General features: G+C 36.5%; 2 pseudogenes; both read left to right on the forward strand.

The window, feature by feature from the left end:
* The first annotated feature begins 30,922 nt into the window (after positions 1-30,922).
* Positions 30,923-31,256, forward strand: LOC113931409 (annotated as a pseudogene).
* An 8,764-nt stretch (positions 31,257-40,020) lies between these two features.
* LOC113931570 lies at positions 40,021-40,990 on the forward strand (annotated as a pseudogene).
* The last annotated feature ends 31,099 nt before the right edge of the window (positions 40,991-72,089 follow it).

Below are 72,089 nucleotides of genomic sequence, written 5' to 3' on the forward strand. Positions count from 1 at the left end.
TCAAAAATATTTTCTGCTCTCTTCTGGAACTCCTATAATATAAATGTTATTATGTTTGATGGAGTCATTGAGTTCCCTAAGTCTATTCTTGTGTTATAAAATTCTTCTTTCTCTTTTTTGTTCACCTTCATTACTTTCCATTATTTTGTTTTGTACATCATTAATTCATTCCTCTGCTTCTTCCAGCCTACTGTTCATTGCATCATGTCTGTTTCCAATCTCATTTACTGCACTCTTCATTTCTGATTGATTCTTTTTAACATTTTTATCTTTGTGTTAAGGGCCTTCCTAGTGTCTTCTATTCTTTTCTAAAGCCTAGTGAGTATACTTGTGATCACTGCTTTAAATTCTTCATCAGGCATGTTACTTATATCTGTTTCACTTAGATCTCTGGCTGTGGCCTTATGTTGTTTTTTTCATTTGGGATAAATTCCTTTATCTTCCAATTTTGTCTAAGTCTCTGACTCCTTCTGTCTGTTAAAAAAGCTAGTTATGTCTCTTGCACCTTCTTTAATGTGGCCTTTTCTCTCCCTTTTGTTGTGGAGTTTGTTCTGTCAGTCTTCAGTTCAATATCTGGAGTATTTAGGATATTTTAATGGTTATCTAGTTGTGTTCCTGGGACAAAGTGAGCCTAGGTCCTTCTACTCCCCTGACATCTTCTTTCCTATTTTTGTTCTTTTTTATATATCTCAGGTCTAAACTATTATTTCATTTTTTCTATTAGTTTTTTTGGAGTGTTTTAAGGTGTAAATTAAAGTAGTGATTTAAAGTAGTTTTTTTTTCTTCAGTGTAAGTGTAGGTACCTACATGTTTCCTTTTAACAATTATTTAGCTGCATCCCATAAGTTTGGTATATTAAATTTGTTCTCATTTTTCTTTAGTTATTTTCTAAAATTTATTTTTTCCTAAATTCTACTGTAAGTTATTTGACCCATTTGTTAAGAATGATTTGTTTTGTCTTTTCATAGTGTTTAAAATTTTTTCCAGATTTATCTCCATACTAATTTTAGTTTTATTCTATTGTGTTCAGAAAAGCAGCATTGTATAAATTAAGCTTCTTAAATTTCTTAAGACTTACTATGTAGCTTGACATATGGTCAATCCTAAACAATATTCCATATCTACTTTAGAAAAAACATACATATTCTGCTGTGATTTGGTGGAGTGTTCTGTATATGTCTGTTAGGTCGAATTGCTTAATTGTATTGCTCTTATCCTCCATTTTTTTTATTCTTCTCCTGTCTGTCCTTTCTGTTATTGAATGTGGGGTGTTGACGTTGTTAGTTTTTATTTTAGAGTTGCCTATTTCCCTTTTGTTCTATCAATATGTACTTATATTTCAGATCTCTGCATATTGGTGCATATGCATTAAAGTGGTTACTGCCTGTGTTCTCCTCTAGGACTTAAATAGTTTCCTGTCTCACATTTGGGTCTTTCATCCATTTTGAATTTATTTATTTATTTATTTATTTATTTATTTATTTATTTATTATTTTATTTTATTTATTTATTCATGAGAGACAGACAGAGAGAGAGAGAGAGAGAGAGAGAAGCAGAGGGAGAAGCAGGCTCCCAAAGAGCAGAGAGCCTGATGCGGGACTCGATCCCAGGACTCTGGGATCATGACCTGAGCCGAAGGCAGACACTTAACCATCTGAGCCACCCAGGCGCCCTTGAATTTATTTTTATGTATGGTGTAAGAAAGCAGTCCAGTTTCATTCTTTTGCAGGCTGCCCTCCAGTTTTCCCAACACCATTGTTGAGGAAGCTTTTTTTTTCCCCATTGATGGTTCTTTCCTGCTTTGTCAAAGATTAATTGATGATATAGTTCTGGATTGATTTCTGGATTTTCTATTCCCTTCTATTGATCTATGTGTCTATTTTTGTGCCAGTACCATTCTGTTTGATCACTAACATTTTTGTAATATAATTTGAAGTCCAGAATTGTGATACCTCCAGCTTTTTTTTTCTTTTTCAAGGTTTCTGTGGCTATTCAGGGTCTTTTGTTTTTCCGTACAAATTTTGGTAGTGTTTTTACCAGCTCTGTGAAAAATTCTAGTAGTATTTGGTAGGGATTGTATTAAATGTATAGATTTCTTTGGATACCATAGACATTTTAACAATGTTTGTTCTTCCAATCCATGAGCATGGAATGTTGTTTCCATTTCTTTGTGTCCTCTCAAATTTCTTTCATCAGTGTTTTATAGTTTTCAGAGTACAGATCTTTTATCTCTTTGGTTAGATTTATTCCTAGGTATCTGATGGTTTTTGGTGCAATTGTAAATGCACATTACACATGTAAATGATCAATTCCTTTATTTATTTTTTTCTGCTTCCTTATTGGTGTATAGAAATGCAACAAATTTCTGTACATTGATTTTATATCCTGCAACTTTGCAGAATCCATGCATTAGTTCTCACAATTTTTTGGTGGAGTCTTTCAGGTTTTTTACACAATGTATCATACTGAAACTGGGTCACGTGCCTGAGATAAAAACAGTCACAGACTGGGTGATTACAGAATTTGGATGGAAACCAGGGAGACTAGAGTGGTTGACTGCTTTTGTGTGGGGGCTCATTGAAGAGTGGGGGGCATGAACTTTCAGCTCCTGGGTTAGAGATTGGAGCATTACCATTTTCATCCTCCATCAGTGCTGAAAACCTTCAGGGAAAAAAACAGCACCACAGTGCAATCCTGAGTCACTTACACTGAGCACAGCCCCCTGGCAAGCGAGGTGCAATTTCACCAGGGCAAGGACACCTGAGAATCAGTGCAACAGGTCCCTCCCCCAGAAGACTAGCAAGAACAACTGGCTTATACCAAGTTTACTGATCATAGAGAACTGCAAAACTTCAGCTCTTAGGGAAACAGAATATAACATTCATGGGCTTTTATTATTATTATTATTTTTAGTCTTTCAGTTTTAGCTTTTTCTTCAGTTACTTTCTTATTGTATCAGTTGTTTCTTTTTAAATTCTTTTTAAATTTTTATTCTTATATTAATGTTTCCAAAAATTAATGTACATTAAGTTTTGGTTTCCTTTCATTACATTTTAATTTATTTTTGTAAATATGTAAGTTTTTCTTTCTTTCCTATTGGAATCTAGTTTCTTTTAACAAACAGACCAAAATACACCCAGGATCTAGTTTATTGTTCTGTTTTAATTCTTTTTTGTTTTCTCTTATTTTGTGTTGTTTTTGTATTATTCTGATTTGTTTTGTTCATATTTTTCTAATGTTGTTGTTGCTATTTTTGTCTTTTCTCTCTCTTTCATCTATTAATGTCTGGACATAATGAGGAGACATAGAAACTCACCAAAAAGAAAGAACAGGAGGCAGTACTCACTGCTAGGGATTTAATCAATATGGATATAAGTAATATGTCAGAACTAGAATTCAAAACAATGATTATAAAAATACTACCTGAGTTTGAAAAAATTATAGAAGACAGTAGAGAATCCTTTACAGTAGAATAAAAGAAATAAAATCTAATCAAGGCAACATTAAAAATACTATTAGTGAGATGTAGTCAAAAATGGAGGTTCCAACTGCTAGAATAAATGAGGAAGAAGAAAAGTCAATGGTATAATGACAAAAGAAATGGAGTGTTTAACTACTGGATCATGAAGGGAGAATTGGAGAAATCAGGAATACTATAAAGCAAAATAGTAATAGAATAATAGGAGTCCCAGAAAAGGAGGGGGGAAGCAGAAGGTTTATTTGAACAAATTATAGCTGAGAACTTCCCTAATCTGGAGAAGGAAACAGGCATTCAAGTCCAGGAGGCACAGAGAAGCCCCATCAAAATCAACAAAATTAGGTCAACACCTCCACACGTAGTGAAGCTAACAAATTTCAGAGAAAACACTGAAAGCAGCTCAAGATGAGAAGTCCTTAACCTACAAAGGTAGAAACATAATCCTGGAAGCAGACCTGCCCACAGAGATCTGTCAGGCCAGAAAGGACTGGCATATTTTCAAAATGCTAAATGGGAAAAATATGCAGCCAGGAATGCTTTATACAGCAAGGCTGTCATTCAGAATAGGAGAGATAAAGAGTTTCCAGGACAAACAAAAACTAAAGGAATCTGTGAACACTGAACCAGCCATGCAAGAAATATTAAAGGGGATCCTTTGCATGAAGAGAGAGCCCAAAAATAACAAAACCCAGAAAGGAACAGAAACAATCTATAGAAACTTTACAGGTAATAAAATGGCACAAAATTCATATCTTTCAATAGTTACTTTGAATGTAAATGGATGAAATGATTCAATCAAAAGACACAGGGTATGAGAGTGGATAAAAAAACAAGACCCATAAATATACTGTCTACAGGAGATTCATTTTAGACACAAACACACCACCAGATTGAAAATGAGGGGGTGAAGAACCACTTATCACACTAAAAGACATCAAAGGAAAGCTGGAGTAGCAATCTTTATATCAGAAAAATTATTAAAACAAAGACTGTAATAAGAGATGAAGAAGCACACTATATCATAATAAAAGGGTCTATCCAAAAAATAAGATCTAACAATTGTAAATATTTATGACTGTAACATGGGAGCAGTCAATTATATGAACCAATTAATAACAAAATTAAAAGAACACATTGATAATAATACAAAAAAACAGTAGAGGACTGTAACACACCACTCACAGCACTGGGCAGATCATCTAAGCAGAAGATTAACAGGAAATGAGGGCTTTGAATGACACACTGGACCAGATGGACTTCACAGATATATTCAGAGCATTTCATCCTAAAGCAACAGAATACACAATCTTCTCTACTGGATAAGGAACATTCTCCAGACTAGAACACATCCTGGGTCACAAATCAGGTCTCAACTGTTACCAAAAGGTTGGGATTATTCTCTGCATATTTTCAGACCAGAATGTTTAAAACTTGAACTCAGTCACAAGAGAAAATCTGTAAGGAACACAAAATACATTAAAGTTAAAAAGAATCCTACTAAAGAATGAATGTGTCAACTGGGAAGTTAAAGCAGAATTTTAAAAACTATATGGGAACAAATGAAAATGAAAACACGACAGTTCAGAACCCTTGGAATGAAGCAAAGGCTGTGTTAAGAAGGAAGTATATAGCAATACAGGCCTTTATCAAGAAAGAAGAAAAGTCCCAAATACACAATCTAACTTTATATCTAAAGGAACTGTATAAAGAACAGCACATAAAGCCTAAATTCAGGAAGAGAAGAGAAATAATAAAATTAGAGCAGAAATCAATGATATAGAAAGCAAAAGAATAGTAGAACAGAGCAATGAAACTAGGAGCTGGTTCTTTGAAAAAAATTAAGATCAATAATCCCCTAGCCAGACTTATAAAAAGAAAAGAGAAATGAACCAAACTCATTCTATGATTCCAGCATTACCTCGATACCAAAACAAGAGAAAGACCATATCAAAAAGAATTACAAACCAATATCCTTGATGACATGGATTCAAAAATTCTCACCATGATACTAGCCAATAAGATCCAATGGTACATTAAAAGTATTATTCACCATGACCAAGTGGGATTTATTCCTGGGCTGCAAGGGTTGTTCAAAATCTGCAAATCAGTTAATGAGTATACCACATTAATAAAAGAAAGGACAAGAACCATATGATCCTCTCAATTGATGCAGAAAAAGCATTTGTCTAAATACAGAATCTTTCTTGATAAAAACTCTCTGCAGAATAGGGATAGAGGAAAATACCTTAATATCATAAAAGCCATATAGGAAAGCTGAAAAGGAATATTACTTTTTTTTTTAATAAGCAGAGGGAGAAGCAGGCAGAGGGAGAAGCAGGCTCCCTGCTGAGGAAGGAACTGCAATCACTTTGACCTCGGCTACAGCAGATTCTTCCTAGACACCTCTTCAAAGGCAAGGAAAACAAATAAAAAATGAACTATTAGGACTTCATCAAGATAAAAAGCTTTTGCACAGCACAGGAAACAGTCAATAAAATTGAAAGAAAACCTACAGAATGGAAGAAGATTTTTGCAAATGTCTTACCAGATAAAGGGCTAGTATCTAAAAACTTTAAAGAACTTATCAAACTCAACACATAAAAACCAAGAAATCCAGTCAAGAAATGCACAGAATATATAAACAGACATTTCTCCAAAGAAGGCATACAAATCGCCAAAAGACACATCAAAAAATCCTCAACGTCACTCAGCATCAGTGAAATACAAATCAAAACCACAGCGAGATACCACCTCATACCATTCAGAATAGCTAAAATGAATAACTCAGGAAACAACAGATGTTGGTGAAGATGTGGTGAAAGGAGAACACTCTTACACTGTTGGTGGGAATGCAAACTGATACAGGCACTCTGGAAAATAGTATGGAGGTTCCTCAAAAAGTTAAAAAATAGAGCTACCCTACAACCCAGCATTTGCATTACTAAGTATTTATCCAAAGTGTACAAACATAGTAATTGAAGGTACACATGCACCCTAATATTTATAGGAGCAATGCTCACCATAACCAAAATAGGGAAAGAGCCCAGATGTCCATCAACAGGTGAATGGGGGCGCCTGGATGGCTCAGTCAGTTAAGTGACTGCCTTCGGCTCAGGTCATGATCCCAGGGTCCTGGAATCGAGTCCCACATCAGGCTCCCTGCTCTGCGGGGAGCCTGCTTCTCCCTCTCCCACTCCCCCTGCTTGTGTTCCCTCTCTCACTGTGTCTCTCTCTGTCAAATAAATAAATAAAATCTTAAAAAAACAGGTGAATGGATAATGAAGATGTGGTGTGTATATAAATAAATAATTAATTAATTAATAATTAATGGAATATTATTCAGCCTTCAAAAAGAATGAAATCTTGCCATTTGCAATGATGTGGATGGAACTAGAAGGTATTATGCTAAGTGAAACAAGTCAGAGAAAGACAAATATCATGATTTCACTCATATGTGGAATTTTTTTTTAAGATTTTATTTATTTGACAGAGAGACACAGCGAGAGAGGGAACACAAGCAGGGGGAGTGGGAGAGGGAGAAGCAGACTTCCCGTGGAGCAGGGAGCCCGATGCGGGGCTCGATCCCAGGACCCTGGGATCATGACCTGAGCCGAAGGCAGATGCCTAACGACTGAGCCACCCAGGCGCCCCACTCATATGTGGAATTTAAGAAACAAAAGAGATGAACATAAGGGAAGGAAAGGAAAAATAAATTATGATGAAATCAGAGAGGAAGACAAACCATAAGAGTCTCTCAACTCTAGGAAACAAATTGAGGCGTCCTGGAAGGTAGGTGGATGGGTGGGATGTAGTAAATGGTGATGGGCATTAAGGAGGGCATTTGATGTAATGAGCACTGGGTGTTATTTGCAACTGATGAATCACTAAACTCTACTTCTGAAACTAATAATACCCTGTATGTTAATTGATTTTAAATTTTTAAAAAATGTAGTAAATGGGATTATTTTCTTGACTTCTCATTCTGCTACTTCATTATTAGTGAATAGAAATGCAACAGATTTTTGCTCATTGATTTTTTTTATCCTGCAGTGTTTCTGAATTCATTTATTTTAGTAGTTTTTTTCATGTAAACTTTTCATTTTCTATATATCTTACCGTGTTTTCTATAGGTAGTGGAAATTTTACTTCTTCCTTACCAAGTTGGTTGCCTTTTATTTCTTTTTGTTGTCTAACTGCTGTGGCTAGGACTTCAGTATTATGTTGAATAAAAGTGGTGAGGGTGGACATCCTTGTTTTGTTCCTGAACTTAAGGGAAAAGCTCTCAGTTTTTCCTCATTGAGTATGTTGTTCTCTTTGAGTTTTTCATATATGCCCTAACTATGTTGAATTATGTTCCCTCTAAACCTACTTTGTTGGGGCTTTAATCATGAATGGATGCTGTACTTTGTCAAATGTTTTTCTGCATCTATTGAAATGATCATATGCTTTTTATACTTTCTCTTATTGTTCTGATGTATCATCTCGTTTGATTTGTGAATACTGAATAAGCACTGCACACCAGGAATAAATCCCATTTGATCGTGGTGAATATTGTTTTTAATGTATTCATGGATTTGGTTTGCTAGTATTTTTTTATGATTTGTGCATCTATGCATATCCAAGATATTGGCCTTCATTCCTCTTTTATTGTGGTGTCTTTATCTGGTTTTACTATCAGGGTGATATTGGCCTCATAGAATGAATTTAGAAATTTTCCCTTTCCTTCTATTTTTTGAAGTTGTTTGAGAAGAATAGGTGTTATCTTTTCTTTAAATGTTTGGTAGAATTCACCTGTGAACCTGTTTGGTCTCGGACTTTTTCTCGTTAGTAGCTTTTTGATTACTAACTCAGTCTCTTTGATAGTAATTAGTCTATTCTAGTTTCCTATTCCTTCCTCCTTCAATTTTGGTATGCAGTATGTTTCTAGGAATTTACCCATTTCTTCTAGATTGTCTAATTTGTTGTCATATAAATTTTCATACTGTTCTCCTACACTTCTTTGTATTTCTTTGATGTTTGTTATTTCTCCTCTTTCATTTTTAATTTTATTTGAGTCCTTTTAATTTTTTTTAATGAGTCTGGGTAGAGTTTTATGAGTTTTGTCTGTATTTTCAAAGAACCAGATCCTGGTTTCATTGATCTGTTCTACTGGTTTTTGTTTGTTTAGTTTTTATATAATTTATTTTTGTTCTAATCTTTATTTTTCCTTCCTTCTGCTGGTTTGGGTTTTGTTTGTTCTTCTTGTTTTAGCTCCTTTAGGTGTAAGGTTTGGTTGCTTATTCGAGATTTTTCTTGGTTCTTGAGATAGTCCTGTATTGCTATAAACTTCCTTATTAGAACCACTTTTACCACATCCCAAAGATTTTGGACCACTGTGTTTTAATTTTCATTTGTTTCCATGTACTTTTTAATTTCTTCTTTGATTTCTTGCAGAACCCATTCATTGTTTAGTAGAATGGTATTTACCCCAGTGTTTTTGTGGTCTTTCCAGATTTTTCCTTGTGACTGACTTCTAGTTTCATCGTTATGTAGTCAGAAAAGATGCGTGTTATAACTTTGATCTTTTTGAATTTGTTGAGACTTATTTTGTGACCAAATATGTGATCTATTCTGGAGAATGTTTGGTGTGAACCTGAAATAATATGTATTTTACTGTTTTAGGATGAAATGTTCTCTATATATTTGTTAAATCCATCTGGTCCAGTGTGTTATTCACAGCCACTGTCTCCTTGTTGATTTATTGGTTGGATGATCTGTCCATCAATGTAATTGGGATGTTAAAATACCCTACTTTTATTGTATTACAATTGATTAGTTCCTTTATGTTTGTTATTATCTCTTATGTATATGAGTTCTCCCATGTTGGGAGCATATATATTTATAATTGTCATATCTTCTTGTTGTCATCTTGTTATTATATAGTGTCCTTCTTTGTCTCGTTACTGTACTCTTTTTTAAAATCTATTTTTTTTCTGATATAAGTATTGATACTTCTACTTTCTTTTGACATCCATTAAATGAGAAATATTTCTCTATCCCCTCACTTTGAATCTGCAGTTTTCTTTAGGTCTAAAATGAGACTCCTCTAAACAGCATATATATGGGTCTTTTTGTTTATTCTGTCACCTATGTCTGTTGATAGGAATGTTTAGCCCATTTACATACATTTATTTATTTATTGAGAGGAAATGAGAGATAGTGAGAGAGTCAGGGGAGGGGCAGGGGAGAGAGAGAGAAAGAATCTTAAGCAGGCTCCACACCCAGCTTTAAGCCTGATATGGGGCTCGATCTCATGACCCTGAGATTATGACTTAAACCAAAACCAAATGTCAAATGCTTAACCAGCTGAGCGACCCAGGCACCCCAGTACATTTACTTTCAAAGTAATTATTATTTTTTAAGATTTTATTTATTTATTTGAGAGAGAGAGAATGAGAGATAGAGAGCACGAGAGGGAAGAGGGTCAGAGGGAGAAGTAGACTCCCTGCTGAGCAGGAAGCCCGATGCAGGACTTAATCCCGGGACTCCAGGATCATGACATGAGCCGAAGGCAGTCACTTTATCAACTGAGCCACCCAGGCGCCCTCAAAGTAATCATTGATAGGTATATATTTATTGCCATTTTATTACTTGTTTTATGGTTGTTTCTGTAGTTTTTCTCTGATCTTTTCTTATCTTTCTCTCATGGTTTGCTCATTTCCTTTAGTGATGTATTTGGATTTATTTCCCTTTTTTCTTTGAATATTTATTAGTGATTTTTGATTTGTGTTTATCATTAGCCTTTTATATAATATCTTTTGCATGTAGCAGTCTGTATTAAGTTGATGTTCATTTATGTTTGATCCCATTCTTTACTCCTCTCCTCCTCACCTTTTAGGTATATCGTGTCATATTTTATATCCTTTTACTTTGTGAGTTTCTTTCTTGTTATTTAACAAAAAAATGTTTTTACTGCTTTTGTGTTATTTACTTTTCATAATTTTCCTTGTGGCCTTTACTTTTCACTCAAAGTGTCCTTTAAATATTTCTTGAAGGGCTGGTTCAGTGGTCATGAGCTCCTTTAGTTTGTGTCTGAGAAACTCTTTCTTTCTCTTTCTATTCTGAATGATAGCCTTGCTGGAGAGAGCATTCTTGCCTGTAGATTTTTCCCATTCAGCACTTTGATATATCATACCACTTCCTTCTGGTCTGCAAATTTGCTGCTGGGAAAAAAAAACAAAACACAACAACAACACCGATAGCCTCATGGGTTTTCTCTTGTATGTGACTGTCTTCTTTTGTCTTGTGCTTTTATTTTGTTTTTCTTTATCACTACATTTTACATTTTAATTACAGTATGTCTGGATGTGGATATCTGCTTTTGTTGATTTTGTTGGGATTTCTTTGTGCCTCTTGGATCTGGATATCTGTTTCCTTCCCCAGATTAGGGAAGTTTTAAGCTACTATTTCCTCAAATAAATTTTATGCCAACCTTTGTCTCCCTTCTCCTTCTAGGATCCCTAGAATGTGAATGCTATTATGCTTGATAGAGTCACTGAGTTCCCTATGTCTATTCTCTTTATGTAGTATCTGTTGTCTCTCATCTGTTCAACTTGATTACTTTTCATTATTCTATCTTACAGTATGCAGATACGTCCCTCTGCTTCCTGTAGCCTACTGATTACTCCATCTATTGTTTTAATTTCATTTATTTATTTCTTCATCTTTGATTAGTTATTTTTTATCTCTTTGTTAAATGTCTCACTGATGTCTTCTACTCTTTTCTCCAGTCCAGTGAATATCTTTGTGATTATTACTTTAAATTCTCTAATAAGCATAGTAGTTATTTATTTTTTGCTTAGATTTCCTGCTATGATTTTGTCATGTTCTGTCATTTGGGACAAATTCCTCTGTTTTCTCCTTTTTTTCTATATCTCTGTGTCTGTTTCTGTATGTTAGGAATGTCAGCTACATCTTCTGCTCTTGAAAGTAGTGGCTTTATGAAGAAGAGGTTCTGTAGTGCTTTGTAGTTCTGTGTGCCCTGTTCACCACAACATGGTATTTCCAGGGAGTCTCATGTATGTGCTAGTGTGCTGCTATTGTGTCCGTGTAGCTCTCCCTTTCATTTTTTTCAATGGTTAATGCATTTATTTTTCTTTATTATGTTCAATTAGCCACAGTATAGTACATCATTAGTTTTGATATAATGTTCAATGATTCCTTAGTTGCATATAACACCCAGTGCTCATCACAACACAATACAGACTTCTGCACTGACTCTCTACCTGTTGTAGACTGCACTTGCTCTCTGTGGTGTTAATGTGTCCCCAGCAGGCTGGCTCTGAGAGGGAGTGACCACTGGACAGTTCCAGAGTCAGGCAGTAGGGCTAGCAATATTTGCATTGAATCCCTAGTCCCAGGCTGGGTTCCCCTAAGCTCAGTGGTGGGCACAGACACTGTGCCTGTTAATGACAGTGGCTGTGGGCAAGGCACATGGCTGAGAGGGTTGAAGAAGGGGCACATGGGCCTGGGTGCTTTTCACAGCATTTGTGCACCCCGAGGCTAGGCAAGGAGTGCAGAGGTGGCTGGAGGTGTGTGGCAGCTGCGTGGGTTCAAGTAGCCTTAGTAATATTGCACTGAGGCACTAGTCCTAACACTAATTTTCAAAGCTCAGTGGCAGCCTAGGGTGTGGTGCACAGCAACAGCAATGGCCGGGGCATTCAGTATCTGTGTGAGCAGCAGCTGAGTAAGGCATCTGTGTGCCCAGTGGCAAAGCACAGCAAGTGGCATTTGTGTGCATGGTTGTTGGACACTGAGCGAGGCTACTGCATGCAGGATGTCTATACATGAGGCTTACTGGGCAGGGTGTGCCACAGTGTTAGCAAAGTTTGTGCTGAGCCCACAGCAAAGGTCAGCAGGCTTGAGGTTGGGGAGTCTTCAGGAGAACTCATGGGGCATGCACTTCTAGCTGCTTCGTAGCAAGTGTCTGTGCAGTGCTGCCTCCTGCAGGTGGCTCAGTGTTTATGCTGAGGGGTGGAGGATTAATATGGTGCCCTCCAGCTCCTTTGTTCCCTGAGAAGTCCCCCAACATCCTCCAAAATCAGTATAAACAGATCTCCTTGCGATTGTACAAGCTGTGGCTTCTATGTTTCCTCTCCTCAGGCTGTTTTCTCTTTAAAGGCAGGGATCCTGTTACACTGACCCTCCAGACTTTCCCTCCCATTTCACCCAGAGCTGCATTGGCAGACTTTTACAGCTCCAGGCTCCAAGTCCCACTGGTTATGCAAACTCACAGAATTCAGCACACCTGGTTTTCAAGGCCAGAAGTTATGGAGATTCATTTTTTGTGTGGGCTCCCTGGTGCTTACCCCTCTCAACAACTGCAACTTCCTCCTTCCTGCAGGCAGCTTTAGACCACCATTTCTGCCCTTCTTAACTTCTCTGATGCAGCTTCTTTACATTTAGTTGTGAAGTTTGTTTTGGCAAATATCTTCAGATTGCTCTCTGGCTTAATGAATTGGATGTGAGTGATATCTAGTTGTAAAGTGGGATGGTGTGAGCTTAGGGTTCTCCTACTCTGCCATCTTTTACACCCCACCCTAAATAATATTTTCTCATAATCCACATTCCATCCTGAAATATTTTGACCTCCCAATGTATTTTTTCTTTAATTTACTTGCGTTAACATTCACAGTGTTGTACTATAAAGGTCCATGGGTTTTGACAAATGCATATATCATGTACTCACCATTACTGTACCATGAATATTAGTTTTGCACTATTTGCTCTAAAACAAATTCTCTGTACTTCTCCTTATGCATTAACTCCTCCTTGAAACCCTGGCAACTACTTATCTGTTTCCTCTCCTTATATATTGTCTTTTCCAGAATATTATATAAAAAGAATATGGAGTGTAAATGAATATCAGGGAGTATGTAGCATTTTCAGACTATCTCTTTTCACTTTGAAAAAAATGCATTTAAGATACATTTTATGTGGATTGATAGTTTACTCTTTTTTATTTATTTATTTTATTTATTTTATTTTATTATATTAATCACCATACATTACATCATTAGTTTTTGATGTAGTGTTCCATGATTCATTGCATATAACACCCAGTGCTCCATTCAGTACGTGCCCTCTTTAATACCCATCACCAGGCTAACCCATCCCCACACCCCCCTCCCCTCTAGAACCCTCAGTTTGTTTCTTAGAGTCCATAGTCTCTCATGGTTCATCTCCCCCTCCGATATTCCCCCTTCATTTTTCCCTTCCTACTATCTTCTTTTTATTTTTTAACATATAGTGTATTATTTCTTTCCAAGGTACAGGTCTGTGATTCAACAGTCTTATACAATTCACAGCACTCACCATAGCACATACCCTTCCCAATGTCTATCACCCAGCCACCCCATCCTTTCCACCCCCCACCACTCCAGCAACCCTCAGTTTGTTTCCTGAGATTAAAAATTCCTCATATCACTGAGGTCATATGATACATGTTTTTTTCTGATTGACTTATTTCGCTCAGCATAATACCCTCCAGTTCCTTCCACGTTGTTGCAAATGGCAAGATTTCATTCCTTTTGACGGCTGCATAATATTCTGTTGTATATATATACCACCTCATCTTTATCCATTCATCTGTCAAAGGACATCTTGGCTCTTTCCACAGTTTGGCTATTGTGGACATTGCTGCTCTAAACATTGGGGTGCATATACCCCTTCAGATCCCTACATTTGTATCTTCGGAGTAAATACCCAGTAGTGCAAATGCTGAGTCGTATGGTAGCTCTATTTTCAACTTTTTGAGGAAATTCCATGCTGTTTTCCAGAGTGGCTGCACCAGCTTGCATTCCCAGCAACAGTGTAAGAGGGTTCCACTTTCTCCACATCCCCGCCAACATATGTCATTTCCTGACTTGTTAATTTTAGCCATTCTGACTGGTGTGAGGTGGTATCTCATTGAGGTTTTGATTTGGATTTCACTGATGCCGAGTGATGTGGAGCACTTTTTCATGTGTCTGTTGGCCATTTGGATGTCTTCTTTGGAAAAATGTCTGTTCATGTCTTCTGCCCATTTCTTGATTGGATCATTTGTTCTTTGGTTGTTGAGTTACTCTTTTTTTATTAATGAACAGTATTTCATTGTATGGATGTATCAGTTTTTTATCAATTCACTCAATTGCTTCCTGTTTTGGTGACAATAAAGTTACTATTAACAACAGCTTTTTGTGTTCAAGTCTCTGTGTAAACATAAGTTTTCAATTCACTAGGGTAAATATGTAGAAGTGGGATTTGTGAGCCATATGGTATGATTAGGTTTAACTTTATAAGAAACTGTTAAATTGCCTTCTAAAGTAGCTGTATAATTTATATTCCCACTAGCAACAAATTGGAATTACTGTAAGTCTACATCCTTACCAACAATTTTTATTGTCAATTTTTTTTTATCCAGTCTAACTGGTATGTAGTGGTATCTTACTGCTGTTTTTAGATTATTTCTAGCTTTCCAATCTCTACAGTATAGAAATGTTGGAATGGATGTTGAGTCCCAATTCACTATATCTACAAGTCTTTCAAGTTGGTTGGTGCTACTAAGAAAGCAAATGGGAAAGGCATTTACCTCTGTTGACATTTTCTATAAAGCTTGTACTGATACTAATTCATGTATGTAGAGAATTATTGCTCAAATGAAAATCAAAGTCCAAACACCTCAGTGGAAAACCCAGGAGGAAAAAATAATACCATTTGATCTAACTCAAAAAAGTAATTTTAAGCACCCACTATCCACAAGATGTTGAGTTAAGCAATGCAAAAATTTCAAGGATGACTATGAAAGAATTCTGGCCTATTAAGGAGCCTATATTTTTTTTTTCCTTCCAGGAATACTTGGATAAACTTTCTTTCCTCACTTTATTGGGTTATGTATCTGTCTTCTGTGTACACAGAGCATAATAGGCCATAATTTTATAAATAGAGTAATATTTTCAACTTTTAGAGGAATCTCCATACTGTTTTCCAGAGTGGCTACACCAACTTGCATTCCCACAAACAGTGTAGGAGGGTTCCACTTTCTCTGCATCCTTGCCAACATCTGTCATTTCCTAACTTATTAATTTTAGCCATTCTGACTGGTGTGATGTGGCATCTCATTGTGGTTTTGATTTATATTTCCCTGATGATGAGTGAAGTTGAGCAATTTTTCATATGTTTATTGGCCATTTGGACATCATCTTTGCAGAAATGTCTGTTCATGTCATCTGCCCATTTCTTGATTGGATTATTTATTCTTTAGGTGTTGAGTTTGATAAGTTCTTTATAGATTTTGGATACTAGCCCTTTATCTGATATGTCATTTGCAAATATCTTCTCCCATTTTCTCAGCTGGTTGTGTCTTTGCTGTGCAAAAGCTTTTTATCCTGATGAATCCCAATAGCTCATTTTTGCCTTTGTTTCCCTTGCTTTTGTTTCTTTTTTCTTAAAGATTTTATTTATTCATTTATTTATTTATTTGAGAGAGAGAGAGAGCACAAGCAGGGGGAGAGGCAGAAGGAGAGGGAGAAGCAGGTTCCCTGTGGGGCTCGATCCCAGGACCCCAGGATCATGACCTGAGCCAAAGGCAGTTGTTTAACAGACAGAGCCACCCAGGTGTCCCATGTTTCCCTTGTCTTTGGGGACGTGTCAAGCAAGAAGGTGCAGCAGCCAAGCTCAAAGAGGTTGTTGCCTGTGTTCTCCTCCAGGATTTTGATGGATTCCTGTCTCACATTTAGGTCTCTCATCCATTTTAAGTCTACTTTTGTGTATGGTGTAAGGAAATGGACCAGTTTCATTCTTCTGCAGGTGGCTGTCCAACTTTCCCAACACCATTTGTTGAAGAGACTGTCTGTTTTTTCCATTGGATATTCTTTCCTGCTTTGTTGATTAGTTGACCATAGATTTGAGGGTCCATTTCTGAGTTCTCTATTCTGTTCCATTGATCTAGGTGTCTGTTTTTGTGCCAGTACCATACTGTGTTGCTGTACACAGCTTTGTAATAGAGCTTGAAGTCTGGAATTGTGATGTTACCAGCTTCGGTTTTCTTTTTTAAAATTCCTTTGGTTTTTCAGGGTCTTTTCTGGTTCTATACAAATTTTAGGATTATTTGTTCCAGTTCTGTGAAAAAAGTTGATGGTATTTTGATAGGGATTGCATTGACTATGTAGATTGCTCTAGGTAGCATAAACATTTAAACAATATTTGTTCTTTCAATCCATGCACATGGAATGTTTTTCCATTTCTTTGTGTCTTCCTCAGTTTCTTTCATGGTTTTTTATAGTTTTCTGAGTACAGATCTTTTGCCTCTTGGGTTAGGTTTATTCCTAGATATCTTATGTTTTTGTTGCAATTGTAAATGGGATCAACTCCTTAATTTATCTTTCTTCTGTCTCATTGTTGGGGTATAGAAATGCAACTCATTACTGTGCATTGATTTTATATCTTGCCGCTTTACTGAATTCCGTATGAGTTCCAGCAATTTTGGGGTGGAGTCCTTGGGGTTTTCCACATAAAGTATCATATCATCTTCAAAGAGTGAGAGTTTGACTTATTTGCCTATTTGGATGGTTTTATTTGTTTTTGTTGTCTGATTGTTGAAGCTAAGACTTCTAGTACTATGTTGAACAGCATTGGTGATAGTGGACATCCCTGTTGTATTCCTGACCTTAGGGGAAAAGCTCTCCATTTTTCCCCATTGAGAATGACATTCTCTGTGGGTTTTTCATAGATGGCTTTCATGATATTGAGGTATGTACCCTCTATCCCCCCACTGTGAAGAGTTTTAATCAAGGAAGGATGCTGTATTTTGTCTAACGCTTTTTCTGCATCCATTGAGAGGATCATATGGTTCTTGTCCTTTCTTTTATTTATGTAGTGTATCACACTGGTTGATTTGTAGATGTTGAACTAACCTTGCAGCCCAGGAATAAATCCAACTTGGTTGTGGTGAATAATGCTTTTAATGTATGGTTGGATCCTATTGGCTAATATTTTGGTTCCTCAAAAAGTTGGAAATTTAGCTACCCTATGACCCAGCAACTGCATTACTGGGTATTTACCCCAAAGATACAAAGGTAGTGATCTGAAGAGGCACCTGCACCCCAATGTTTATAGCAGTAATGTACACAATAGCCAAACTATGGAATGAGCCCAGATGTCCATCAACAGGTGAGTGGATAAAGATATGGTGTGTGTGTGTGTGTGTGTGTGTGTGTGTATGAATATTGTGAAGCCATCAAAAAATGAAATCTTGTCATTTGCAATGACATGGATGGAACTAGAGGGTATTATGCTAAGTGAAATAAGTCAATCAGAGAAAGACAATTATCATACGATCTCACTGATATGCAGAACTTAAGAAACAAGGCAGAGGATCAAAGGGGAAGAGAGGAAAAAATGAAATAAGACAAAATTAGAGATGGAGACAGACCATAAGAGACTCTTAATCTTAGGCAACAAACTGAGGGTTGCTGGAGGGGTGGGGTATGGGGGTATGGGGTGGCTGGGTGATGAACATTGGGGAGCGTATGTGTCATGGTGAGCGCTGGGTGTTGAGTAAGACTGATGAATCGCAGACCTGTACCCATGAAATGGATAATACATTATATGTTAATTTAAAAAAATAAGTAAAAGCTAGAACTCATTTGGATCTAGTGATAATTTTAATGGTAAATAATAAAATAAAATTTTCAGTGATAATAAAATTTTCCAGTTCTTAGCTTAAAAATTAAATACATACATAGTAATAGGAAAACATGAACAATCCTAGATTTTAATCCATATGTCAGAGATTTCAATCCAGGTACCATGCTTTACAAACTTTGAAACTTGCATATATTTTCTTAATCTCTATTTTTGAATTCTTATTTTTGAAATGTAAACAGTATTACATTTATGTCAAATATACTTAAATATGTTCCTAATGTGCCTAGTGTATTTAAAATGAATAGTATACAGTAAAAGTTTAGTAAAGGAAGCAATTAGGAATATTTACTAGAGGGTTAACTAGTACACAAAATCACTAGTAGCTCTCATAAGAGTCAGTTAAAAGATGTATTGGGGAGGGGTTCAGAAAAGGAAAAGATCACATCTAATAAGAATGATCAGGTAGTTTTATGAAATAATTGGGATTTGATCTGGGCCTTGAAATTTGGATAAAATCCCAACAGGTGGAATCTAGAAACATGGCATGCCATAGATAAGCAGCATCTCTAGCAAGACATTTCTTTGCATATGGGTAAAAGGACAGTGAGTTTTCAAATGTGATTTGGCAAAAATGTTTTTCATTAATTTTTGCTTTTGCAAACCACCCCTAATGGTGACATATATACATAGTATATTGGAAACAAATGGGATCAAAGAATATTAAAGAAAAAAAGAAATATCACATGCCTAAAATCTTGGAATATGAGAAGGCTAAGGACTAGTTTCAGGATTTATTCTAAGTTTCAAATCCAATATTTAAGATGTTTAGTACTAAAAGTCATGTCTCATTATTTGCCTCACAAGGCACATTTTTTTAACATGTTTCATTGTTCCCTGCCCTGCGACATACAGGCTTTTCTTACAGAAATGTTAGACAATTATTTTCTTCCTTATTTCACTATTTTTTAAGTTTTTATTTTAATTACAGTTAGTTAACATACAGTGTTATGTTAGTTTCAAGTGTACACTATAGTAACTCAGCAGTCCCATACATCACCCTGTGCTCATCACCAGTCACTCTTTACTCCTTGTCACTTATTTAATTCAACCCCCCACTTATCTCCCCTCTGGTAACCATCAAATTTGTCCTCTATAATTAAGAGTCTGTTTCTTGCTTTGTCTCTCTCATTTTTCCCCTTAGCTTCTTTGTTTTGTTTCTTAAATTCCACATATCAGTGAAATCATATGGTATTTAACTTTCTCTGATAATTTCCCTTAGCATTATACCCACTAGAACCATCCATGTTGTTGCAAATGGCAAGATTTCATACATTTTTATGGCTGAGTAATATTCTATTGTGTATATATATACCACATCTTCTTTTTCCACTGATCAACTGATGGACACTTGGGCAGCTTCCACATCTTGGTTACTGTAAATAATGCTGCTCATATATCCCTTTGATTTAGTGTTGTCGTATTCTTTGTGTAAATACCCAGGAAGGTAATTCTGGGTAGTAGGATAGTTCTATTTATAACTTTGTGAGGAATTGCCATACTGCTTTCCACAGTGGTTGTACCAGTTTGCATTCCCACCTACAGTGCATGAGTGTTCTTTTTTCTCCACATCCTTGCCAACTATTGTTTCTTCAGTTTTTTTCATTTGTTTTTGTTTTTGTTTTGTTTTGTTCTCATTTTGCCACTCTGACAAGTATGAGGTGATACCTCACTGTCATTTAGATTTACATTTCCCTGATTATAAGTGATGATGAGCATCTTTTCATGTATCTGTTGGCCACATGGATTTCTTCTTTGGAGAAATATCTGTTCATGTCTTCTACACTTTTTGAATTGGATTATTTGTTTTTGGGTGTTGAATTTCATAAGTTCTTTTGGATACTAATCCTTTATTGGATACATCATTTGTAAATATTTTCTGCCATTCCATAAGTTGCCTTTTTTTTCCCACTGTGTAGAAACGTTTTATTTTGAAGTCGTCCAGGTACTTTATGTTTGCTTTTGTTTCCCTTGCTTTGGTAGACCTATCTAGAAAGGTGTTACTATGGCTGATGTCAGAGAAGTTACTGACTGTGTTCTCCTCTAGAATTTTGATGGTTTCAGGTCTCACATTTAGGTCTTTAATCTTTTTTGAATTTATCTTTGTGTATGCTGTAAGAAAATGTTCCCATTTCATTCTTTTTGCATGTATCTGTCCAGTTTTCCCAACTACATTTGTTGAATAGACTATCTTTATCCCATTGGATATTATTTCCTGCTTTGTCAAAAATTAATTGACCATATGATTGTGGGTTTATTTCTGGATTTTTATTCTGTTCTGTTGATTAATGTGTCTATTTTTGTGCCAGTACCATACTGTTTTGATTACTATGCTCATAATATAAGTTGAAGTACAGAATTATGATGCCTCCAGTTTTGTTTTTCTTTTTCAAGTTTGCTTTGGCTATTCAGGGTCTTTTCTGGTTCCATACAAATTTTAAGATAGTTTGTTCTAATTCTGTGAAAAATGCTGATGATATTTCGATAAGGATTGTATTGAATATGTAGAAGGCTCTGGGTTGTATACACATTTTAACAATATTTGGTAGTCCAATCCATGTGTATGGGATGTCTTTCCATTTCTTTGTGACATCTTGAATTTCTTTCATTAGTGTTTTGTACTTTTCAGAGTACAGGACTTTCATGTCTTTGGTTATGTTTATTCCTAGTTATATCATTATTTGGAGTGCAAATGTAAATAGAATTTTTCTTTCAATTTATTTTTCTGTTGCTTCATTATTGGTGTATAGAAATGCAACAGATTTATGTATATCGATTTTGTATCCTGCAACATTACCAAATTTGTTTATCAATTCTAGCAGAGACTTTAGGGTTTTCTATATATAATATCATGCCATCTGCAAATAATGACAGTTTACTTCTTCCTTACCCATTTAGATTCCTTTTATTTCTTTTTGTTGTCCGATTGCTGTGGCTGGTTTTCCAGTACTATGTTAAATAAAAGTGGTGAAAGTGGACATCTTTGTCTTGTTTTCAACCTTAGGGGAAAAGCTGTCAGTTTTTTGCCATTAAGGATAATATTCACTGTATGTTTTTCATAAATTGCCTTTATTTTCCTGAGGTATATATATGGAATATAATATATAATACCTATTCTCCTTAAACCATTCCCCATATATATATATATATGGAATATAATATATAATACCTATTCTCCTTAAGTTTAAGGAGAATAGGTATTAACTTTTCTTGAAATGTTTGGTAGAATTTGCCTGTGAAGCCATCTGGCTCTGGATTTTTGTTTGTTGGGAATATTTTTATTACTCTTTTGATTTCTTTGCTGGTTATCTGTCTGTGCAAATTTTCTATTTCTTCTTGTTTCCATTTTGATAGTTTATATGTTTCTAGGAATTTATCTATTTCTTCTAAGTTGTCCAATTTTTTGCCATGGAGTTTCTCATAATATTCTCTTATGATTGTATTTCTGTAGCGTTGATTGTTATTTCTCCTCTCTCATTTGTGATTTTATTTATTTGAGTGTTTTCTATTTTTTTCTTGATAAGTCTGGCTAGAATTTGATCAATTTTATTGTTTTGTTTTGTTTTGTTTTGTTTTGTTTTGAAGAATCAGTTCCTGTTTTCATTGATCTCTTCTTTGGGACTGACATGGGGCTCGATCCCAGGACCCCAAGATCATCACCTGAACTGAAGGCAGTTGTTTAACTGACTGAGCCACCCAGGTGTCCCTGCTGTAATCTCTATTATTTCCTTCCTTATGCTTGTCCTAGGTTTTGTTTTTTGTTGTTGTTATTTATGGGTCCTTTGGGTGTTTTGTTTACTTGAGGTTCCTCTTGCTTCTTGACGGAGACTGTATTCCCACAAACTTTTCTCTTAGAACTGCTTTTGCTGCATCCCAGAGGTTTTGGGCAGTTGTGTTTTCATTTTCATTTGTTTCTATGTACATTTTTATTTCTTCTTTGATTTTGTGGTTGATCCATTCATGGTTTAGTTGCATGTTATTTAACTTCCATGTGTTTGTGGTATTACTTGAAGTAATGAGCAATGGGTGTTGTATGCAACTGATGGATCACTAAATTCTACCTCTGGAATTAATAATAGAATATATGTTAATTAAATTGAATTTAAGTAAAAAAAAAAATAAAAGACAATTTTGGAATGTCCCAGATCAAGCAGTTTTTTTTTTAACCCTTCAGGGGCTCACCAGCAACTTAGAGTACTGAATTCCTAAGGCAGTCAGAATCCTAGGTGTTACCCAAAGATGTCACCAATCTAAAAACCATGATTTCATTTTAGTTAGCCCGGAATGATTTGAAAGGGTCTCTATCTCTGTGGGCTCACATTTGATATTCATCTAGAGAGGTCTGGAGTTTAACAGTAGTAACTACTCCAGTCCTTACCTGAAGCAGTCCTGATTGTGACACACATTATGTTGTTTATTTAATCCATCCCTCTACTTTACAAATTAATTACTTTGTTAAATTATCTCGCCAAATTTTACCCACGTGAGTTTGTACTAAACTCTAAGCCAATAAGTGCAACTGTAAAATGTATGCTCCTTTTGGATTTACATCTGAGCAAACTCTTTACAAAAAAAAGTCATCAATTCACTTACTTTAGCATACAGTTTCATTAGTCAAGTGGCAATCTTCAAATTATAGAGTGGCTAAGAATATATTTAATAGATAGTTATGGTTTTAAATAATGTGCTCCAATAGTTTTGTGAACTAAAAATTAAAAATTAGTTTCTCTTTAAAGCTAAAAAATTTGTCTTTGAAAGAAGACATTACGTTCCAAAAGGAATCCCAGTTAAGCATTAACATGCAACCTACCATAAAGTGTCATCTTATACAAAATATTTGAAATATTAAAATATCCCCTTCATTTGATTCTAAGGACTAATAGATGTGCTTGGCTAAGTAGTTCATTTCAGAGAATAACTTCAAGAACAGTGTCTGATTTAGCTCAATCAAAAATAAATTAAAGGGAGGCGGAGCAAGATGGTGGAGGAGTAGAAGACCTGGATTCCGTCTGGTCTCAGGAATTCAGCTGGATAGGAATCAAACCATTCTGAAAACCTATGAACTCAAAAGGAGATCGAAGAAAAGAATAGCAACAACTTTCTGAACAGAAGAGCGACCACTTTCTGGAAGGTAGGACGTGCGGAGAAGTGAATCCGAGGCAATATTCGTGAGGATAGATGGTGAGGGAGGGAGCCTCCATTGGCTGCTTCTGGCAAGTGATAGAGCAGCAGAGCACAAAATCGGAACTTTTAGAAGTCGGCTCCGCTGAGGGACGTCACTCCAGTGACTAAACAGGGGGTGGAACCCTCGCGGGACAGTGTGGTCTCAGGAACCCGGGGTCACAGAAAGACCAGGGGTGCCTGAGTGTGGCAGAGCCAGCTGCAGAGATGGAGCAGAGGCATGGGCTCTCAGTTCTGAGTTGCCATAAACTGTGATCTATGGCACAGTCGGGCCACTGTTCCTCCAGCAAGGACACAAGGAGCGGCAGATCCGGGAGACTCCCCTTCCCCCCCCCGGGAGGAGGGGCATGGGAGTGCACTACAGGGATCTGCTGGGTTTGGAGATTCCACATGGGGTCGGGGGCCAGAGATAGAAACACGTGGTCACAGGCCGGGTGAGCATGGAGTGTGGCAGGAGACCGGGGAGATGGGAGTGATTGACTGTTTTTCTCTGGGGGTGCACTGAGGGGTGGGGTCCCGAGTTCTTGGCACTTCCGGGGTGGAGAATGGAAGGCCTCCATTTTCACTCTCATCTTCCAAAGCTGTACAGAAAACTTGCAGGGAACAAAAGCTACCGAGAGCAAACCCGAGCAGAATACTTAGCCCGGACCCGGCAAGGGTGGGGCAATACCTCCTCCAGCAAAGACATTCGGGAACCACAGCCACAGGCCCCTCACACAGAAGATCCGCAAGAACAGCCAGCCAAGACCAAGTTTACAGATCAATGAGAAAGGCAGAACTCCAGAGTTAGGAGAATACTGCACATAGAATCCATAGTTTTTTAACCATGATTCTTTAGTCTTTCAAAGTTAATTTTTTCAACTTTTTGTTTTTTTAATTTTTCTTTTTCCCTTTTTCAACCAACATCTTATCAATCCCTTTTTTAGAAAACATTTTTATTTTTCATTTTTAGAGGCATATTCTATCCCTTCATAGTAGTTACCTTATTGTTGGCATATATATATAAGTTGTACACTCTTTAAAAATTTTGAGATACAGTTTCTTCTAACAGATCAAAATATAACCTAAATCTCTAGTGTATGGCTTTGTTCTAGTTTCCTGCCTGATCATATTCTCTCCCTTTTTTAAAAATCCTATACTTTCTTTTTTCAAACAACTTATCAATTCATTTTATAAATTTTTTTATAATTTTCATCTTCACAGTCATATTCCATCCCTTCATTGTATCAACCCTTACTTTTGCATATAGATCAGTTTTTCTTTCTTTAAAATTTTGGGAGGCACTTTTTTCTAACAGACCAAAATACACCCAAAATCCAGTGTGTGGCACTGATTTATGCACCAGTCTGATCATAATTGATCATAATCTGTTTTTTTGTTTTGTTTTGTTCTGTTTTTGTTTGTTTTTCTCTTTTTCTTTTTCTTTTTTCTTTCTTTCCCTTTCTTTTCTTTTTTCTTCAGGTCTTTCTGATTTGTTTAAAGTATATTTTCTGGGGACATTGTTACCCTGTTAGCATCTTGTTCTCTCATTCATCTATTCTCCTCTGGACAAAATGACAAGACGGAAAAAATAACCTCAAAAAAAATAACAAGAGGCAGTACCGACTGCCAGGGACCTACTCGATATGGACATTAGTATGATGTCAGAACTAGAGTTCAAAATCATGATTTTAAAGATACTAGCTGGGCTTGAAAAAAGCATGGAAGTTATTAAAGAAACCTTTTCTGGAGAAACAAAAGAACTAAAATCTAACCAAGTCGAAATCAAAAAGGCTAATAATGAGGTGCAATAAAAAAGGGGGCGCTAACTGCTAGGATAAATGAGGTAGAAGAGAGAATCCATGATATAGAAGACCAAATGATGGAAAATAAAGAAGCTGAGAGAAAGAGAGATAAACAACTACTGGATCAAGAGGGCAGAATTCGAGAGATAAGCGATACCATAAGATGAAACACCATTAGAATAATTGGGATCCCAGAAGAAAAAGAGAGAGAGGGGCAGAAGGTATATTGGAGCAAATTATAGCAGACAAATTACCTAATTTGGGGAAGGAAACAGGTATCAAAATCCAGGAAGAACAGAGAAGCCCTCTCAAAATCAATATAAATAGGTCCACACCCCGACATCTAAGAGTAAAACTTTCGATTCTCAGAGATAAAGAGAAAACCCGGAAAGCAGCTCAGGAGAAGAGATATGTAACCTACAATGGTAGAAACAGATTGGCAACAGACCTATCCACAGAGACCTAGAAGGCCAGAAAGGACTGGCATAATATATTCAGTGCACTAAACGAGAAAAATATGCAGCCTAGAATACTATATCCAGCAAGGTTGTCATTGAAAATAGAAGAAGATATAAAAAGCTTCCAAGACAAACAAAAACTAAAGGAATTTGCAAACACGATACCAGCCCTACAAGAAATATTGAAAGGGATCCTCTAGGCAAAGAGAGAGCCTAAAAGCAGCATAGACCAGAAAGGAATACAGACAATATACAGTAACAGTCACCCTACAGGCAATACAGTGGCACTAAATTCATATCGTTCAGTAGTTACCCTGAATGTAAATGGGCTAAATGCCCCAATCAAAAGACACAGGCTATCAGATTGGATTTAAAAACAAGACCCATTGATATGCTGTCTGCAAAGGATTCATTTTAGACTCAAAGTCACCCCCAGATTGAAGGTGAGGGGGTGGAAAACAATTTACCATGCTAATGGACACCAAAAGAAAGCTGGGGTGGCTATCTTTATATCAGACAAATTAGATTTTAAACCAAAGACTGCAATAAGAAATAAGGAAGGACACTATCCTACTTAAAGGGTCTATCCAAAAAGAATATCTAATAATTGTAAATGTCTATGCCCCTAACATGGGAGCAGCCAATTATATAAGGAAATTAATAACAAAAGCAAAGAAACACATTGACAACAATAAAATAATAGTGGGGACTTTAACACCCCCCTTACCGAAATGGACAGATCATCTAAGCAAAAGATCAACAAAGAAATAAAGACTTTAAATGAAACACTGGACCAAATGGACTTCACAGATATATTCAGAACATTCTATCCCAAAGCAACAGAATACACATTCTTCTCAAGTGCGCATGGAATGTTCTCCAGAATAGATCACATCCTAGGTCACAAATTAGGTCTCAACCAGTACCAAAAGATTGGGATCATTCCCTGCATATTTTCAGATCACAATGCTTGAAACTAGAACTCAATCACAAGAGGAATGTCGGAAAAAACTCAAATACATAGAGGCTAAAGGGCATCCTACTAAAGAATGAATGGGTCAACCAGGAAATTAAAGAAGAATTTAAAAAATTCATGGAAACCAATGAAAATGAAAACACAACTGTTCAAAATCTTTGGGATGCAGCAGAGTCAGTCCTAAGAGGAAAGTATATAGCAATACAAGCCTTTCTCAAGAAACAAGAAAGGTCTCAAATACACCACCTAACCCTACACCTAAAGGAGCTGGAGAAAAAACAGCAAAGAAAGCCTAAACCCAGCAGGAGAAGAGAAATAATAAAGATCAGAGCAGAAATCAATGAAATAGAAACCAAAAGAACAGTAGAACACATCAACGAAACTAGAAGTTGTTTTTTTGTAAGAATTAACAAGATTGATAAACTGCTGGCTAGACTTATCAAAAAGAAAAGAGAAATGACCCAAATCAACAAAATCATGAAAGAAAAAGGAGAGATCACAACCAACACCAAAGAAATACAAACAATTATAAGAACATATTATGAGCCAGGAAATTAGATAACCTGGAAGAAATGGATGCATTCCTAGAGATGTATCAACTACCAAAACAGAACCAGTAAGAAATAGAAAACCTGAACAGACTATAACCACTAAGGAAATTGAAGCAGTCATCAAAAATCTCCCAAAAACCAAACCCCCAGGGCCAGATGGCTTCCCAGGGGAATTCTACCAAACATTTAAAGAAGAATTAATACCCATTCTCCTGAAACTGTTACAAAAAGTAGAAAAGGAAGGAAAACTTCCAAACTCGTTTTATGAGGCCACCATTACCTTGATCCCAAAACCAGACAAAGACCCCATCAAAAAAAGGAGAATTACAGACCAATATCCTTGATGAACATGGATGCAAAAATTCTCACCAAAATACTAGCCAATAGGATCCAACCGTACATGAAAAGGATTATTCACCATGACCAAGTGGGATTTACCCCTGGGTTGCAAGTTTGGTTCAACATCCACAAATCAATCAATGTGATACAATATATTAACAACAGAAAGAACAAGAATTATATGATCCTCTCAATAGATGCAGAAAAGACATTTGACAAAGTACAGCATCCTTTCCTGATCAAAACTCTTCAGAGTATAGGGATAGAGGGTACATACCTCAATATCATAAAAGCCATCTATGAAAAACCCACAGAGAATATTATCTTCAATGGGGAAAAGATGAGAGCTTTTCCCTTAAGATCAGCAACACAACAAGCACTCTCACCACTATTGTTCAATATAGTACTAGAAGTCTTAGCAACAGCAATCAGACAACAAAAAGAAATGAAAGTATACAAATTGCAAAGAAGAATTCAAAATCTCTCTTCACAGATGACATGACACTTTATGTGGAAAATCCAAGTCTCCACCCCTAAATTGCTAGAACTCATACAGCAATTCAGTAATGTGGCAGGATACAAAATCAATGCACAGAAATCAGTTGCTTTCTTATAAACTAACAATGCAATTGTAGAAAGAGAAATTAAGGAATCGATTCCATTTACAATAGCACCAAAAACTATAAGATGTCTTGGAATAAACCTAACCAAAGAGGGAAAGGATCTATACTCTAGGAACTACAGAACACTCATGAAAGAAATTGAAGAAGACACAAAAAGATGGAAAAACAGTCCATGCTCATGGATCAGAAGATAAACATTGTTAAAATGTTTATGCTATCCAGAGCAATCTAAACCTTCAATGCCATCCCAATCAAAATTCCGATGACATTTTTCAAACTGCTGGAACAAACAATCCTAAAATTTGTATGGAATTAGAAAAGACCCTGAGTCACCAAGAAATGTTGAAAAAGAAAAACAAAGCTGGGGACATCACGTTGCCCAATTTCAAGGTATATTACAAAGCAATGATCACCAAAACAGCAGGGTACTGGCACAAAAACAGACAAATAGACCAACGGAACCGAATAGAGAGCCCATATATGGACCCTCAACTCTATGGTCAAATAATCTTCAACAAAGCAGGAAAAAATATGCAATGGAGAAAAAGACAGTCTCTTCAATAAATAGTGCTGGGAAAATTGGACAGCCACATGCAGAAGAATGAAACTCGATTATTCTCTAACATCCTACACAAAGATAAACTCAAAATGGATGAAAGACCTCATTTTGAGGCAGGAATCCATCAAAATCCTAGAGGAGAACATAGGCAGTAACCTCTTTGACATTAGCCACAGCAACTTCTTTCAAGATACATCTCCAAAGGCAAGTGAAGCAAAAGCAAAAATAAACTTTTGGGACTTCACCAAGATAAAAAGCTTCTGCATGGCAAAGGAAACAGTCAACAAAACAAAAAGTCAACCCACAGAATGGGAGAAGATATTTGCAAATGACACTACAGACAAAGCACTGATTTCCAAGATCTATAAAGAACTTCTCAAACTCAATACTCAAAAACCAAATAATCAAGTCAAAAATGGGTAGAAGACATGAACAGACACTTCTCCAACGAAGACATACAAATGGCTAACAGGCATATGAAAAAATATTCATTATTATTAGCCATCAGGGAAATTCAAATTAAAACATTGAGATACCACCTTATACCAGTTAGAATGGCAAAAATTCACAAAGCAAAAACAACAAATGTTGGACAGATTGTGGAGAAAGGGGATCCCTCTTACCCTGTTGGCGGGAATGCAAGCAGGTGTAGCCACTTTGGAAAATAGTGTGGAATTTCCTCAAAAAAATTAAAAATAGAGCTACCCTATGACCCAGCAATTTCACTCCTGGGTATTGACACCAATGACACAGATGTAGTGAAAAAAAGGGCTATATGCACCCCAATGTTTATAGCAGAAATGTCCATAATACCCAAACTGTGGAAAGATCTGAGGCGCCCTTCAATAGACGAATGCATAAAGAAGATGTGGTCCATATAGGCAATGGAATATTACTCAGCCATCAGAAAGGATGAATAGCCCACTTTTACATCAACATGGATAGGACTGGAGAAGATTATGCTAAGTGGAATAATTCAAGCAGCAAAAGTCAATTATCATATGGTTTCACTTATTTGTGGAACATAAGGAATAGCATGGAAAGCATTAGGAGAAGGAAGGGAAAAATGAAGGGGGTGGAATCGGTGGGCATGGCTAAACATGAGAGACTATGGACTCCGAGAAACAACCTGAGGGTTTTAGAGGGGAGGAGTGTGGGGTATCTTTAGCCCAGTGATAGATATTAAGGAGGGCACATATTTCATGGAGCGCTGGGTGTTATACAAAAACAATGAATCATGGATCACTACATCAAAAACTAATGATGTATGGTGACTAACATAACATAATAAAATTAAATTAAATTAAAGATAAATAAAAATATAAAGATAAAAGTAAGAAGAAGATATAATAAAAGTTAATTTAAAAACAAATCTGGGGCTGGGGTCTCATTTCACATTTCCTGATAGATTATCCTCTCTCTGGGAATAGACGTGGAAAGATAACAAGTCTTCTCTATTTTAGAAGGATATTGTGATAAATTTGCTTGAATTTCAGAAACCAAGATGTGGTCTATATTTAAGAGATTTGCACAGCCACTTCTTATGGCAGATGTGTTTGGCTATGACTCATTAATTTTCCAAGTGAGCCAAAAAGCCTGCTACTTTTGAGTGGGTCCCACAATAAGATGCAAGCTGCTCTGTCACTCAGCCATATAATTCAGTAGATGCATTGTTGCTAAAAGTGTCATTGGCAGTTAGGTACAATGTTTGGGTATTTGGCAGGTGCCATAGTTGAATTGGAGTGCAGGACAATAGGTTTTTGGATCAAAGCCTTGACATCATCTATGAATAATTAATATGCTTTTGAGAAATGCTCTTGGCTGGCTACTGGACCTTAGTAGACTGAATGTTTAACCATGGGCTACCTTCTTACCATGTTATCTGAGCTGTCTATCATGAACTGGGTTTTATCTCACCCAGCAAGACATAAACTTCAATGTGTGCACCAACAATCCATCACCAAGTGGAGGTGATATATACATGATCAGGTCCAAGCAGGCCCTGAAAACACAAATATGTGACTTAAATGTTTAAGGACTTCATCCTGGTATCAAGATCTGTATCACTCAGGGTTCTCTGGAGAAACACAGCCAATAGAAGATTGTATATCTGTGTGTCTAAAGCATACCTTACAAATATTGGAAGTTTGGTTCTAAACCATTACAATAAAGTGGATGTTGTAATAATTAGCAAAATTATTTTTTTTTTTTTGGTTTCCCAGAGCATGTAAAAGTTGTTTACACTATCTAAAATGGCAGTGGCAGTGGTAGCTGTGTCCCATCTGTCTGGGCTGCTAGGTCGGTCTGGGGCACAGCTGGGGCGGTCCATGTCAAGTGGCGCCCACAGCGAGAAGGACTCAGCTCGTATGTGGAAGGCTCTCACCTACGTCGTAGTGCTCTCTGGCATGGATGTGAGCATGCTGAATGTCTTCCTGAAGTGGCATCACAGAGCATGAGAGACCCGAGTTCGTTGCCTACCACCATCTCCGCATCAGGTCCAAGCCCTTTCCCTGGGGAGATGGTAATCATACTCTATTCCATAACTCTCACGTGAATTCACTTCCAACCGGCTATGAAGATGAATAAAGAGAACCTGGACCACCACCCAGGGGGACTACAGCATTGGTTTAGACCATGACTCTGCACACGGACAGAAAAGTCTATGGGACCTTAAGCTCACCTTCCCTACTTGTATCAAATGATGACCAGTATTCGGATCTTCCATCCCTTTGCTTATGGTAGGAGATGGCTTAAATAAATAACTTAGATTGGTCCACGAAAAACAAAAAACAAACAAAAAAATTGATTACACTATACTGAGGTCTACTAAGAGTAAAATAGCATTATGTATAAAAAATAATGTATATACCTTAATTAAAAATACTTTATTGATAAAAATTGCTAACTATAATCTGCCCTGTTGTCAAGTATAATCTTTTCGCTGGTAGAAGGACTTGTCTCAAAGTTGAAAACTGTTGACTCTTCAGGGTGGTGGTTGATGAAATTTGGAGGGGCTGTGGCAATAAATAAGAAAATGATGTTGCTACATTGATTTATGCTTCCTTTCATTAGCAATTTCTCTGTAGCATATCATGTTGTTTAATAGCATTTTCCTCCCAGTAGAACTTCTTTTCTTTTTTTATTCTGTTGTTTATTTATTTATTTATTTATATTATGTTATGTTAGTCACCATACAGTAGATCATTAGTTTCTAATGTGTGTTCCATGATTCATTGTTTGCATATAACACCCTTTGCTCCATGCAATATGTGCCCTCCTTAATATCCATCACCTGGTTCACCCATCCCCCAACCCCATTCCCCGCTAAAACCCTCAGTTTGATTCCCAGAGTCCATAGTCTCTCATGGTTCATCTCCCCCTCTGACTCTCCTTCATTTTTCCCTTCCTTCTCCTGATGTCTTCCATGCTATTCCTTATGTTCCACAGATAAGTGAAACCATATAATTGTCTTCCTCTGCTTGACTTATTTCACTTAGCATAATCCCCTCCAGTTCTATCCATGTCAATGCAAATGCTGGGTATTCATCCTTTCTGATGGCTGAGTAATATTCCATTGTATATATGGACCACATCTTCTTTACTGATTCATCTGTTGAAGAACATCTCAGCTCCTTCCATAGTTTGGCTATTGTGGACATTGCTGCTATGTAACTTGAGCTGTATGTGCCCCTTCTTTTCCCTACATTGAAAGTATAGATTGCTCTGGGCAGCAAAGATATTTTAACAAGATTTATTCTTCCAATCCAAGAGCATGGAAAGTTTCTCCATCTTTTTGTGTCTTCTTCAATTTCCTTCATAAGTGTTCTGTAGTTCCAAGAGTATAGATCCTTTACCTCTTTGGTTCGGTTTAGTCCAACGTATCCTAAGGTTTTTGGTGCTATTTTAAATGGAATAGATTTCCTAATTTCTCTTTCTACAGTTACATGGTTAGTGTATAGGAAAGCAACTGATTTCTGTGCATTGATTTTGTATCCTTCCACATTACTGAATTGCTGTATGAGTTCTAGCAATTTCGGGGTGGAGACTTTTGGATTTTCCACATGAAGTCTCATGTCATCTGTGAGGAGTGAGAGTTTGACTTCTTTGCCAATCTGAATACCTTTTATTTCTTTTTGTTGTCTGATTGCTCTTGCTAGGACTTCCAGTACTATGCTGAACAATAGTGGTGAGAGTGGGCATCCTTGTGTCTTCCTGATATTAAGGGAAAGGCTATCAGCTTTTCCCCATTAAGAATGATATTTGCTGTGGGCTTTTCATGGATGGGTTTTATGAAATTGAGGAATGTTCCCTCTATCCCTATACTCTGAAGGTTTTAATCAGGAAAGCATGCTGTATTTTGTCAAATGCGTTTTCTGCATCAATTGAGAGAACCATGTGATTCTTTTCTTTTATTAATGTTGTCTATCACATTGATTGATTTGTGAATGTTGAACCACACTTGCATCCCAGGGATAAATCCAACATGGTCATTATGGATAATGATTTTTAAAATTTTATTTTATTATTTTATTTATTTATTTTTTATTTTTAAATATTTTAGTTATTTATTTGATAGAGACAGACAGTGACAGAGCTAGTGAGAGAGAGCACAAGCAGGAGGAGAGGCAAAGGGAGAGGGAGAAGCAGGCTCCTTGCAGAGCAAGGAGCCTGACGGGGGGCTTGATCCCAGGACCCTGTGACCATGACCCAAGATGAAGGCGGATGCTTAATGGACTGAGCCACCCAGGCACCCCTGGATAATCCTTTTAATGTACTGTTGGTTCCTATTAGCTAGGATCTTGTTATGAATTTTGGAGTCCATACTCATGAGGGATATTGGTCTGAAATTCTTTTTGATGGTGTCTTTGCCTGGTTTTGGATCAAGGAAATGCTGACCTCATAGAATGGGTTTAGATGTTTTCCTTCTCTTTCTATTTTATGAAAGAGCTTTGGGAGAATAGGTACGATTTCTTCTTTGAATGTTTGGTAGAATTCTCAAGGGAATCCATCAGGCTCTGGACTCTTGTTTTTTTGTGAGGTTTTTGATCACTGCTTCAATCTTATTACTGGTTATTGGTCTATTCAGGTTGTCAATTTCTTCCTGTTTCAGTCTTGGTAGTTTATAGGTTTCCCAGAAGGTATCCATTTCTTCTAGGTTGTTTACTTTATTGGCCTGCAGTTGTTGATACTACTTTCTAATAATTGTTTCTATTTCCTTGGTGTTAGTCGTGATCTCTCCCCTTTCATTCATAATTTTTTAAATTTGGGTCCTTTCTCTTTTCTTTTGGATAAGTCTGGACAGTGGTCTATTGATCTTATTAATTGTTTCAAAGAAACTGTTTCTAGTTTTGTTGATCTGATCTACTGTATTTCTGGTTTCTAATTCATTGATCTTTGTTCTAATCTTAATTATTTCTCTTCTGATGCCTGGCTTAGGGTTTGTTTGTTCTATCTCCAGGGCTTTAGTGTATAAAATTAATTTGTGTATTCAGGATTTTTTTTTTTTTTTTTTTTTTAGTGAGTCTTGGATGACTACGTATTTCCCCCTTAGGACCAACTTCACAGTATCCCATAGGTTTTGGGCCAATGTGATTTTGTTCTCATTGTTTTCTATGAATTGTTTAAGTTCTTCTTTGATTTCCTAGATGACCTAAACATTCTTGAGCAGAGTGGTCTTTAGCTTCCAAGTGTTTGAATTTCTCCCAATTTTTTTCTTGTGGCTGAGTTCCAGTTTTAAAGCATTATGGTCTGAGAATATGCAGGGAATAATCTCAGTCTTTTGGTATCAGTTGAGACCTGATTTGTGACCCAGTATGTGGTCTATTCTGGAGAAAGTTCCATGTGTGCTTGAAAAGAATGAGTATTCTGTTGTTTTAGGGTGGAATGTTCTGTATATATCTATGAGGTCCACCTGGGCCAGTGTGTCATTCAAAGCTCTTGTTTCTTTGTTTTTCTGCTTAGATCTATTGCTGAGAGTGAATTGTTGAAGTCTCCTACTATTAGTGTATTATTATCAATATGTCTCTTTATTTTGTTAACATTGGCATATGTAGTTGGCTACTCCTATGTTGGGGGCATATATATTTACAATCACTAGATCCTTTTGTTGGATTGACCCTTTTAGCATGGTATAGTGTCCTTCTGTATCTCGAATTACAGTCTTTAGCTTAAAATCTAATTTGTCTGATATAAGAATTGCTACCCTAGCTTTCTTTTGAGGTCCTTTGCTATGAAAAATGGTTCTCCATCCCTTCACTTTATGTCTTGATGTATCTTTAGGTTCAAAATGAGTCTCCTGTAGACAGCATATGGATGGGTTCTGTCTTTTTATCCAATCTGTAACCCTGTGCTATTTCATGGGAGTGTTTAGGCCGTTCATGTTGAGAGTGATTATTGAAAGATATGAATTTATTGTCATCATGTTGCCTGGGAAGTCCTTGTTTCTATAGATTGTCTCTGTAAATTTCTGATCTATATCACTCTTGGGGTCTTTCTTCTTGTATAGATCCCCTCTTAATATTTCTTGCAGGGCTGGCTTGGTGGTCACATATTCTTTCATTTTCTGCTGGTCTTAGAAGTTCCTTTTCTTTCCATCCATTCTGTTTGACAGCCTTTCTGGGTAAAGTATTCTTGGCTGCATGTTCTTTTCATTTAGTACCCTGAATTTGTCTTGCTGACCCTTTCTGGCTTGCCAGGTCTCTGTGGATAGGTCAGACGTTATTCTGATGTTCCTCCCTCTGTACGTAGAAATCTCTTCCCCCTCACTACTTTCAAGATTGTTTCCTTGGATCTAAGATTTGCAAATTTTACTATTATATGTCGTGGCATCGGTCTGTTCTCATTGATCTTGGGAGGGGTTCTCTCTGCCTCTTGGACACGAATGCTTGTTTCCTTCCCCAGATTAAGCAAGTTCTCAGCTACAATTTGCTCAAATATATCTTCTAGACCTCTCTCTCTCTCTCCAACCCCTCAGGGACCCCAATAATTCTGATATTGGAACGTTTCATTGAGTGAATAATCTCTCAGTTCGATTCCTTGGGTTTTAATTTGTTTTACCCATGCCACCTCAATTTCCTTCTTTTCTATCATTTTATCCTCTCTCTCACTAATTCATTCTTCTGCCTCATTTACCCTGGCAATGAGATTATCCAGTTTGGATTGCATTTCATTAATAGCATTTTTAAGTTGGGCCTGATTAGATCTCATTTCTGCCCTTAGAGATTCTATATTGTTGTTAATATCTTTCTCAAGGCTAGATATCACCTTGATAATTGTTACTCTGAAGTCACTTTCTGACATCTTGGTTATATCCATATCCATTAGCTCTGTGGCAGAGGCCACAGTCTCCGAGTCTTTCCTTTTTGGGGGTTCCTTCTCTTAGTCATTCTGTTGAGGGGTGGTTGGGGGAATGTACAGAGTCCAAATTATTGACCACAACCCAAGGAAGATGCACCTGTTTTATAGGGACCTTAGGGTTGTCTGCCTCTTGTTCTTCCAGTCTTTCTTCTGGGGGAGGGGCCTGCCACACTGTTATTCAAGCAACCCCTGTTTGGGCAGACTTGCCCTGCCCCTTGTGTGGGGGGGCCTCGTGAAAATGGTTTTTTTAGGGCTTTTGTTCTCTGGCAGCTTTCCCTTGTGGCTTTCTATGTCTCTGCCGAGAGTCAGAGCAGAAGTGAATGTATCTAAACCCCTGTTTCAGAATAGAGAGATTGCAGTCTGATCTTCACTGAGCTCTCCAGACCACACTGTCTCCATTTCTATCTGTGCTGTTAAAAACTGCAGGTTCCTGGGTTGTGCACCCCACAGCAGCACTTCCAGCCCTTGCTTCCAGGTCCAGGCACATCTCTGCCCTGTGTGCTTCTCAAACCGCAAGCCACCCCTGGTTCACACACGTGTCCCCACAGCTCCAGTTTTCAGTCTGGGTGGCTGCCCTGAAGTCCTTTCCCCATTGCTACCAGTCTGCGAGTCTATGACCTGTTCCCAGCATGGGAAGCTTTTGCACCCAAGCAGTGCAGGATCCCAGAGTCTCCCTCGCCCTTCCATTTATCTTCTGATATTTGCCCATAACATCACGGCTCCTGGCTTCATACCTCGAGACCAACCATGGGAGATATTCTGTTTGTAGAAATCCAGATATATCTTCTTACATCTCAGGCTGATTTTGTGGGTGTTTAAAATGGTCTGGTAGATATCCAGCTCAATTCAGGGGATTGGTTGAAATAGGGTCCCCTACTCCTCTGCCATCATTTCTCCTCCTAGAACTTCTTTTCAAAATTGGAGTCAGTCCTCTCAATCCTTGTTGCTGCTTTATCAACTAAGTTTGTGTAATATTATAAATCCTTTGTTGTCATTTCAACAATCTTCTCTAGTAGATTCCATGTCAGAAAACCACTTTCTTTGCTTATCCATAAGAAGAAGTTCCTTATCTGTTAAAGTTTTATCATAAGATTGCTTCAATTCAGTTACATCTTCAGGCTGCATTTCTAATTTTAGTTCTCTTGCTATTAATACCACATCTGCAGTTACTTCCTCCACTGAAGTTTTGGACCCGTCAAAGTCATCCATGAGGTTTGGGATCAACTTCTTCCAAACTCCTGTTAATGTTGATATTTCGACCTCTTCCCATGAATCACAAATGACCCTAATGGCATCTAGAATGGCAAATTCTTCTGAGAGTGTTTTATATTTATTTTTCTCAGATCCATCAGAGGAATCACTATGGCATCTATAACCTTACAAATTGTTAATATGTTAAATAATAATGTTATCTGTTAAATAATAAGAATTGAATTTCAAAGTTATCCTCTGATCCACAGGCTTCAAAATGGATCCTGTATTAGCAGGCATTAAAAACAGCATGAATCTCATTGTACATCTCCATCAGAGCTCTTGGGTAACCAAGTGTGTTGTCAATAAGCAGTCATATTTTGAAAGGAACCTTTTCTTGTAAGCATTAGGTCTCAAAAGAGGGCTTAAAATATTCAGTAAACCATGTTGTAAACAGATGTACTGTCATCCAGCTTTGTTATTTCATTTATAGAGAATAGGAATAGTAGATTTAGCATAATTCCTAAAGTCCCTAGAACTTTTGGAATGATAAAAGAGCATTGACTTCAACTTAAAGTCACCAGCTACAATAACCTCTAACAAGTCAGTCTGTCCTTTGAAGCTTGGAAGCTAGACATTGACTTCTCCTCTCCAGCTACAAAAGTCTTAGATGGAATCTTTTTCCAATAAAAGATTGTTTCATTTGCATTGAAAATCTGTTACTTAGTGTAGCCACTTTCATTCATTATGTTACCTAGATCTTCTGCAAAACTTGCTTCAGCTTATACATCAGCACTTGCTGCTTCACCTTGTACTTCTTTTTTATGGAGGTGGCTTCTTTCCTAAAACTTCATGAACCAACCTCTCTTAGATTCAAACCTTTTTTTCTGCAGCTTCCACACCTCTTTCAGCTTTCATTGAATTGAGAGTTAGGGCCTTGCTCTAGATTAGGCTTTGGTTTAAGGGAATGTTGTAGGTGGTTTGATCTTCTATCAAGACCACTAAAACTTTGTCTATATTAACAATAGCCTGTTTCACTTTATCATTTTTGTGTTCACTGGAGTGGCACTTTTAATTTCCTTCAAAAGCTTTTCCTTTGCATATACAACTTTACTAACAGTTTGATGCAAGATGTCTACTTTTTGACTTATTTCAGCTTTTGACCTGCCTTACTCACTAAGCTTAATCATTTCTAGCTTTTGATTTAAAGTGGAAGATGTTTAACTCTTCCTTTCACTTGAACACTAAGAGGCTATTATAGGATTACTAAGTGGCCTAGTTTTAGTATCGTTGTGTCTCAGGAACCAAGGAGGCCCAAGAAGGGGGAGAGAGATGGAGGAATGACTGGTTGGTGGAGTAGTCAGAACACACACAGTATTTATTAAGTTTGCCATGTTATATGAGTATGGTTCATGACCCCACAAAACAATTACAATGGTAACATCAGATACAACTGATCATAGATCACAATAAAAATAAAATAATAATGCAAATACTTGAAATATAATGAAGATTACCAAATGTGACAGAGACACAAGTGAGAAAATGCCATTGGAAAAATGGCACTGGTAGTCTTACTCAATGTAGTGTTGCCACAAACAATTTATAAAATTCACAGTATCTGCAAAGCACAGTAAAGTGAGGGATGCCTATATATGTATGCTTATATGTATATGTGTATGATTGACTTAAGGAATTGGCTTATGCCATTATGGCAGCTGAGAATTCCCAAGATCTACAGATGGCGACCCAGGGAGATTGATGGTATACTTCTAGTTTGAGTCTAAAGGACTGAGAACCAGGAGAGTTGAAAGTGCAAGTTCCAATTCAAGTCAGAGTCTGAAGGCAGGAGAAGATTGATATCTCAGCTCAAAGATATTCTGAAAGAGAGAGAATTTGTCATACTCAGTCTTTTTTCTTTTTAATTTCTATTTCTCTTTTTTTCAACTTTTTATTTAAATTCTAGTTAGGTAACAAATAGTGTAATATTAGTTTCCAAGAGTAGAATTTAGTGATTCATCACTTACATATAGCACCCAGTGCTCATCACAAGTGCACTCAATACTCAACACCCATTTAGCCCATCTCCTACCCACCTCTCCTCCATCAACCCTCAGTTTTTTCTCTACAGTTAAGAGTCTGTTTTATGGTGTGCCTCTCTCTCTCTTTTTTCTACTCTATGTTCATCTGTTTTGTTTCTTAAGTTCTACATATGAGTAAAATAATATGGTATTTGTCTTTCTGACTTATTTTGCTTAGCATAATGCACTCTACCTCTATCCACATCATTCCAAATGACAAGATTTCATTCTTTTTTATGGCCAGCTAGACCCTAATACCTGATCTTTACTGCCCACCTGCTTGTATTCACTGACTTTTGTCCCATATATTCCCTTAAGCTCTTCTTTCCAGCTTATCTCTTAATTCATGAAAATGGAAACCAAAACCACCCCTTAAGTGATAGTGATTGCCTTGACAAGACATCCAGCTGGCCCAGACCACCCAGACCAGTTCGAACATAATCCCTGCATAAATGGGCCATGGAATGAACTCTAGAATGACGGATAACTACATTTAGTACTAAAATCTCCACCAAAGTGTTAGAGGGTGCAGTTAGTTAGGTTCTAACAGGATACCTGGAGGCCAACAATGAGGAAGTCATGGACAACCTTCAGGAAAGTTAAAGGTATTGAGCGAGCAGTGTTTGTGGTTTGAGCAGTGTGTGTGACTGCTGGGGACGCTTTCCTGGCTGCAGAGCTGTTTGGAAGCGTCCTCTGAATTTGTACTGCCTGTTGGGCCCACCATGAGGTGCCTAGATTCGGTGCAGCAGAAAATGCCTGTGTGTTTGTGATGGAGGTGAAAGAGGAGCCCTCCACCAAAAGGGAGCATCAACCATTTAAAGTTTTGGCAACTGAAACTCTAAGTCACAAGGCATTAGATGCAAATATATACAGTGCAATTCCAACATAAAAAGTGGATGAAACATGTTGTTATATTACTACCTACAAAGGTCAGCCATACCTTTGGGCTCGACTAGATAGAAAACCTAACAAATTAGTTGAGAAAAGATTTAAAAATCATTTACATTCAAAACAAAACTTAAAATAATTTTTTTAGAATGTTGAGGAGGACTTCAAACCTGTTCCAGAATGCTGGATACCAGCGAAGGAAATAGAACAATCAAACAGGAATCCGATGCTGTTGGAAATGGACACATTCCTGGTTGGGTACCAGTGGAAAAACACAACAAACAGTACTGCTGGCATTCCTCTGAATTTAATTATTAATTCGAAGTTGCCCTTGTACTGAAGCATCATCTGGATGGTCCTGGGCTTCTGGAAATTAGTGCAGTACTGCTCTCAGATCTCCTAGAACACTAGAGCTGATATGAACAAATATTAATGGAAACCCATATGGGTAAGGAAGCAAGAAGCATCCATACATCTTCTTATACCACATGGGACATTTCAAATCTGAAATCAATGTACTTGAAGCACAATGATCTTTTATCCTGGTTTGAAGGTTGCAGAGAGGGTAAAATTGAAGGAATATTATGCCATTGCAATGATGGCTGTTTAATCAAGGTTCATCGCCATCATCTTGGTTTAGGTTGGCCAATTCCAGATACTTACATGAATTCAAAACCAGTTATTATCAACATGAGCCTGAACAAGTATGACCATGCCTTTGATACTAAGTGTTTGTTTAGTCTTTTTTCAAAAATAGATAATCAGAAATTTGGTAAACTCAAAGATATAATACTTGATGTATAAACTAGAAATGCAATTAAGAACCAGCCTTATTGTTATCTTTGAATCTTGAATATTCTGTCATATGTGGAAGGTAAAATAATCTCAAGGTTCCATGTCTAATAGAGCAATATGTCTTCTAGCATTTGAAGAAATGAATTTCCTAGTTGCAAAGGTCTATTCAAAAAAATTTTTAGAGCCACCAAATGAATTTCAACCACTAGACTTAAAAATATAATAATAAGCTCCCTACCTTGTACAAAAGTTGTATAAAAACAACAATTGAACTGACAATTCTGGATCATTAACTTTAAAAATTAAATAGTTCAAGATGAATTTGTTCTAACACTTAACAAAACATATGGCTGTAACCTCATGTTTATATACATGTACATATATATAAAACTAGAGTCTTAACACACATGTAAATAAGTATATATAAAACCCCAATTTTAAATGTTAAAAGTTATTAAAGCTCACCCCCATACTCTATAAAAAACTTAAACATTATGTATACAGAAATTCATCACAGATTATTTGATAGTCATAACTTACTCTAAAGAAGTCATCAAAAATATACTTTTCTATTATGTTTAAAATTTCATATAATTTTATTTACTAAAACTTGAATTTCGTAAAGTTACAGGGTATGAAGAAGGAAATCATGTAGGTCAGAGACCTGTTTGATTTCCAGATTAAGTTTTAACTTATAAATTTAGTAGTAAATAAAACTACAGGTATAGGTAATCCTTAATAAATGGGGAGATCAGCAGGACTTTCCTCTTCATCTTCAAACTGTTCAGAAGCAGCAACAGGACAAGTTAATTCAACTCCACATTATTCAGAAAGGTTTTTTTTAACTTTTCTTCTAAAAGAATATTCTTTTTCACTTCTTCTTCATAATTATACTTCAGATCTTCAATTTCTTCAAAAAATGAAGGATCAAAGTTTTCTAGTTCTTTTTTCAGCTTTTTTGTTTCTCCTAGTAGAAACATAATATCTTTGAAAGGTATGTAGGAATATAATATATTCTTTAGATTTGAACTAAAGAGACTTAATTACAAACATAAAATCCAAAGTAACCTGAATAATCTAATATACTTATATACTATATAGGCAGAAGTATTTTCTTAGAATTTTGTTAATAAGGTTTCATGGTACAGCATAAGTAACTAACTTGTTAACTGGTAAATCAAATTATTTGTTCTGTAAGTTATGTCCTAGTTTTTGACTAAAATTTATCAGTTCTTAAATGGGTGGGGGAGGGATGGCATTTAATCTTTCTCCAAAAGTATATCAGATACTCTCATTGAGGCAATCAAAAAGACTTGGCTATGACACAAGTTATTTTGGTTAAGATTCTTTGGTTTAGGTTTCATTTATATTTTCTTTACAAATACCTATTTTAATGAATAATAGTCTACTTCTTATAAATATATCTAAAATTATGGAAACTCTAGGACTTCTACCTGGCTAAGAGGCATCTGGTGAAGAGACAATTTGAACTTTAGAATAGCTAGTGATCACTAGTTAATTCTTCAACTTATGTTCTTTTGTTCTGTTTATAGATTCTTTAAGAGATAAAGCATGGCAAATATCTTTCTTTAATAAAGGGAGTTATTCCTAAAAAGAATTTCAAAAGTAAATAAAAGACACTATTCCCAATGTGACCCAAAACCTTAATATTAAAATAATGAGCTATATTTGTGAGAATCAAAAAATAAATTTCTCTTTAATCCTAAAAAAAAAGGAAAGTTAAAGCCTTGTCCTGGCAGCACTCCACAGATGCCAGATCAAATCAGTCAGGCCCAAGATGGCAGATGCCATGACAGAAAACTCCTGACCATATAAGGAAGAAAAGGTACAAAAGCCTGCTTCCCTACCCCAACTAATGAATATTTCAACCCCTAGGTAACAACTGTTGATGAAAGATAGAAACTTGATCCCTAGAGACAGAACTCTCTCTCTCTCTCTCCCTTTCTCATTCTCTCAAGCTTACCCACACTCATATCTCAAGAGTATACTTTATGCTCTAATAAACTTTCCCACTTTTGTCACTCGTCTGCTCTGTTTCATGTCTGTTCTTAAATTCTTTCTTGAGACAAAACCCAGAACTTTTGGTGATACCTTTGGAATGGACTGGGTTGACCTAAGGTCTGGAGTCTCCACAGTTCACCTGGCAACACAAGAAGGAGCACAAGCCTCATTTACATAACATACGATATATGTATAGGCATGTTTCCTTAAAGTGCATGCACAATCTTATGCCTGCCTCTACATATGATGACAAGGATCCTCTCTTTATATATTCATTCTAACCCTAAATAAAAGGAACCTATCCACCCTTACTCAGGGAGTCATGGCTTTGGAAGTTATTCCCCATGATCTTATTTTTTGCAAATAAATTTTACTTTCTGTGACAACTCCACCTGGTATAGTTTCTGTGATTCACCAAGGAAAAAACTCAGATTAGTTTGTTTACACATTTGGTAATGCAGATGGGACTACTGTCTTTCAAGTTTCTGCCCTACAGCTTCCTGGTTTCCAATGGACAGAGTAGTGGGCAATGGCAGCACACCTGGGTTAACCCATTCAAGCTACTGGAACTAGGGTTGGAATCCTTGGAGGGGACTCTCCCTTCTTGGGGTCTGTACTACCCCCTTGAAGAGAGTTCAGCCACTCTTAGTCTCTTGTTCTATGAATCTCTACCCAGAGGCAAGTGGTGCCCATCCAGTGGCATGACTACAAGAGTATTTTCTCTCAGTTGTCTCACAAAACCTGGCAGGTCAAAGAACAGGACCTCTCTGGTAAACACTCTAGGGGACTGAACACTTGATTATAGTTGAGTCTAGAAATTCCTGGGTAGCAAGGGTACATACAAGTGATAGGTATTAATTTACTGCCATTTTGTTCATTGTTTTCTTGTCATTTCTGTAGTTATTCTCTATTCCTTTCTTTTCCTCTTGCTCTCTTCCTTTGTGGCTTGATGGCTTTCTTTATTGTTATGCTTGGATTTCTTTCTTTTTGTGTGTGTTTGTCTATTATGTTTTTGGTTTATGGTTACCATGGGTTTCATGTATTGTACCCTACATGTATGTAGTCTACACTGAGTAGATGATTCCTTAAGTTCAAACACATTATAAAACAGTAAATTTTGACTTCCTTCTCCATGATTTATGTAGGTCATATTTCATATCATTTCACTTTGTGTAACCCTGGACTAAATTTTGTATATATAATTGATTTTACTACTTTTGTGTTTTAACCTTCTTACTAGTTTTGTTTTGTGATTGATTTTCCATTTTTACTATATATTTACTTTTGCCAGTACTTTTTTTCTTTCATAATTTTCTCACTTCTAGGAATGGTCTTTTCCTTTTACTTAGAGTTCCTTTTAACATCCCTTGTAAGGCTGGTTTACTGGTGATGAACTCCTTCAATTTTTATTTGTCTAAGAAACTCTACCTCTCCTTCAATTCTGAATGATAATCTTGCTAGGTAGGGCATTCCAGGTCATAAGGTTTTATTTTCTTTTCAGCCCCTCTTAAATTTATTTTTATTAAAGTACAATTAACATACACTGTTATATTAGTTTCAGGTGTACAATATAATGATTCAACAAATGTATACATTACTCAGTGTTTATCACGATAAGTGTACTCTTAATCCCCTGTACCTAGTTCACCCATCCCTCCATCCATCTTTCCTCTGGCAACAACCAGTTTATTCTCTGTATTTAAGAGTCTGTTCCTTTTCTTTCTCTTGTTTTCTCTTTGTTCATTTGTTTTGTTTCTTAAATTATGAGTGAAATTGTATGGTATTTGCCTTTCTCTGATTCATTTCACTTACCATTATACCCTCTAGGTCCATCTATGTTGTTGCAAGTGGCAAGACTTTTTTTTTTCATGGCTGAGTAACATTCCATTATCAATATATACCATATCTTCTTTATCCATTCATCTACTGATGGACACTTGGGTTGCTTCCATATCTTGGCTATTACAAATAATGCTGCAATAAACATAGGGGTGTATATATCTTTTTGAATTAGTGTTTTTGTTTTCTCTGGGTAAGTACCCAGTAGTGCAAATGCTGAATCATGCTTTCTTTATTTTTTTCAATTTTTTGATGAACCTCCATACTAGTGTCCATAGTGGTTGCAGTAATTTACATTCCCACCAACAGGGCATCAAGTTTCCTTATTCTCCATATTCTTGCCAAAGCTTGTGATTTCTTGTCTTTCTGATTCTAGGTATTCAAATAGATATAAAGTGATATCTTATTGAAGTTTTAATTTGCATTTCTCTGATGATTAGTGATGTTGGAAATTTTTCAGGTGTCTGTTGGACATTTGTATATCTTCTTTGGAAAAAAAAACTATTCGGGTCCTCTGCTCTTTTTTAATTGAGTTATTTGTGGTTTTTTGGTGTTGAGTTGTATAAGTTATTTATATATATTTGATATTAACCTCTTATCAAATATATCATTTACAAATACCTTCTCCCATTCAGTAGGTTGCCTTGTCATCCTGTTGATGGTTTTCTTCATTGTGCAAAAGCTTTTTATTTTGATCCTTTCAACACTTTGCATATATAATGGCACTGTCTTTTGTCCTACAAAGTTTCTGCTGAAAAGTCAGCTGATAATCTTATGGGGCTTCCCTATTATGTAAGTGCTCTCTTTTCTCTTGTTGTGTTTAAGTTTCTCTCTTCATTTTTAATTTTTGCCGTTTTAATTAACTTGTGTCTTGATGTGGATTTTCTTTTTTTTATTGTTTGGGGCTTTTAATGCTTTCTGGAATTAGATATTTATTTCCTTCCACAGGTTAGGAAAATCTTAGCTATTATTTCTTCAAATATGTTTCTGCTCCCTTCTATCTCTTCTCCTACTGGAACTTATATAATGCAAATGTTATTATGCTTGATGATGTCACTGAGTTTTCTGAAACTATCCTCCTCACTTTTTATTATAATGTTTTTATCTTTTTTTGTTTAGTTTGTTTGCCTTCCATTATCATGTCACCCAGATTGTCAAACTATTCTGCATCGTCTAAACTGCTGTTGATTTCCTCTAGTTTATTTTTCACTTCAGTTATTGTATTCTTCGGCTCTGATTAGTTATTTTTTTTTTTAATTTTCTATCTCTTTGTTGAAATTGTCATTGAATTTGTCCACTCTTCTCTCAAATAAACTACACAGCCTTATGTCCATTATTTTGAACTTTATTAGGCATATTTTTACAACTGTTTTGTTTGGCTCTTTTGCTGTGATTTTGTCTTTTTCCTTCATCTGGAACAAATTCTGTTGTCTCCTCAATTTCTCTAAATCTCTATTTGTTTTTAGGTATTACATGGGTCACCTATGTGTCCTGGTCTTAAAAGAAGTGACTTTGTGTAGAAGGCCTCCAGTGGTGTCCTGTAATGAAGAGAACCAAATTCATTTCAGGGCTGTCTTCTTTTGTGGGCTGCATGAACATTCTTTTAGTGGCTGAGCAACATCTTTGAGGGCACTGGTAGGCAGGGCTTACTGCTTGTGCATCTGGCTTGAAGCTACCATGGGTACACTTGCACTTGTGAACAAGTTTTTCTCCCCATGCTGCTGGCTTAGGGACCAGGCTACAGCAACTGTTCTCACACTGGTGGATTGACCCAGCACTCATAATGCCTCTCTGAAATGAGCTGCTCTGACTGGTTTTGTTTCCATACCATTAGCAGATAGGCCTGGCTTTAGAAAATGAAGTCTTGCTGGTGGGTGAGACTGGGATTGTCCCATTTGTCTGAAGTGAGCTGTGTGTGACAGTATAGGAACCAGCTTTGGAGGGGCTCTCACAAGGATGGAAATGTTGGGTGGAGCAGATCCACATTGGAACATGAAGGCAGGGCATGAAGTGATAGCAAGATTAATGGAGCATGTTAGAATTGACTGACAAAAGCCTCCAGCTATCTAGAGTGCGGGAGGGCAACAAAACTGCCACCCACAGCATGTTCGTTCAGAGAGAAACCTCCCACAGATCCCTGCTTATCTGGAATATAGCATAAAATTAGCCAATAAACTTTCAAGTATACCACAGGCAATTTTCAAACTACTGCTTCTATAATGCATCTTGGTCCAGTTTACTTAGGGTATTGGCCCTTTAAGGGTGGAAACTCAGTTTCTTATACCCTTCTAGCTTTCCTAGAGTTAAGCTACAATTATTTTTGAAGATCCCAGAATTAAGTCATGCTGATTTTTTTTCTTATTTTGTACTTTTTCATTATTTATTTTTTTCAATTTTCCCATATGATTTTCTGAGGTTTCTTTTTTATCCATCCATCAGAGAAGGGGTATTTGGTTTCTCTCCATAATTTGGCTATTATTGATAATGCTTCTATAAACATTGGGGTACATATATCACTTAAAATCAGTATTTTTGCATTTGTTGGTAAATACCTAGTAGTACAATTCCTAGACTGTAAGGTAGTTCTATTTTTAACTTTTTGTTCAATAGGGTTAGGGGTCTGTAATCCTCCTTTTTGATGGGGTCTTTATCTGGTTTTGGGATCAAGGTAATGCGGGCCTCATAGAACGAGTTTGGGAGTTCCTGGGAATACATCCATTTCTTTCAAATTGCTTAGTTTCTTGGCCTATAGTTGCTAGTAACAATTTCTAATAATTGTTTCTATTTCTTTGGTGTTAGTCGTGATCTCTCCCCTTTCATTCATGATTTTATTAATTTAGGTCATTTCTCTTTTCTTTTGGATAAGTCTGGCCAGAGGTTTATCGATCTTATTAATTCTTTCAAAGAACCAGCTTCTAGTTTCATTGATCTGCTTTACTGTTTTTCTGGTTTCTATTTCATTGATTTCTGCTCTAATATTTATTAGTTCTCTTTTCTTGCTTGGTTTAGGCTTTATTTGTTTTTTTCTCTCCAGACTTTAGGTTTAAGGTTAGCTTGTACATTCGGGATTTTTCTAATTTTTTGAACAAGGCTTGGAGGTTATGTATTTCCCTCTTAGGATCACCTTTGCAGTACCCCATAAGTTTTGGACCAATGTGTTTTCATTCTCATTGGTTTCAATAACTTCTTTAAGTTCTTCTTTAATTTCCTGGTTGGCCCTATCATTCTATAGCAGGAACTTTTTAGCCTCCAAGTGTTTGAGTTCCTTCCAAATTTTTTCTTGTGTTTGAGTTCCAGTTTCACTGCATTGTGATCTGAAAATATGCATAAATAATCTCAATTTTTTGGTATCAGTTGAGGCCCGATTTGTGACCCAGTATGTGGTCTATTCTGGAGATAGTTCTATGTGCACTTGAGAAGAATGAGTTTTCTGTCATTTTAGGATGGAATGTTCTGTATATATTTATGAGGTCCGTCTGGTCCAGTTTATCATTCAAAGCCCCTGTTTCTTTGTTGATCTCCTGCTTAGAATATCTGTCCATTGCTAAGTAGAATGTTTAAGTCTCTTACTAGTAATGTATTATTATCCATATGTTTCTTTAATTTGGTTATTAATTGGTTTATATAATTGGCTGCTCCCATATAGGGAGCATAAATATTTACAATTGTTAGATCTTATTGTTGGATAGACCCTTTGAGTTTGATATAGTGTCCCTCTACATATCTTACTATGGGCTTTGGTTTAAAATCTGATTTGTCTGATATGAGTATTGCTACCCCAGCTTTCTTCTGAGGTCCATTAGCATGGTAAATGATTCTCTATCCCCTCACTTTCAAGCTGGCGATGTCTTTAGTTTCAAAATTAGTCTATTGTAGACAACATATGGATGGGTCCTACTTTTTTATCCAATCTGAAGCCATATGTCTTTTGATGGGAGCATTCAACCCATTTACATTCAGAGTAACTATTAAAAGATATGGATTTAGTACCATCATATTGCCTATAAAGTCTCTGTTTCTATAGATTTTCTGTTTCTTTCTGGTCTGTGTGACTCTTGGGTTTCTCTTCACTTACAGAATTCTCCTTAATATTTCTTGCAGGGCTGACTTGGTGGTCACATATTCTTCCAGTTTCTGCCTGTTGTGAAAGCTCTTTATCTCTCCATCCATTCTGATTGATAATCTTGCTAGGTAAATATTCTTGGCTGCATGTTCTTTTCTTTAGTACCCTGACTATGTCTTGCCAGCCTTGTTGTTTCTCAGGTAACCCTGTTTGTGCAGAGTTGCCCCACCCTTTGCCAGGGAGATGGACTCAGTGGAAACCCGTCATCTGTGTGTCTTTTTTTCCCTGGGTGGTTTCCGCCTCTTCAGAGGATCAGAGCAAATATGGCTGTAGCCAAACCTCTGGCCCAGAGCAAAAAAATATCAGTCTGTTCTCTTTAATAAACCCTCAAGGACAAACAGTCTCCCTTTCTGCATGCACCACTGAAAATCACAGTCTCCCACAGTGTGCGCACCCAGAAACTCTCTCAGAGGTAATCTCAGGGGCTGGGACTGTCTCTGCCCTTTGTGATTCTAAAACTGCCAGGAGCTGTGGGCTCACACACGCACCCAAAACTCTGAAATCAGGTCTGGGTTCTGCCCTAAAACCCTTTCCCGGCCACTACTGCTCTGCGAGTTTTTGCCTGGTCACGGGTGCAGGTTCCAGATTTTTTGAGGCCGTGCAAGGAAAGAGCAGTTATCAACCAGCCTGGCACGCAATTTATGAGGATCTGAGCTGAAAGTCCCTCCCTGGGATTGTTGATCATGAACGGCTTCCTGGCTCCAATGCTAAGGCCCTCTACTATTTCAGGAATCTCCTTTGCTCTGTGGTCCCTTGTAACCTGAGACCACAATACCCTACTTAGAATTCTTCCTTTTCATTTCCAGAGCCCACTTCAGAGAGGGATGTCTTTTACTAGAGCAGATTTCTAAGGGTTCTGATTTTGTGCTCTGGTGTTATATCTCTTTCCAGGAGTCAGCTTATGGTGGTGCCCTTCCCCTTCTGTTTATCTTCCAATAACTCCCCACAGATTCACAACTCCATACATCCTACCTTGCAAAAAGCGGTTGCTTTTCTGCTTTTAGAGATCTAGCTATACATTCTTACATTTCAGGCTGATTTTGTGGGTGTTCAAAATGGTTGATAGATATCTAGCTAAATTCAGGGGACCAGTTGGAATAGGATCCCCTACTCCTCCATCATCTTGCCTCCTCTCTCCGACAAATTATATTTTAGGCCAAAGACTGTAGTAAGAGATGAAGAGGGACACTATATCTTACTTAAACAATCTATTGAACAAGAAGATGTAACAATTGTAAATATTTACAATCCTAACATGAGAGCCACCAGTTATTTAAACTAATTAATAACCAAAGTAAAGAAACACATCGATAATTTATACAATAGTAGGTGAATTTAACACCCACTCACAGCAATGGACTGATCATTTAAGCAGAAGATCAACAAGGAAATGAGGACTTTGAATAATGCACTGGACCAGACAAACTTCACAGATATATACAGAACATTTCATCCTAAAGTAACAAAATACACAGTCTTCTCTAGTGGATAAGTAACATTTTCCAGAATAGATCACATACTGGGTCACAAATCAGGTCTCAGCTGTTAACAAAAGGTTGGGATTTCTCCATGCATATTTTCAGGCCACAGTGCTTTGAAACTTGAAACCAATCACAAGAAGATATTTAGAAGGAACTCACATACTTGGAGGATAAAGAGCATCCTACTAAAGAATGAATGTGTCAACCAGGAAATGAAATAATTTAGAAAATTCATAGAAAAAATGAAAATGAAAACACATCCATTCAAAACTTTTAGGATATAGTAAAGATGGTCCTAGGAAGGAAGTACATAGCAATGCAAGCCTGTCTCAAGAATCATGGAACGTCTCAAATACACAACTTAACCATACACCTTAAAGAGCTGGAGAAAGAACAACAAATAAAGCCTAAACCAAGATGGAGATGAGAATTAATAAAAATTAAAAAAGAAATCAATTAAATAGAAACCAAAAGACAGGACAACAGATAAAACTAGGAACTGGTTCTTTGAAAGAATTTTAAGATTGATAAAATCCTAACCAGACTTACCAAAAACAAAAGAGAAAAGACCCAACTTAATAAAATCACAAATGAAAAAGGAGAAATCACAACCAACACTGATGAAATACAAACAAGTATAAGAGAATATTATAGGCAATTATATGTCAACTAGGTAGGCAACCTGGACAAAACGTATACACTCCTAGAAACAAATAAACTACCAAAAATGAAAGATGAAGAAAAAGCAAACCTGAACAGACCCACAACCGTCAAAGAAATTGAAGCAATAATCAAAAAATCTCCCAAAAAAACAAATCTCCAGGACCAGATGGACTACCAGCAGAATTCTATCAAACATTTAAAGAAGAATTAACACCTATTCTTCTGAAACTGTTTCAAAAAATAGAAATTGAAGGAAAACTTCCAAACTCGTTCTATGAGGCCTGCATTACTTTGATCCCCAAACCAGACAAAAACCCCATCAAAAAGGAGAATTACAGGCTCCTATCCATGCTGAACATGGATTCCAAAAATACTTAACAAGATCCTAGCCAATAGGATCCAACAGTACATTAAAAGGATTATTCACCACAACAAAGTGGGATTTATTTCTAAGTTGCAAGGGTGGTTCCCCATTCACAAATTAATCAATGTGATACACCATATTAATAAAAGAAAGGACAAGAATCATATGATCCTCTGAATAGATGCAGAAAAAACATTTGACAAAGTACAACATCCTTTCTTGATAAAAACTTTCCACCATTGGGGATAGAGGGAACATACCTCAATATCATAAAAACCATATAAGCAAAACCCACAGTGGATATCATTCTCAATGGGGAAAAACTGAGAGCTTTTTCCCTAAGGTCAGGAACATGACAGGGATGTCCACTCTCACCAGTTTGTTCAACACAATATAGAATTCTAGCTTCAGCAATTATACAACAAAAGTAAATAAATGACATTCAAATTGACAAGGAAGAATTCAAACTGTCACTCTTCACAGATGACATGATACATTATGTGGAAAACCTAAAAGACTCCACCCCAAAATTGCTGGAACTCAAACAAGAATTCAGCAACATGGCAGGATATAAAATCAATGCACAGAAATCAGTTGCATTTCTATACACTAACAAGGAAACAGGAGAACAAGAAATTAAGGAGTTGATCCCATTTCCAACTGCACTAAAAACCATAGTTGCTAGGAATAAACATAAACTAAGAGGCAAAAGATCTATATTCTAAAAAGTAAATACTTATGAAAGAAATTAAGGAAGACACAAAGAAAAGGAAAAACGTTCCATGTTCATGTATTGGAAGAACAAATATTGTTAAAAGGTCTGTGCTACCCAGAGCAATCTACACAACCAATGCAGTCCCTCAAAAATACCATCAGCATTTTTCACAGAGCTTGAACAAACAAACCTAAAATTTGTATGGAACCAGAAAAGACCCTCAATAGTCATATGGATATTGAAAAAGAAAACCAAAGGTGGAGGGATCACAATTCCGGACTTTGAGCTGTATTGCAAAGCTGTAATTGTCAAGACAGTGTGGTACTGGCACAAAACCAGACAAAGAGATCAATGAAACAGTATGAAGAACCCAGAAATGGACCCTGGACTCTTTGGTCAACTAGTCTTCAACAAAGCAGGAAAGAATATCCAATGGGCAAAATACAGTTTCTTCAGCAAATGGTGTTGGAAAAATTGGACAGTGATATGCAGAAGAATGAAACTGGACTGCATTCTTATACCATACACAAAAATAAATTTAAAATGGGTTAAAGACCTAAATGTGAGAAAGGAAACTCAAAATTCTACAGCAGAACACAGGCAGCAACCTCTTCGACCCTGGCCGCAGCAACTTCTTACTAAACATGTCTCCAAAGGCAAGAGAAACTGAACTATTGGGACTTAATGAAGATAAAAAGTTTTGCACAGCAAAGGAAACGGTCAAGAAAACTAAAAGGCAACCTGCAGAATGGGAGACACTATTTGCAAATGTCTTATCAGAAAAGGGGATGGTATCCAATATCTATAAAGAACTTATCAAGCTCAACACCAAAAAACCAAATGATCCAGTCAAGAAATGGGCAGAATATATGAACAGACATTTCTCAAAGAAGACATACAAATGACCAACAAACACATGAAAAAATGTTCAGTATCACCCAGCATTGGGGAAATACAAATCAAAACCACAATGAGATGTCACCTTACACCAGTTACAATGGCAGAAATTAACAAGACAGGAAACAATGTTGGCAAGGATGCAGAGAAAGTGGAACCCTCTTACATTGTTGGTGGGAATGCAAGCTGGTAGAGCTACTCTGGAAAACAGTATGTAGTTTCTTCAAAAAGTTAAAAATAGAGCTACCTTATATCCCAGCAATTGCACTACTAGGTATTTACCCCAAAGATACAAGTGCAGTGAAGAGAAAGGGCACATGGCACCCCAAGGTTCATAGCAGCAATGTTCACAGTAACCAAACTGTGGAAGGAGCCGAGATGCCCTTCAACATATGAGTGGATAAAGAATATGTGGTTCATATATACCATGGAATTCAGCCATCAGAAAGGATGAATACCCACCATTTGCTTCAACATGGATGGAACTGGAGGGGATTATGCTAAGTGAAATAAGTCAAGTAGAGAAAGACAATTATCATATGGTTTCATTTATATGTGGAACATAAGGAATAGCACGGAGGACATTCAGGGAAGGAAGGGAAAACTGAAAGGGTGTAAATCAGAGGGGGAGACAAACCATGAGAGACTATGGACTCCAGGAAACAAACTGAGGGTTTCAGAGTGGAAGGGTGGGAGGATAGGGTAGCTGGGTGATGGGTATTAAGGAGGGCATGTGTTGTAATGAGGACTGGGTGTTATACACAACTAATGAGTCACTGAACACTACATCAAAAATTAATGATGTACTGTATGATGGCTAACTTAACATAATAAAAAATTAGATAAAATAAAATGAAATAATTTTTTAAAAGTTAAAATAAAAAAATTAAAAAATACTAAAGTTGTGGCTGCCTGGGTGGCTCAGTCGGTTGAGTGACTGCCTTCAGCTCGGGTCATGATCCTGGAGTCCCAGGATCGAGTCCTGCATCAGGCTCCCTGCTCAGCGGGGAGTCTGCTTCTCCCTCCGATCCTCCCCCCTCTCATGTGCTCTCTCTCTCATTCTCGCTCTCTCAAATAAATAAATAAAAATCTTAAAAAAAATACTAAAGTTGTAAGGAGTGGCAAATAAATCCTAATAGCCAAACCAATCATGAGAAAGATGATCAAAACTGCAGGCATCACATTACCTGATTTCAAATTGTACTATGAAGCTGTAGCAATCAAAACAGTATGATGCTGGCATAAAACAGATACATAGACCAATGGAACAGAATAGAAAGCCCACAAATAAACTGAGGCATAGATGATCATCTCATATTTGATAAGGGAGCCAGGAATATTTAATGGGGAAAGGACAATCTCATCAATAAATGATATTGGAAAAACTTGACAACCGCATGCAGAAAAATGAAATTGGACCCTTAGCTTATACCACTCACAAAAATTAACTTCAAATAAATGACTAAAATCTACAACCCAAAACCATAAAAGTCTTAGAAAAAAACATACAAAAAAGTTTGACATTGGTTTTGACAATGATATTTTGTATATGATACCAATAAAACAGACAACAAAAGCAAAAATAAACAAGTAGGATTATATCAAATTTAAAAAAATCTGCAGTTAAAAAAAATTTCAACAAGATGAACAACCTATAGAATGGGAGAAAATATTTGTAAACCATGTATTTGATGAGTCCATCAATATTCAAAATATATAAGGAGGGGCGCCTGGGTGGCTCAGTTGGTTAAGCGACTGCCTTCGGCTCGGGTCATGATCCTGGAGTCCCGGGATCGAGTCCCACATCGGGCTCCCTGCTCAGCGGGGAGTCTGCTTCTCCCTCTGACCCTCTTCCCTCTTGTGCTCTCTATCTCTCATTCCCTCTCTGTCAAATAAATAAAAAAAAAGATTAAAAAAAGTTTAAAAAAAAACAAAATATATAAGGAACTCATAACTCATTAGCAAAAAGAAAAACAACTAAATATTCTGATTTAAAAATAGGAAAAGGAAAAGAACCCAAATAGACGTTGTTTTTTGTTTTTTGTTGTTTTTTGTTTTTTTCAGAAAAGACATACAAATGGCCAGCAGTTACATGAAAAGATGTTCAATATCACTAACCAGGGGGTTTTAAATTAAAATCACAATTCGATATCTCCTTACAACTGTTAGGGTGGCCATTATAGAAAACAAAATGATAAAATGTTGTTAGCAATGATGTAGAAAAATTGGAACACTTGAATTTTTGGAGGGGATGTGAATTGGTGCGGCTGCTATGGAAAACAGAGGGTCCTCAAAATATTAAAAATAGAACTACTATATGATCCAGCAACCTAACTTCTAGATACATATCAGAAGGAAATAAAATCACCATGGTAATATCTGTACCACCATGCTCATTGCAGCATTGTTCACAAGACAAAAAACAACTTAGTGTCCATGAATGAATGAATATATAAATATGTATTATATGAATATATATATATTAAATATTCACAATAAAGGAAGGAAGTCCTGCTATTGGTGACAATATGGATGGACCTTGACATTATAAGTAAAATTTGTCAAAGATAACTGTGTATGATATCATTTATATGTGGAATCTAAAAAGTACTCATACAGAGTAGATGGGTGATTGCCAGGGGCTAGATGTTATGAGAAATAGGGAGATGTTTTTCAAAAGTTATATATGTACAGGTATAAAATGAATAAGTATGGGGATCTAATGTACAGCATGGTGACTAGATTTAACAATTCTGTATGACATACTTTAAAGTTACAGAGAGTAGATCTTAAATGCTATCAATACAAATAATGGTAAATATGTGTGATGGTGGAGATGCTAATTATTATCGTAATCATTTTGCAATATATACATGTATGAAATTGTCACAATGCATACCTTAAACTTACTCATGTTACATGATAATTATGTCTTAGTAAAGCCAGATAAAAAAATCAGTCATGTAAGTATAATATAATTCTTGTTTTTGAAGCATAACTTATTCATAACAAATTTGAATTGTGCATCTCCAAAAACATTCTGGGACATGTTTTCATCAACAGTGATATTTCTTTTTTCTTCAGGCAAAATATAGTCTTAAGAGAATCCAAGTAAGGAGAGCTACTCTATCCATTGGAAAAGGTATTAATTAGGTTATGGAACATTATTTTAAAAGCTACTTTTGGTTGCTTGTGACCAAATTTGAGAAAGAATGACACAATAACTTTAATTTTTAAGATTATTAATCTCAGCATATGTATTCAGGATGACCTTTGTGATAATGGAGATCCAGTTGTTGAACTATCAGTTTGGAAACTATCAGCAACAATCAATATGTGAAGTAAAAACATATAATACATGTGTTTTTATTTCCTCTTAATTTCATTTACATGTTTATCATTACATTATAAGAGTTCATTTTGTCCATGTCTTTCACTAAATATGAGCCTTTTGCTGAGAAGATCCTTGTCTCTTCATTCCCCACAATTAATATTACTTGAATTAATGAATATAGAGTAACTCCTTTTACTCTTCTGTCCTTGTTTCGAGTGAGAAAATTGCCAGATGGCTTAGATAGACCTCTTCATGGAAAGGGACAACACAGGGAATCCTCAAGGGCTATTCCTCCAAATTAGAAGAAAAATATATAAATTCATTTATTTAGCATATCAACATCCCAATTATGAAATACATTATAGAAGCATAAGGACAATTATTTATGATAAGTATTAGAGGAAAATTTGCATGAAATCAAAGGCCACTTCTCAATTAATTCCCCCATACAAAAAGCCTTACATTTTCAGTGAAGTAAAAAAAAAAAAATCCTTCAATGTGCACTACATATCTGGTTTATCATCAAAATTTGTAAATGCTTTTTAAGGTTTATCATCTAGGGTCTAATTATCCTTCCACCTCAATAGATATCAGGAAGAAATGGAAAATCTGTACAGACCAATAAAGAGTAAAAAGATTGAAACAATCATCAAAAATTTCCCAAGACAAAAAACACCTCAAGACCACACAACTTCATTAGCAAATTTTATAAAAATATTTAAGGAATAATTAGCATCAATTTCTCCTATGCAGTTTCAAGACATTGAAGATGGGGAATCAGGGTGCCTGGGTGGCTCAGATGGTTAAGCGTCTGCCTTCGCCTCAGGTCATGATCCCAGCTTCCTGGGATCGAGTCCCGCATCGGGCTCCCTGCTCAGCAAGGAGCCTGCTTCTCCCTCTGCCTCTCTCTCTCTGTCTCTTATGAATAAATAAATAAAATCTTAAAAAAAAAGAAGATGGGGGATCATTTCCCAAGTCATTCTATAAGGCCAGTATGACTTTGATAGCAAAATCAAAGTTCAGAAAAAAAGAACTATAGATCAATATCCCTGATAAATGTGTAAAAATTTTCAACAAAATATTGCAAACTGAATTCAAGAACACATTCAAAAGATAAATCATGACTGAGTGAGAGCAATTCCTGGGATGCAAATATGGTTCAACATATGCAAATCTATGAATGTAATAAATCACAGTAATGGAATAAAAGATAAAACATGCATAACCATCGTGATAGATGAACAGAAAGCATTTGACGAATTCAACATCATTTTATAATAAAAACCCCCCAAGAGACTGGATAGAGAAGGAACATAACTCAATATAATAAACACCATATATGTCAGACCTACAGCTAGCATTAAACTCAATGGTAAAAAACTGAATATTTTCCTTCTAATATCAGGAATAAGGAAACAGTGCCCACTTTAACAAATCTTATTCAGTATAGTATTGGAAATCCTACCTAGGTCAACTAGGGAAGACTAAAAAATAAAACAAATTCAAATGGGAAAAGAAGAGGTAAAATTGTCATTATTTGCAGACCATATGATTTTTTATTTAGGAAATCCCTAGACTAAAGTAAAAAAAAAACTGTTAGAGCTAAAAAACACATTCATAAAGTTGAAAGATATAAAATCAACTTGAAGATGTTACCTACGTTTCTCTACACTAAAAAGGATAAATCATAAAAAGAAATAAAGAAAACTATCACATTCACAATAGCATCAAAAACAATAAACCACCTAGAAAAAAATAAACAAAGGAATTAAAAATTCTATAAAATGAAAACTATAAGACCTTGTTGTGCCTGGGTGGCTCAGTCAGGTAAGCATCCAAATCTCAGTTTTAGCTCAGATCATGATCTCATGGGTTGTGAGCCTGAGCCCCTCTTTGGGCTCTGTGCTCAGCCGGGAGTCTGCTTGAGGATTGTCTTTCTCCCCCCCTCTCTCTGCCCCACCCTCCTGAGCTCTCTGTCTCTCAAATTAATAAATAAATATTTACAAAAAAATGAAAACTATAAAACCTTGTTAACAAATCCAAGAACACACAAACTAATAGAAAAACTTTCATGTTCTAGGATCAGTAGAATTAATATTGTTAAAATGTCCATAATACCCAAAGCCATCTACATATTCAATGCAATCCCTATAAATATATTATGACATTCTTCACAGGCATAGAAAAAATAATTCCAAATTTTGTATAGAGCCACAAAAGACCCTAATGGCAAAAGCAATACTAAAAAAAATAAAATAAAACAAAGTCAGATGCATCATGTTTCCTGATTTCAAATGATATTACAAAGATATAGTAGTAAATAGAGTATGGTAATGGCATGAAAATAGAAACAGACCAATAAATTAAAATAGCACAGAATTGTTTTTGCTTTTGTTTCCCTTGCCTCAGGAGACATATCTAGTAAGAAGTTGCTACAGCTGGTGTCAAAGAGGTTACTGGCTGTGTTCTCCATTGGGATTTTTTTTCCCACAAATAGATTTATTGGCATCACAAAGGTTTGTATTTTTGTTTTGTTTTGTTTTGTAGATACCGAGGATTTTATTTTATTTCATTTTTAATTTATTTGCTGCAAGTTATTATTTAATTCTAGTTATTTAACATACAGTGTAATATTGGCTTCAGGAGTAGAATTAGTGATTCATTGCTTACATGGAACACCCAGTGCTCATCACAAGTGCCCTCCTTAATAGCCATCACCCATTTAGCCCATCCCCCACCTACCTCCATTCCATTAACCCTCAGTTTTTCTCTATATTTAAGAGTCTCTTATGGTTTGCCTCCCTCTCTTTATTCCCCCTTCCCCTTGTTCATCTGTTTTGGTTTTTTTTTAAGATTTTATTTTTCTTATTTGAGACAGAGACAGAGACAGAGCATGAGTGAGAGCAGGGGCAGAGGGAGAGTGAAAAGGAGAAGCAGACTCCCTGCTGAGCATGGAACCTGATGTGTGACTCAATCCCAGGACCCTGAGATCATGATCTGACCCAAAGTCTGACACTTAACCGACTGAGCCACACCGGTGCCCCCATCTATTTTGTTTCTTAAATTCCACAAATGAGTGAAATCATATGGTATTTGTCTTTCTCTAACTAACTTGTTTTGCTTAGCATAATACACACTAGTTCTATCCATGTCGATCCAAATGGCAAGATGTCATTCTTTTTGATGGCTGAGTAATATTCCATTGTGTATATATACCACATCTTCTTTAACCATTCATAAGCCAATGGACATTTGAGAGTCCTCTAGGTTTTAGATGGCTTCCAGACTCACATTTAGGTCTTTCAGCTATTTTGATTTTATTTTTGTATATGGTGTAAGAAAGTGGTCCAGTTTCATTCTGCATGTTGCTATCCAGTTTTCCCAACACCATTTCTGGAAAACAGTTTTTCCCATTGGATATTATTTCCTGCTTTGTCAAAGATTAGTTGACCATAAAACTATGGGTCCCTTTCTGGGTTTTCTATTCTGTTCCATTGATTTACATGTCTGTTTTTGTGCCAGTGCCATGCAATCATGATCACTACAGCTTTGTAGTATAACTTGAAGTCCAGAATTGGGATACCTCCAGCTTTGCTTTGCTTTTTCAAGATTGCTTTGGCTATTCAGGGTATTTCGTGGTTCTATACAAATTTTAAGATTGTTTGTTCTATCTCTATGAAAAAATTTGGTGGCATTTTGATAGGGGGGACTGCATTAAATGTGTAGATTGGGTAGTATAGACATGTTAACAATATTTTTTCTTCCAATCCATGAGCACTAAATGTTTTTCCATTTCTTTGTTTCGTCTTCAATTTTGTTCATAAGTGTTTTATAGTTCTCAAAGTACAGATCTTTTACCCCTTTTGGTTAGATTTATTCCTAGGTATCTTATGGTTTATGGTGCAATTGTAAATGGAATTGATTCTTTGAGTTCTCTTTCTGCCGCTTCATTATTGGTGTATAGAAACGCAACAGCTTCTGTACATTGGTTGTGTATCCTGCGACTTTACTGAAGGCATGTATCGGTTCTAGCAATTTTTTTTTGTGGAGTTTTTCAGATTTTCTACATACTGTATCATGTACTGTACAAATAGTGAAAGTTTACCTTCTTCCTTGCTCTTCAGATGCCTTTTATTTCTTTTTGTTTTCTGATTGCTAAGTACTTCCAGTACTATGTTAAATAACAGTGATGAGAGTGGCTATCCCTGTCTTGTTCCTAACCATAGAGGAAAAGCTCTCAGTTTTTCCCCCCTGAGGATAATATTACTTGAGGGTTTTGCATATGTGGCCTTTATGATTTTGAGGAATGTTTCTTCTATCCCTGCTTTGTTGAGGGTTTTTATCAAGAAAGGATGTTGTACTTTGTCAAATGCTTTTTCTGCATCTGATGAGAAGAATTTATGATTCTTATCCTTTCTTTTATCAATGTGATATTCACATTGATTGATTTGAGAGTTCATCAAGATAAAAGATTTCTGCACAATGAAGGAAACAATCAACAAAACTAAAAGATAATCTTCAGAATGGGAGAAGATATTTGCAAATTTCCAGCTAGTTGCAAAAATTCACAAATTCAGCACCTCTCATTTTCCAATCCAATGGCTTTGGGGAAACATTCCCCTCATGCATTCTCCTGTGTGCTCCTCTCTCTCTTGCCCTTCTCCATGACCATCACCCTCTTCCTTTCACAGCACCTATGAAATCTTTCTCCCCTAAACCATGTCTCTGCACTTCCTACCTTCTTTTATGTGGCCTCTTTTCTCCCTTTAGTTGTGTAGTTTCTTCTGTCAGTCTTCAAGTGGATTTCTGGGGTATTTAGGATGATTTGAACTTTATGTAATTTTGTTCATGGAATGAGGCAAGCTTAGCGTCCTCCTACTCAATCACCTCTTCCCCTGAGAAAATCTAATGCATTCTTTATATCAGTTATTGGGTTCTTCAGATCCAGAATTTGTTTGGTTCTTCTTTACTGTTTCAATATTTTTAATAAAGCAGTCCTCCTTATTAATCATATATCTAAGTTGAATTGCCTTTCGAATTTTCTTGTAGCTCATTGAATTTCTTCATAACAGCTTTTGAATTCTTTTATGACTTACATCACAATATTCATGTGTCTGCATTTGGTTGCTAAAGAATTTTTATTTTCTTCCTATGATACTATGTTACTGTGATTTTTCATAGTATTTGATGAAATGTGCCTCTGTTGCTGCACTTGAAGTAGTGAACATCTTTCTTATTTAGATAAGGGTTTGTTTTCTTTGATTCTAACCATTCAAATTGGCAATTAGAAGCCTTTCTCTTGTTTCTCAGAAGGTGGCACTATAGTACAATTTTTTTGGGTTTTCTTGCCCTGGCTGATTGTTTGCTAAAGTTGGGAGCAAGTGCATAAAAAAGCTGGAGGAAAAATAAAGCTGGTAACAGAGTGGAGACAGGTGTGTGCTTAGCACTTGGGGCTGTGGGTGTGCCCAGAGCCTGGTAAGGAGATTCTTGAGTGAGAGAATTGCAGGGGTCTCTGTGAAGGCATTTCACTGGAATCCTGGGGTTAGACAGCAGGAAAAGTGTTGCTTTTGTCTGCCTTCTTCCTTTTCCCCTCCTCTCCAAGCATGGAAGTCTCTTCAGAAATCTAAGTTTTGCAGAATAACAATTAGACCCTCCAACTTCAATCTATTCAGGTTGACAGATTTTACTCACCCCTTTCACTTTCCAATCTCCTTTGCTTCCAGTGCCAGTTTTCAAGATCCCTGCCACCCATGCTTCTGGTGCTGCTGTTTCTGTTGCCATGATTCCATTGCCTCCATGGCCTCCTCTGAGTTAAAATACATCCACTTTTGGATTCACATATGGATGGTTCTTTCAGATGTCCTGGTGTACTGTGCAGAGTCACTTTTGTTTTATTATGTCCATCCCATTAGTTGTAAATCAAAGAGGAAAGAGAAAAAAGGAATGATTTATGCTGCCATAATGTTTATACCACTTTTAATTTACTTTCTTTCATGTTTATTCTTTTATTTAAATTCAATTAATTAACATGTTATGTATTATTAGTTTCAGAATAGAGGTCAGTGATTCAACAGTTTTATATAATACACAGTACTCATTACATTACATGCCCTCCTTAATGTTCATAACCCAATTACCCCATCCCCCAACCCCATCCCCTCCAGCAACCCTCAATTTGATTCCTAAGATTAAGTCTCTTATAGTTTGTCTCTCTCTCTCTGATTTCATCTTGTTTTACTTGTTCCTCTCTTCCCCTATGATCCTGTTTTGTTTCCTAATTCCACATATGAGAGAGATCGCATGACAATTGTCTCTCTGATTTATTTCACTTTAGCATAATACCCTCTAGTTCCATACACATCATTGCAAATGGGAAGATTTCATATTTTGATGGCCGAGTAGTATTCCATTTTATATATGTACCACATCTTCTTTATCCATTCATCTGTTGACAAACATCTGGGCTCTTTCCATAGACTGACTGTTGTGGACATTACTGCTATAAACATTTGGATACAGGTGCACCTTTGGATCACTACATTTGTATCTTTGGGGTAAATACCTAGTAGTGCATTTGCTGCATTGTAGGGTAGCTCTATTTTCAACTTTTGGAGGAATTTCCATACCGTTTTCCAGAGTGGCTGTACCAACTTGCATTCCCACCAACAGAGGAAGAGGGTTCCCCTTTTTCTGCATCCTTGACAACAACTGTCATTTCCTAACTTGTTAATTTTAGCTATTCTGACTGGTGTGTGGTGGTATCTCCTTAAGGTTTTGATTTCTATTTCCCTGATGCCGAGTGATGTAGAGCATTTCTTCATATGTCTGTTGACCATTGGATGTCTTCTTTGCAGAAATGTCTATTCATGGCTTTGGACATTTCTTGACCAGATTATTTGTTCTTTGGGTGTTGAGTTTGATAAGTTCTTTATGGATTTTGGATACTAGCCCTTTATCTGATATGCCATTTGCAAATATCTTCTCCCATTCTGTCAGTTGCTTTTTGGTTCTGTCAACTGTTTCCTTTGCTGTGCAAAAGCTTTTCATCCTGATGAAGTCCCAATAGTTCATTTTTGCCTTTGTTTCCCTTGCCTTTGGAAATATGTCTAGCAAGAAGTTGTTGTGACTGAGGTCACAGAGGTTGCTGCTGGTGTTCTCCTCTAGGATTTTGATGGATTCCTGTCTTACATTTAGGTCTCTTATCCATTTTGAGTCTACTTTTGTGTATTGTATAAGGAAATGGTCCAGTTTCATTCTTCTGCATGTATCTGTCCAATTTTCCCAACACTATTTGTTGAAGACACAGACTGTCTTTTTTTCCATTGGATATTCTTTCCTGCTTTGTCGAAGTAATCTTAACTAATCTTAACCATAGAGTTGAAAGTCCATTTCTGGGTTCTCTATTCTGTTCCACTGATCAATGTGTCTTTTTATGATAGTACCATACCGTCTTGATGATTACAGCTTTGTATTAGAGCTTGAAGTCTGGCATTGTGATACCACCGGCTATGATTTTCTTTTTCAACATTCCTCCAGTTATTTGGTTTTTTTTTCTGGTTCCATACCAATTTTAGGATTATTTGTTCCAGTTTTGTGAAAAAAGTTGATGGTATTTTGATAAGGATGGCATTGTATGTATAGATTGTTCTAGGTAACATAGACATTTTAACAATATTTGTTCTTCCAATCCATAGCATGGAACATTTTTCCATTTCTTTGTGTCTTCCTCAATTTCTTTCATGAGTGTTCTATAGTTTTCTGAGTACAGATCATTTACCTCTTTGGTCAGGTTTATCCCTATGTATCTTATGGGTTTTGTGCAATTGTAAATGGGATTTACTCCTTAAATCCTCTGTCTTCTGTCTCATTGTTAGTGTATCGAAATGCAACTGATTTCTGGGCATTGATTTAATATTCTACCATGTTGCTGAATTCCTGTATGACTTTTAGCAATTTTGGGGCGGGATATTTGGGTTTAACACATAAAGTATCATGTCATCTGCAAAGAGTAAGAGTTTGACTTCTTCTTTGTAGATTCAGATGCTTTTATTTATTTTGACTGTCTGCAGAGGCTAGGATATCTAGTATTATGTTGAACAACAGTGGTGAAAGTGGGCATCCCTGTTGTGCTCCCGACCTTAGGGGAAAAGCTCTCAGTTTTTCCCAATTGAGAATAATATTCGCCGTGGGCTTTTCATGGATGGCTTTTATGCTATTGAGGTATGTTCCCTCTACCCCTACGGTGTGAAGAGTTTTAATCAAGAAATGATGCTGTACTTTATCAAATGCTTTTTCTGCATCAATTGAGAGGATCATATGGTTCTTGTCTTATCTTTTATTCATGTAGTGTATCACATTGTTTGATTTGAGGGTGTGGAACCACCCTTGCAGCCCAGGAATAAATCCCACTTGGTCATGGTGAATAATACTTTTAATGTTCTGTTGGATCCTATTGGCTAGTATCTTGGTGAGAATTTTAGCATTCATGTTTATCAGGGATATTGGTCTGTAATTCTCCTTTTTCATGGGGTCTTTGGTTTTGGGATCAAGGTAATGCTAGCATCCTAGACAGTATCTGGAATTTTTCCTTCCATTTCTATTTTTTGGAACAGCTTCAGTAGAATAGATATTATTTCTTCTTTAAATGTTTGGTAGAATTCCCCTGGGAAGCCATCCAGCCCTGGGCTCTTGTTTCTTGGGAGATTTGTTATTATTGCTTCAATTTCCCTACTGGTTATGGGTCTGTTCAGGTTTTCTATGTCTTCCTGGTTCAGTTTTGGTGATTATACGTCTCTAGGTTGCATCCATTTCTTGCAGATTGCTTAATTTGTTGCCATATAGTTGCTCATAATATGTTCTGATAATTGTTTGTATTTCAGTGATGTTGGTTGTGATCTCTCCTCTTTGATTCATAATTTTATTTATTTGGGTCCTTTCGCTTTTGTTTTTGATAAGTCTGGCTGGGGGTTCATCAATCTTATTAATTCTTTCAAGAACCAGCTCCTAATTTCCTTGATATGTTCTACTCTTCCTTTGATTTCTATTTCATTGTTTTCTGCTCTAATCTTTATTATTTCTCTTCTCCTGCTGGGTTTAGGCTTTATTTGCTGTTCTTCCTCCAGCTCCTTTAGATGTAAGTTTAGGTTGTGTATTTGAGACCTTTCTGGTTTCTTGAAAAAGACTTGTATTGCTATGTATTTCCCTCTTAGGACCACCTTTGTTGCATTCTGAAGGTTTTGAACAGCTGTGTTTTCATTTTCATTTGTTTCCATGTATTTTTTTTCCCTTAATTTCCTGGTTCACCCATTCGTTCTTTAGTAGGATGCTCTTTAGCCTCCATGTATTTGAGTTCTTTCCAAATTTCCTCTTTTGATTGGGTATAAATTTCATAGCATTATGGCCTGAGAATATGCAGGGAATGATTCCAGTTTTGGTACCAGTTGAGACCTGATTTGTGATCCAGTATGTGACCTATTCTGGAAAATGTTCCATGTGCAGTCAAGAAGTTGTGTATTCTGTTGATTTAGGATGGAATGCTCCGTATTTATCTGTGAAGTCCATGTGTGTCATTCAAAACCCTTGTTTCCTTGATCTCCTGATTAAACGATCTGTCTATAGCAGTGAGTGGGGTGTTCAAGTCCCCTACTATTATTGTACTGTTATTGATGTGTTTCTTTAATTTTGTTATTAATTGGTTTATATAATTGGCTGTTCCCATCTCAGTGGCATAAATGTTTACAATTGATAGATATTTTTGTAAGGTAGACCCTTTAATTATAATATAGTGTCCTTCCTCATCTTTTATTACAGTCTTTTATTTAAATTCTAATTTGTCAGGGGCGCCTGGGTGGCTCAGTTGTTGGACGTCTGCCTTCGGCTCAGGTCATGGTCCCAGGGTCCTGGGATTGAGCCCCACATTGGGCTCCCTGCTTGGCGGGAAGCCTGCTTCTCTTTCTCCCACTCCCCCTGCTTGTGTTCCCTCTCTCGCTGTATCTCTCTCTGTCAAATAAATAAATAAAATCTTTAAAAAAATAAAATAAATAAATAAATTCTAATTTGTCTGATATAAGGATTGCTACCCCAGCTTTCTTTTGATGGCTCTTAGCCTGATGAATAGTTTTCCACCTCCTCACTCAATTTGGATGTGTCTCTGGGTCATATCAATGGGTCTTGCTTTTTTATCCAATCTGATACCCTGTGTCTTTTGATTGGGGCATTTATTCAATTTCTATTCAGAGTAACTATTAAAAGATATGAATTTACTTCCATTGTATTACCTGTAATGTCACTGTTTCTGTGTATTGTCTCTGGTCCTTTCTGGTCTATGTTACTTTTTGGCTCCCTCTTCACTTAAAGGATCGCCTTCATTATTTCTTGCAGGGCTGATTTAATTTTCACAAATTCTTTTACTTTCTGTTTTTCCTGGAAGCTTTATATTGCTCCTATTTTGAATGACATCCTTGCTGGATAAAGTATTTTGTCTGCATATTTTTCTCATTTATTACCCTGAATATGTATATAATGCCAGTCCTTTCTTGACTGCCAGGTCTCTGTGTATAGGGCTGCTGTCAGTCTAATGTTTCTACCCCTCTAGGTTATGCACCTCTTGTCACGAGTTACTTTTAGGATTTTCTCTTTGTCTCTGAGATTTGAAGGTTTCACTATTATATATTGAAGTGTTGACTTATTTTTATTGATTTTGAAGGGGGTTCACTGTACCTCCTGGATTTGAATGCCTGTTTCCTTCTCCAGATTAGGAAAGCTGTCATCTATAATTTGCCCCAATATACCTTCCCCCTCTTTCCTCTTCTTTTGGGATCCCAATTATTTTAATACTTTTTTGTTTCATGGTATCACTTATCTCTTGAATTCTCCCCTCAGGGTTCAGTAGTTGTTTATCTCTCTTCTTCTCAACTTCTTTAGTCTCCACCATTTTGTCTTGTGTATCACTAATTCTCTCTTTTGCCTCATTTGTCTTAGCAATTAGAGCCTCCATTTTTACTGCATCTCATTTTTGTTTTTGACTTGATTAGATTTTAGTTCTTTTATTTCTCCAGAAAGGGATTCTCTAGTGTCTTCTAGGCTTTCTTTTTAAGCCCAGCTATTATCTTTATAATCTTTTTTCTGAACTCTAGTTCTGACATATTACTTATGTCCATACTGATTTGTTCCCTGGCAGTCAGTACACCTCTTGTTCTCTTTTTTGAGGTGAGTTTTTCTGTCGTGTCATTCTGTCCAGAGAAGAATAGATGAACAATAAAACAAAATACTAAAATGGCAACAATGCCAGAGGTATATGCACTAAACAAATTAGAAGGAACATGGAACCGAAAAAAAATTAAAAACAAAGAGAATATAATCAGAGAGGTGAACAGAACAGAGGAATACACTTGATCCTGTGTGTCTTTTGCTCTGTTTATTAGAAAACTAAATCCCAAAATTGTAAAGAAATAAAAACTTATATATGTATGAAAATAAAATTAAATACATTGAAATGATAGAATGTAACTGTATAAATGAAAATTAAAAGAAAAAAAAGAGAAGCAATATAAACAGACAGGTGAACAGATTAGAGCAATACACTATATCCTGAGTGTCTTTTGGTGAGTTTTTTAGAAGAAACTACATCCCAAAATTGTAACAAAAGAAAAGCATATAAATACAAAAATAAAATTAAATACAATGAAAAGATCAAATATAATTGTAAAGATGAAAATTTAAAAAGACTAACAAAAAAAGAAAAAAAAAGAGGGAAAGAATATGATCAGACAGGTGGAGAGAACAGAGTAATACACTAGATTCTGGGTGTATTTTGGTCTGTTAGAAGAAACTGCATCCCAAAATTGTAATGAAAGACAAAGTTATATATAAGTAAAATTAAATACAATGAAAAGACAGACTGTAAGTGTAAAAATGAAAAATAAAAAAAAGATTTAACAAAAGAGTTAATAAAAGATGAAATTGGTTGGAAAAGGAAGGAGAGAGAAAAATTAAAGTTGAAAGACTAAAGAATTGTGGGAAAAAAACATGAATTCTATATACCATTTTCCCTTAGCACTGGAGTTCTGCAGTTCTCTATGATCTGTAAACTTGGTCTTAGCTGGATGTTCTTGCTGATCTTCTAGGGGGGCGGGCTGTTGTGCTGATTCTCTGGTGTCTTTCCCCCAGGCAGAACTGCACCTCCCTTGCCAGGCAGCCAAGCTAAGTAAGCTGCTCCGGATTGCTCTATGTGGCTTTTGTTCCCTGAAGGCGTTCCATGCTGCTTTAGAGGATGAGAATGAAAATAGTGGCTTCCCAGTCTCCAGTCCTAGAGCCAAAAGCTCAGGGCCCCACTCCTCAGTGTGCCCTCAGGGAAAAACAGTTAAATACTCCTCTCTCCCTGGTCTCCATCCACACTCTTGCTCACCCAGTCTGTGACCAAGTATTTCTATCTCAAGCTCTCGATTCTGCAAACTCCTCTGGCATGCTCCCACGCTGCTCCTCATGGGGGAGGGAAGGGGATTCTTGTAGTGGTTCTGCCACTTGCTGGGGCCCTGATCAGAGAGTAGTTGCCTGACCATGCCCTGGTTTGCAGTATGTAGCAACCCTGAGCTAATAGCCCACTCCTGGGCTCACTGATTGCATCCGGCTTCCCTGCTTTGAAGCCTGGGAACTCTGCCACATTCAGGCACCCCCAGTCTTCCTGTAACCCCTGGGGATTCTGAGGCCATGCTGTCCCATCTAGGATTCTGTCTTGTTTCACCACCTGAGCATCTTTCAGGCAGGTATGTCCCTCACTGGAGAGACTTTTAAAAGTTCTGATTTTGTACTCCACAGCTATATCACTTTCTGGTGCTGGCTGATGGAGGCGCCCTCCCCCTGCAGTTTATCTTCTCATATATCACCTCAGATTCACTTCTCTACACCTCCTACCTTGCAGAAAGTGGTCGCTTTTCTATTTGTGGAATTGCAGCTATTCTTCTCTTAGATCTCCAAATGAGTTTGCAAGTGTTCAGAGTGATTTGATAGGTATCTAGCTGAATTCCTGGGACCAGATGAAACTAAGGTCTCCTACTCCTCTACCATCTTGGACTATCTCTTAATTTAGTTTCTATAGATATTTTTGCACTACTTTCTCTGGGATCATTTTAATCTCATATTGATTCTTTACTCATAGTGATAAGATGACTATGCTAATTTTAGATAAATTCCAGTGTGAAGAGAATGTCTGATTTCTTAACTATGTCAACAAATGTTCAGGAATTGAGTGTCATTGTTTTTAATTGGTCTGATCTTGGTCATCTTAAACCAAAGCTGTAGACAGGGGGATGGAAAGTAATGATTATTATAGCCTTGTGCCATAATTTACATCCTTAGAGCTTGTATTGGAATCAGTTTCACCTAAAGTACATGGACTGAGAGTCAGATCAGGATATCTCAAGAAAGTAAAGTGGCTTCTAGGTCCTGAAGAAAAGGAAATGTCCACTACAAGATAATACATCTAATTGTTTCAAATTCATATGTCAGTTTCAATAATGCAAGGACCTTATTGATACCTTGAGGTTTATTACTTAAATATGGATGAGGTAATAATGTAATTGGTTTATGATGGACATAAACTGAGCACTCATTTTGAATTTACATAGGTGATCATACCAATCTGATTTTATTTTCAGTGTTAATAAAAAGATTATCGACCAAATGTTATTTTCCCTCACAAGCTTATGTACATGGTTTGTTAATCAACCAGATTATATCTTCATGGGAAGCTTCTGGCAATGTTATCAACCAATGTCTTTCTTTGTCTCTTTTGTCCCATCTGCCCTTCAGAATCCCAACATTGCATCTTCCAATCCACACATATTGTCCAGTCATAGACTTAGGCTTCTAAGTACAATTGGAGATCTTAATACAAAAATGCCTAAATATTATCTTTAATCTCACTAAAATGATGTAAATATAGGAGACATATATAGCACTTTTGGTTACCTCTTTGATAGACCTTATAAAAAAATGCAAGCAAAGCTTCTTCCAAAATTTATTATAGAAAAGCATTGAATTTGACATCTTAAGGGCTCCAGTGCCTCTTTGCATTAGAAGTATATAGTTCTTAAAAAAAGATAAAAAGAGATGGGCTAGATGGGTAATGGATATTAAAGAAGGCACTTGTTATGATAAGCACTGGGTGCTGTAAGTGATAGATCATTGACTTCTACTCTAGAAACCAACATTGCACTCTATGTTAACTACCTAAAATTTAAATTAAATATATATTAAAAATGATGAATACAGTTCATGGTCAAAAGAAGACAGATTTGGAGATGGTAAAAATGTAAACGAGGTATTTAAATCACATAAATTTAATTTTGTAGATATGAGACATTCTCTAAGAATCCCAGAGATACTAAAAAGGTGTTTTACATCGACTGAGATAGTATGTCAGTTGGTAAGAACAAAAGCCAGTAGAATTTGAATTATTATTAACATAGTTCACAAGTTGGTGAGTTTTAAAAAGACTCAATTATTTCCACATCGTTTCTTTCATTCTCAGAAAAAGATGCATTTTTTTTCTCAGTTAGGGTCATATCTTTTGGCAACAATTTTGATGTGATTCCCTCTCATATTCTCTTTAAACTGTTTCATTAATCCACTCATTTTTTCCCAATGTCTCTAACGTTCCCTTCTCTAGTTGTTCTTCCCCTTTAACAAATTAATCTAGTCAGGTTTGTTCTCATCTTTTTCAATAAAATAAAACAAAATATAATGAAAAACCTCTCATGACCTTACATTCTTCTATAGATATCACCCTCATTCAGTGAGATATGACTTTGGTTTGCTTTCCCACCACTTCACTGAGACCATTTTCAACAAAGTAAATGACCTCCAAGTTGATACATCCACTTATTTACTTCTGTTATTCTTTGATCTCCTTCTGATATTGATGAGCTCTCCATATGAAACTCTTTATTTGCTGAAATAAGAAAAATCACTGCTGGTTCTCCTTCTATCTCCCTGTCCCTTATTTACAGATTGATCTATTTTTGTCCACTTAAATGCTGAGTTTTCTCCAAGTTCTGTATTTGAGTCTATTCTCTCCTCATTCCATATGATTCTCATGGGGAACTCATTCACTTTCATGGTTTTGATAATATTTTACATGTGATGATTTCTATATGTCTCTAGTATGAATCTGCTTCTTGAGCTCCAGACCTATGTTCAACTACTGAACATATCTACCTGGTCCCCTACCGAAATCTCAAATGCAGTATGTCAAAATCTAATTTTTTCATCAGATAAAATTCTCCTGTGCCCATTTCTTCTTCAAAGCACATAACACTATCAATGACCACTCAGTCCTCATACCAGAAACCTGAAAATCACTCCTCATGTTCCCTCAATATCCACCTCAGTTTCTTACTAACTTTTTTCAGTTCTATTTGTAATTTCTTGAATCTACCTTCTGCATTACATCATCATTGCTACCAACAATGCATACAGGGACTGTTACAGACACTTTGTTTCAATGCTATTGCTAATTCCATTTTATTCTGACCCTCACTATCTCTCAATTAAAATTATTGCAATAGTTTTTGTGTTTTTTTTTTTTTAAACCGGTCTCCTGCCCTCAGACTTAGTTCCTCTGCAATTTACCTTCTATGCTATTCCCGTAATTGATATTCTAAAAAATTCA

This window comes from Zalophus californianus, chromosome X (assembly GCF_009762305.2).
Source record: "Zalophus californianus isolate mZalCal1 chromosome X, mZalCal1.pri.v2, whole genome shotgun sequence".
Classification (NCBI taxonomy): domain Eukaryota; kingdom Metazoa; phylum Chordata; class Mammalia; order Carnivora; family Otariidae; genus Zalophus; species Zalophus californianus.